This window comes from Chenopodium album, chromosome 21, assembly GCF_948465745.1.
Source record: "Chenopodium album chromosome 21, dcCheAlbu1.1, whole genome shotgun sequence".
Classification (NCBI taxonomy): Eukaryota; Viridiplantae; Streptophyta; class Magnoliopsida; order Caryophyllales; family Amaranthaceae; genus Chenopodium; species Chenopodium album.
The window spans coordinates 2,143,399-2,215,487 of NC_137854.1; the positions used below are offsets into that span (position 1 = coordinate 2,143,399).

The 72,089-nt window shown below is 35.8% G+C and overlaps 1 protein-coding gene across 1 annotated transcript; it reads right to left on the minus strand.

The window, feature by feature from the left end:
- Positions 1 to 7,522: 7,522 nt before the first annotated feature.
- LOC145601704 (uncharacterized) lies at positions 7,523 to 57,090 on the minus strand. The gene is made up of 63 exons (XM_081657766.1): positions 56,778 to 57,090; positions 55,619 to 55,700; positions 54,299 to 54,402; positions 51,756 to 51,851; positions 51,566 to 51,613; positions 49,604 to 49,654; positions 49,024 to 49,127; positions 48,800 to 48,917; positions 48,540 to 48,641; positions 48,253 to 48,453; positions 46,639 to 46,796; positions 46,345 to 46,503; positions 45,665 to 45,757; positions 45,231 to 45,582; positions 44,897 to 45,010; positions 42,991 to 43,086; positions 42,756 to 42,823; positions 40,288 to 40,408; positions 39,631 to 39,846; positions 39,258 to 39,485; positions 39,040 to 39,149; positions 38,778 to 38,874; positions 37,338 to 37,436; positions 37,072 to 37,212; positions 36,357 to 36,416; positions 35,641 to 36,066; positions 35,204 to 35,530; positions 34,362 to 34,493; positions 34,077 to 34,190; positions 33,740 to 33,924; positions 32,123 to 32,231; positions 31,910 to 32,053; positions 31,149 to 31,424; positions 30,364 to 31,038; positions 29,525 to 29,740; positions 28,613 to 28,716; positions 27,086 to 27,381; positions 26,888 to 26,972; positions 25,155 to 25,859; positions 24,756 to 25,074; positions 23,402 to 23,560; positions 23,146 to 23,309; positions 22,800 to 22,980; positions 22,458 to 22,730; positions 22,128 to 22,334; positions 21,178 to 21,232; positions 20,096 to 20,226; positions 19,084 to 20,025; positions 18,903 to 18,979; positions 17,565 to 17,961; positions 17,362 to 17,448; positions 16,591 to 16,746; positions 16,308 to 16,492; positions 14,917 to 15,456; positions 13,669 to 13,846; positions 13,363 to 13,505; positions 13,156 to 13,282; positions 12,275 to 12,496; positions 11,293 to 11,643; positions 9,931 to 10,089; positions 9,514 to 9,789; positions 8,179 to 8,464; positions 7,523 to 7,866 (listed from the first exon to the last, which is right to left on the minus strand). Exons 1-62 carry the CDS (start codon positions 56,790 to 56,792, stop codon positions 8,312 to 8,314), a joined length of 12,309 nt encoding a protein of 4,102 aa, XP_081513892.1. The 5' UTR covers positions 56,793 to 57,090; the 3' UTR covers positions 7,523 to 7,866; positions 8,179 to 8,311.
- Positions 57,091 to 72,089: the final 14,999 nt, after the last annotated feature.

Below are 72,089 nucleotides of genomic sequence, written 5' to 3' on the forward strand. Positions count from 1 at the left end.
CATATTACCTGTTTACAACTTGTAGTGATTTGATAAACTCAAGGCTACCACGGACATTTATAACAACATATAATGATCATATATGGTTTTTAGTGACATTATATGACTCCGAGATATATCCCTTTAGTGTCTCAAGACTTTTCGCCACCGGGCGCCGAAACCTCAAAATATCATCAAAAAGCGTGGATTATAGCGTCAATTTTTTAATTTTTTGATTTTTTCGTCCGGAAATAAAAATTACTAACATGTTCACCATGGTCCTCAATACCCTCCGCGAGTCTAACTGGGTCGGTGAAACCATCCAATATGCCCTTAAACAGTCAGTTTACCCGTTCACAACTTGCACCGATTTCGTTAACTCAAGACTACCACGGACGTTTATGACAACATATAATGATCATATATGGTTTCAAAAGGCATTATATGACCCCGAGAAGTATCCCTTAGAGTCTCAAGGCTTTTCGCCACTAGGCGCCGAAACCTCAAAATATCATCAAAAAGCGTGAATTATAGCCTTAAATTTTGTAATTTTTTGACCTTTTTTCGCCCAGACATAAAAATTGCCGAGATTTTTACCATGGTCCCTAATACCCTCCGGTAGTCAAATTGGGTATGCGGAACCATCCAATATAACCAGAAAACAGTCATTTTACCCGTTCGCAACTTGCACCGATTCGTAAACTCAAGCCTACTACGGACGTTTATGACAACATATAATGATCATATATGGTTTCAAACGGTTTATATGACCCCGATAAGTATCCCTTAGGGTCTTAAGGCTTTTCACCACCGCGCGCCGAAACCTCAAAATTTCATAAAAAAGCGTGGATTATAGCCTTCAATTTTGTAATTTTTTGACCTTTTTTCGCTCGGAAATAAAATTACCGAGATATTTACCGTGGTCCCTAATACCCTCCGGGAGTCCAATTGGGTGGGTGGAATCATACAATATGCCCTTAAACAGTCTTTTACCCGTTCACAACTTGCAATGAGTTCATAAACTCAATGCTACCTGGGACGTTTATGACAACAGATAATAATCATATATGGTTCCAAACGACATTATTTGACCCCGAGATGTATCCCTTAGGGTCTCAAGGCTTTTCGCCACCGGCCACCGAAACCTCAAAATATCAACAAAATGCGTGGATTATAGCCTTCAATTTTGAAATTTTTGGACCTTTTTTCGCCCAAAATTAAAAATTGCCAAGATGTTTACCATGGTCCCTAATAATCTTCGGGAGTCTAATTGGGTCGGTGGAACCATCCAATATAACGTTAAACGGTCATTTTACCAGTTTGCAACTTGCACCGATTTCGTAAACTCAAGCCTTACACGGACGTTTATGACAACATATAATGATCATATATGGTTTCAAATGGCATTATATGACCCCGAGAAGTATCTCTTAGGGTCTCAAGGATTTTCGCCACCGGCCGCCGAAACCTCTAAATTTCATCAAAAAGCGTGGATTATAGCCTTCAATTTTGAAAATTTTTGACCTTTTTTCGCCCGAAAATAAAATTTTTCGAGATGTTTACCATGGTCCCTAATACTCGTCGGGACTCTAATTGGGTCGGTGGAACCATCCAATATAACCTGAAACGGTCATTTTACCCGTTCGCAACTTGCACTGATTTCGTAAACTCAAGCCTTACACGGACGTTTATGACAATATATAATGATCATATATGGTTTCAAACGGCATTATATGACCCCGAGAAGTTTCTCTTAGGGTCTCAAGGCTTTTCGCCGCCGGGCACCGAAACCTCTAAATTTCATCAAAAAGCGTGGATTATAAGCCTTCAATTTTGAAATGTTTTGACCTTTTTTCGCCCGGAAATAAAAATTGCCGAGATGTTTACCAAGGTCCCTAATACTCTTTGGGAGTCTAATTGGGTCGGTGGAACCATCCAATATAACCTGAAACGGTCATTTTACCCGTTCGCAACTTTGATAAGTGACTTTTATGTCACTTTTAGGGTGTTTATTGAGTCGTTTTCCGGCTTATTTTCCAATAATTTCACCCTTTTTACCCTTTATTTCTATTATTTTATTATTCTCGTCTTTTATCTTTATTTTGAGTATTTTTGCTTTTTTTTTTATTAGTTTTAGTTTGTCCAATAATTTGATGAGTGACATTTATGTCACTCCTAGGATAGTGTTTATGCCTTGTTTTAGCTTGTCTTAGGGCTTTTTGTAATTGTTTTGTTCAAATAATGCATGCATACATGTCTCGATGTGTTTTAAATGAAATCGTGTATATTCTTGAATGCTTGCCTTCATTGCGTGTTTGCACCGTTCCCTATACCTTATTGCTTCCGTTGGTGTTTGTGCTTAGGTATTTGAAGTCTTGGATTGCAAAGAAGAAGCCAAGGAAGCATGAGAGAAGAATCGAAGAAAGCAAGGTGCAAGGGCGCGCATAATGTGCGGGTGCGCATCCCTGTGAGAACCCGCGCAAAACTAGCGAAATTGCAGAATCGAGGCAGAAAGTTTTGCGCGGCCTGTGCGCGACATGTGCGCGGGCGCACACCCACACCGCGCGGGCGCGCATCCAGCAACACGGGCGCACACACCCAGGCACAAGCCGCACAACCCACAAATGCGCGGCCGCGCAGCTACATTGCGCGGGCGCGCAGGCCGCTGCGAGGACGCACAGACCGCTGCGAGGGCGCACGCTCGGGCGCACAACTACCATGCGCGGGCGCACAGATCCTTGCGCGGGCGCACAGCGGGTCCTGTTCTGCGTTTTTGCGCGATTCTTTATATATTGCGGGGCTTGTTTTGTACGGGGGGATCCATTATGCTATTTTCTTAGTTAGTTTAGGAGAGCTTCTCTCTCTTAGGGTTAGATTAGATAATTTTTAGAGAGATAAAGTAGATTATTGCTCAATTTTCTTCCAAGTAATCAATTTTGGTCAAGTTTAATTTTCAATCAAGCAATTCCTTCAAGTTTTCATCTTTCATTAATCCTCTCTCTAGTAATCTCTAATCCTTTCCTTTAGCTTTATTTATTTGCTTTATTGTTGCTTATTTTTGTTAATCTTTTTAGTTCATCTAGTTATTATTGTTTTCATTGTTTTTAATCATGGTTTGTTTTGAGTTTCTTGAGTTTGTTTCTAGTATTGTTATTATGTTTACTCTCCTTTCTTTAGGCTAATCTTTTAGCTAGGGGAAGGGGGTGGAAAATATGTGTTGAATGTTGGATGAATGATGACGGTTGGATTGAATACATGCCTTAAATTGATGAAAGACATGATTTTTAATGGCTTGAGATTATTGTTGTACTAAATTTGATTGCCTTCTAGTTTAAATGCATGAAAATGATTTGAACTAGATTAAGATCACCTCTATTTTAATGATTGCATGAGAATGAGTTGTTAAAATGGAGTTTTGTATATTGTGCTTCTTTATTCTCTTGATTTGCTTGTGTCTAATAGGATGCATGAGAATGATCCTAGTTAGCATAGACCTCTTTCGTTGATTTGCCTAGACTATTGCATGAGAATGGGTTATTTAGGTAGGATCTTGTGTTCTTTGGCATGTTCTTCATGATAACTATCATTATTCCCCCTTTTCTTATCATGCTTGACACCCCCGTATCCCTAGCGTTGTTCTCTCTTGATTTTATTCATCTTTATCTTTGGTTATTCGTAGTTTTAGTGTTTTTTATCCAAAATATCAACAAAAACATTTCCTCTTTTGACTCTTGCATTAGTGATATTGATGTTGGACGAGTGAGCTTCCTTAGTGGATCGACCCTTTACTTACCCCTATACTTGTATTAGGGTAGTTTAGGTTATAAATTTCTAATTTGATTAGGGTTAGTAGACCAGCAACCTACTTAATCCTGATCAAACTTGCACCGATTTCGTAAACTCAAGCCTTACACGGACGTCTATGACAACATATAATGATCATATATGGTTTCAAACGGCATTATATGACCCCGAGAAGTATCTCTTATGGTCTCAAGGTTTTTCGCCACCGGCCGCCGAAACCTCAAAATTTCATCAAAAAGCGTGGATATAGCCTTCAATTTTGTAATTTTTCGACCTTTTTTCACCCGGAAATAAAAATTTCCGAGATGTTTACCGTGGTCCCTAATACCTTCCGGGAGTCCAATTGGGTGGGTGGAATCATACAATATGCCCTTAAACAGTCATTTTACCCGTTCACGACTTGTATTGATTTCGTAAACTAAAGGTTACCACGGACATTTATGACAATATATAATGATCATATTTGGATTCAAACGACATTATTTGACCCCGAGATGTATCCCTTAGGGTCTCATGTATTTTCGCCACCGGGTCCCTGAAACCTCGAAATATCATCAAAAAGCGGATTATAGCCTTTAGTTTTGTAATTTTTTGACCTTTTTTCGCCCGAAAATAAAAATTACAGAGATGTTTACCAGGCCCCTAATACCCTTCGGCAGTCCAATTGGGTCTGTGGAACCATCCAATATAACCTGAAAACGGTCATTTTACCCGTTCGCAACTTGCACCGATTTCGTAAGCTTAAGCCTACCACGGACGTTTGTGACAATATATAATGATCATATATGGTTTCAAACGGCATTATATGACCCCGAGAAGTATCCCTTAGGGTCTCAAGGCTTTTCGCCACCGGGCGCCGAAACCTAAAAATTTCATCAAAAAGCGTGGATTATAGCCTTCAATTTTATAATTTTTTTGACCTTTTTTCACCCGGAAATAAAAATTGCCGAGATGTTTACCGTGGTCCCTAATACCCTCCGGGAGTCCAATTAGGTCGGTGGAATCATCCAATATGCCCTTAAACAGTCATTTTTACCCGTTCACAACTTGTATTGATTTCGTAAACTCAAGGCTACCACGGACGTTTATGACAATATATAATGATCATATATGATTTCAAACGACATTATTTAACCCCAAGATGTATCCCTTAGGGTCTCAAGTATTTTCGCCACCGGGCCCTTAAACCTCAAAATATCATCAAAAAGCGTGGATTATAGCCTTCAATTTTGTAATTTTTTGACTTTTTTTCGTCCGGAAACAAAAATTGCCGAGATGTTTACCATGGCCTCTAATGCCCTCTGGGAGTCCAACTGGGTCTGTGAAACCATCCAATATAACCTGAAAACGGTCATTTTACCCGTCTACAACTTGCACCGATTTCGTAAACTCAAGCCTACCACGGACGTTTATGACGATATATAATGATCATATATGGTTTCAAACGACATTATATGACCCCAAGAAGTATCCCTTTGGGTCTCAAGGGTTTTTGCCACCGGGCGCCGAAACCTCAAAATTTCATCAAAAAGCGTGGATTATAGCCTTCAATTTTTTAATTTTTTGTCCATTTTACGCCCGGAAATAAAAATTGCCGAGATGTTTACCGTAGTCCCTAATATCCTCCGGGAGTCCAATTGGGTCGGTGGAATCATCCAATATGTCCTTAAACAGTCATTTTACCCGTTCACAACATGCAATGAGTTCGTAAACTCTAGGCTACCACGGACGTTTATGACAACATATAATGATCATATGTGGTTTAAAACGACATTATTTGACCCCGAGATTTATCCCTTAGGGTCTCAAGTCTTTTCGCCACCGGTCGCCGAAACCTCAAAATATCATCAAAAAGCGTGGATTATAGCCTTCAAATTTTGTAATTTTTGACCTTTTTTCGCCCGGAAAAAAAAATTGCCGAGATGTTTATCATGGTCCCTAATACTTTCCGGGAGTCCAATTGGGTTGGTGGAACCATCCAATATATATATAATGATCATATATATGGTTTCAAATGGCATTATATGACCCCGAGATGTATCCCCTAGGGTCTGAACACTTTTTGCCATCGAGCCTATAAACCTCCAAATTTCCACAAAAAGTGTGGATTGTAATCTTCAATTTTGTAATTTTTTTACCTTTTTTCGATCGGAAATAAAATTGTATAGATTTTTACCATGGTCTTTAATATCCTTCGAGAGTGTAATTGGGTTGGTGGAACCATTCAATATTCCCTTAAACGGTCATTTTACCCGTTCACACGTTGCAGTGATTTTGTAAACTCAAGCCTACTACGTACGTTTATGACAACATATAATGATCATATATGGTTTCAAACGGCATTTATATGACCCCGAAATGTATCCCTTAGAGTCTCAAGGGTTTTCTCCATCGGGTCGCAAAACCTCAAAGTTTCCTCAAAAAGTGTGGACTATAGCCTTCAATTTTGTAATTTTTTGACCTTTTTTCGATTGGAATTAAAAATTGTCGAGATGTTTATCATGGTTCCTAATACCCTCTGGGTGTCCAATTAGGTCGGTGGAACCATTTAATATGCTCTTAAACAGTCATTTTACCCGTTCACAACTTGTAGTGATTTCGTAAACTCAAGTCTACCACGTACGTTTATGACAACAAATAATGATCATATATGGTTTTAGATATGACCCCGAGATATATATCCTCTAGGGTCTCGACACTTTTTACAACCAGGCCCCGAAGCCTCAAAATTTCCTCAAAAAGTGTGGATTATAGCTTGAGATGTCAAAAACTGATTCGACCTGAGAACCCGATCTTAACCGACAATGATCTGAAACCAGCCTTTAATCGATCAATGGGGTGAAACTAGTGACCAGTAACCCGACCTGAACTTGACCTGATCTTAACCGAAAACCGAAAACCGATTTGATCCAATACTTTATGACCTGAACCTGAATCCGACCTTATAGTATCCGTCAACCAATTTAACCCAACCCGAAAACAATCTGAACCCGAACTAATACCTGACCCAATTAAAACCTAAACCCGAGTCATGGAAGGTTTAATAAAATTTTTTATACCTTTTATTCAGCTTATATACTGGTATATTTTTGTAAACCTTCAATCCGATTTAATAAAATCTTTTGTTCAGCTAATATATCTTTTGCTCTCTATTACTCGTATATAGGTTTAATAAAATCTTGATGATGCTTGATCAAAATATGGAGGGCGTAATTATATAGTTCAACTTGGCCACATCTATATTTATTAGAATTGAACTTAAACCAAAACCCGACTCAACACTAACCCGAATGTACCATCTTGTTAACCCATCCAAACCCGACTCAACACAACCCGAACCTGAAATTAAACTCGACCTATATTCGAAAAGGTGAACGACCCTTTATAACTTGAACTGAAATTGACCTGAACCTGATCTGAAGCTAGATTGACCCGACATAACTTGATCTTGATTTAACCCGAGACCTAATTTGACCCGACCCAAACCCAACTTAAATACCCTAATTGACAGCTCTAAAATTAATGTGAACCAGGTCCATTTAAAAATTTGTATAATTGTTGAGCTCTCCCTTGTTGTGAACAAATAAGAGCTGTACAGATGAAACGAGTGTTCTTTAATTTCACACTTAATTATCTTGACAACTGGCTAAAAAGAAGGGTTTTTACAAATAAAACCACGTCTCAATGAACTCAGCAAATGAGAAAATTCGCGCTCAAGCTTGATCAGAACAAAATTGGCTTATTTTCAATTACTTCAGTTACTTATAAATGGGCTCGTTAGCTCAATAAGCAAAAAAGCCAGTATGAATAATCAAATTGACTGTTCAAGTGAATTTACAAACATGGTTGTACTATGGATGTATAAAAGGAAAAAAAAAAAAGAAAAAAGAAAAAAGGGCTCTAGAACTCAATATAACCTATAGCAGAAACATCTGCAGAAATTCATGTACAAGTAATGAACTACTCATAAATTTATGTACAAATGCCTTACTGTTTCAGAAAGGGGTCAATAAATCCCTCCTGAGGAAGTCAGGAAGCTTAATCTCACATGAAGACTCTTCTGTAGCTGTATTTCCTCTATACCTGCAAAGAAGTGATAAAAATGTGGGTTAAAAACTTGACCAGAATATCAGGATATACAAGAGCTATAGGGGTTAATAGCCTGTATGAGATGGTTTGGGAGAGATCAGGCTGAACAGAAAATAATATATATATATTTTCCATGTCCAATTACTAAGATGAATTATATCTATGCAAATTTGCCCAAAACAAACCATCCCAATTTACTCAGCTCAATTAATAATCACAAAGATGAACTGGTTTTGAGAGCTCAAAACCTTGCAAATCAGATGAGATCAACAAAAGCATCAAACAGTATAAAATTTTTACCATTACCTTTTTGGATAGAAAGTGCATGTACAAAGCGTGCCAGAATTGGAGAACTCCAACATGATTTTACAAACTGATGGTGTATGATGTTTGTGAGGTAGGATAAATCAAGCTCCATGACAGTTGGAATAACTTCATTCTAGCCAGGGCTACTTCCAAATAATGACCTTGTAGGAACTGATGCTGGGAATTGTCCTGTTGACCACACACTAACCCCTTCCTTGGGCACTGAATCTCCAATTGCGTGATCAGCCTTTGGGGAATAAGGTATTGTTACCTTTTTTAGGGGTCCCTGAATAACATAATATGTGAAGCATTATTTAATATATGATTGCCAATCCAACAGCCAAAAGTAGTTTAGTGAAAAAAAAAAAAAGGTTACAAAACAGTAAATATGAAAATATTGTCAAGGAAAGCAGCAACAAAGACGCCAAATAAAAGAGATAGCAGCATATAAAAGGGATATCAACATATAGAAGGGAGGCTGTGTCCTGCGCTTCTACACAAACCCAACTACCTTGAATAAAAGTACCAACTAATTATACCTGCTCTGGGGAGTTGCTACAGCAGTAGGAGAACACTTTAAACACTGGAGAGTTTAAGTAAAATCATTACAAAGATTATTCTTGCAACATCTCTAACACACGAAAATATATTCCAGCAGTTTCACATAATTGCCAATTAGGGCATTTTGGGGTATTCATATTTTAACGCTGATGAAGATGCTACACACAGAAAGTAATAAGCTTTTAAGAGTTCAGAATATCAAAAAAGAACTGATTCAAACCTATTCAACAGTCATTGTCGCAAATTATCTAGATTTTTTTTGGGAATTTACTCCGTTTATAAATAAGCAAACAGTCCCTTATATCTGACCCTGAGGGGAACCTTACAATCTGAGGCAGGATCTTGAATATGAACTCTTTGCTTCCAAAAGTACCTCAACCCGTACAAGAACCATTCAAATGTTGCTAGAACAACAGTCCTTTTCACTCACAAATACCAGGGAATTTCACTCGGACAAGAAAACATTCTGAGGAGCTTAATCTCTTCACATAGACACATACACAAAACATTGGGGTTCACCACACAGAGAGAATTAGGCATTGATTTTTCTTTCCCATTATTCCAATACTATCTTAATTACATCCAATGACACAAAATTTTCAACCCCCACCCCTAGATGGCCAAACCTAGATGTAATAACTCATCTCTTACAGTAAGCAGTTAAAGAATCTATGACCTTCAATAATAAGGATACCAGTGACCCAAAAAATAAAGACAAAGAAAAAGCAGTAAAGTTTTAAATTATTACTACTGATAGGCATAACTCATCCTCACCTTCGACTTATTAGGTCCATAGGTGCTCATTGCTTGCTCAATTGCAGCATAAACCTTAAAAGCTTGATTAGAATCACGGTTGCATCTGACTTTACGAAGTTGATCCTTGGTCTCTATTGACTTGGTTTGAAGATATAGGATGACACGTGAAGGTGGTGCATTGGGTTGGTCTTTCTTTCCATGAGTCAACTCCATTGTTACCAGGTCATCCCATATAACATCCCACAGTATTGAACATGGATCTTTGGCTGCACTGAATTTAATGTTCAAGGGCTGCTGAAATTTTTAGAAAAATGCAGAAACAATAAATCAGAGCCTTGGACACTAGCAAGATTAGTAATAAAAAGCAATGGCTGCAGAAAAAGTATACAAACAGGATAAACAAGAACTGTCCCATTTTGCATAATTCCCACTTACTTGAAGAAGTACAGCTCTACGATGGGTGACTATAAAGATTTTTCCTTTAGGAAGCATAAAATGGTCTTCATAGGCATCTGATAAAGCAAATTTCCCACGCACTTTGAACAAATCAACCTGGCGAAGAAAAGAGCCTGATTCTGCCAGCTGTAGTATAACCTTCATAATGAAAACATAAAAAAAAAAAAAAAAGAAAAAAGGGTGAATTCAATTGAGTTTTGAATGATTGCTGTAAGCCTATAACATAATTATATAATGACACAAAGTATAGATGTAATGCGAATTCAATCAGCCCTAGGTATTCATATTTAGGCTTACATAAAAGATTATCATTATTTTTAGCGCATATCTTGCCAGGAAAATGACAATTATAATATAATACGTAAAGCTCTAACTGCTAACAATAAGCATTAAATATTGACAAGGTAGTATTTTAGGCATAATTAGGATAATTTTTCTCTAATTTTAGCGTTTCTAGCCTCAAAATTTCTTATTTTCACTTTTAATATAGTTGAATTTAGAATATTTAGTGGATTTAGAAGTTTTCATCCTTTTTAATTTTTATTTTACTTTTATATATTTTCACATCGCCTTTGAATCATTTTATTCACATTTCCTTTTATTTCATTCATATTTCATCTTGTAAACCTTGAATTTACCTAGGTTAGTTTTCTTTTTACTGGTATGATAATCCATCTAATTGGAAGGAAAGCCTAAGTAGGAGTGAAACCCCACTTTAAATGAGAACAGACGGCAGCCCATTATTGTAGTATGTAAGGTTAGAATTTGAACCCTCTCCCTATCATCGTTCACCTTGACCTTGTCATAGTTAATGATAATTGATAGTTATTAGCTTATTTATTTTTATTTTAGTTGGTACTTGACAACTTCAACCCTTGATTTTGGCATAGCTTATTATAATTAACACTCGCTGGTAATGACTATTATTCCTTCTGGAAAACAAGAGGCCAGTCTGGTAACTTGATCACGTTAAACGACACTATTTTCCGTCATACTGTATTTCCCAAAATGGCATTAATTTGAGTTTGTGACAAAATCATGAATTAATTGGTGTTATTAATGTAATATTAATACTTAACCTCCAATTTGTTTTGATGTACCCATTTACAGTTGTCTTCAAAACGTGGGTAGATGTAATGTAACCGTGTAAGAAAAAGGGGAATAAAATGAAGCGGAAATGGGACATACCAAACCAAAAAAAAAAAAAAGGGAAAAAAAAGTGGTACATCTATAAGAATCACAGAAAGTATAAAACCTCACATCATTTTTTTGACAAAAAGGGAGCAATAGACGATCCTCTTCTAATTCAATAATAAAATGCAAATTAGAACCACGAATTACCTGTCCTTGTGCTTTATACTCATCATAAGGTCGAAGCAGGTTATCACCACTTACTACACGTGGCAATCTCCTCCGTAAAAGTTGCACTTCAGAAGTTAAAGCAGCTTGTATTTTCATTCTCATTGCATTGGCACCCTCAGTAGTTTTTGCAATAAGATCCAGCACACCACTCACTGGTTGCGCAGCAACACCTATTATTCCTTTTCCAACACCTTGAACAAATCCCTCAACACCAGATGATTTTGCACCCTCAATAGGCTTAGTAAACATTCCCGTTACTCCTCTAAATACACTTTTTGCTAGTGCTCCACCTCCCTCTCGGACAACATCACCAAAGTCTCCAACTTTCTCCTGCAATAAACACATATTATAATGAGGCTATTGCTTCTGAACAAAAAAACTTGACCATTCATTTTATTATTAAGATAATCTGCTACACATGAGCTCAAAGACGTCTTATGGAAAACACAATTCTGTTTCTTTAGGGGCTGAAGGTAAGGAAAAATACAATGCAGCTGCTTTGTATAAATACAGAAGAAAAGCAAATATACAGTGATTTCATCACCTTTAAGCCATCAGTCCTAAACCTGATTGCCTAAATTTCCATATGAAAGCTTGTCTTTGTCAGACCTGACTATTGGAGCTTTATAAATAGTAATAGGTTGAAAAGATTGAACCTTCAATATAAGACTATGTTAATTATTACTTCAAATCACGTTCTAATAGAAAATGGTTAAGGGGTTTCATGGCTTCCACAAAATTAAAAAATCTAGATTCTTAGTTTATTTTCCAGCAGCAATTTGTAATACTACCCAGTCCATCAGCTCTTCCAATCAGCTAGAATATTAAAAACTAAGTCAAAACTACTTGTGGTTTTACAGCAGTGAACTACGAAACAGCAAGATAAATCAACTGAATTCTGTGTATACCAAGCAACATAATTGCCAGGAAAATATAAAGGTTCAGATATAAGCAAAAAAACCTTGTTTTGTCTGCTCTGGATAAATTTCTTATCCATTGATATTGCCGCAGCACCTTTACTCATATGTTCAAGTGCACTGCTTGCATTCCCAAGTATATCAACGCCAGAAAGCAGCTGAAGAGGTTGACTAAGCAGATCCTTCTGAATATTTGAGGTAGCATTACTGATAATAGCACTTTGTCGCATAGAAACATTTTCCACAAATCTCTGGTGTATCCTTACCTAATTATTACAGGACAAAGTGACAATCAGGATTGCAATCTTAGTTTCAAATATTTTATAGAAAAACAAACACCACCACAAAACAGAAGAGTAAGGGCATGCTTAATTAGTGGTGTGTTCATAGCTGCTGTAGGAACATCAATTGGTAGCGTCTGATAAGACCTGGGTTATAACCTATATGATGTAGATTCAAACCCTATCCTGATCCATCGGGTCTAGTAAAATAATATCATTACCCAGGTGGCCAGATCCACAGGGATTATTATCCAAAATGGTTCTCAACTTACTGACTTTACAATTTTTAGTGGACCAATCTTCTGCACCTTAATTATATGTAATACCTCTATTTCTAAAAGTTCTCAAAACTTTCCTTCTCGTCTTTTTCAGAAACTTCGAACACTTTCAATTGATTCTATATTTGTGAAACCATTAATACCAGCTTACCCCTCTTACCCCACTATATTCACATTTTTCCACTCACTCTCTTACTTCATCAACCTTTTTCAAACACCCACCTTCCTTTTTACACTCTCTTATGATAGCCTACAACGGAAAGAAACTATTGGGTGACGAGACTACAATGGAAAGAAACTCTTATGATAGCCTACAATGGAAAGAGACTCCCAACTAAAGTCAATAATTAAGGAAACATTTCTTACTGGCATATTTTCCATATTCCCCAGTGCCGTCATCAAGGATGCCCAAAAACCAAGGACACCCTTTGGTCGTTGAGTTGGTGACATAATCATTGACACCTTCAATCGTACTTCCGAGATGTCAAGAACCCTATAAAAACAAATCAAGAAGTTAGTAGCCCCAACAGTAGAAACATGATCCAACAATACAGTTCAAATAACTTCTCATACCCAATTTGGATGATTGGATCAATGGAAACAGCATTTGTTTTTGCAGCATTTATCCTATTCAGGTTAATCTGTTGAATCATCTCATGAAGGCGCCATATGATTGGCTCATGAACATTTATTAAAAATGTAGAGTTGTCACATCCCTGATTCAGATCATAAGATGACAATCAATTAATTCCGAAAGATTGATCACAAGGAAAAAAAGAACCCCCAACATAATCAATTAATTCCGAAAGATTGATCACAAGGAAAAAAAGAACCCCCCCCCCCCAAAAAAAAAAAAAAGAATATAGATTGAAAAATTACATGGAATCCAATATAAGGATAGACACACAAATCTAGTGACCCATTTGATTGTGATGTCACAGAGAATTTTAAGATATAGTCGATCTCCTCTTTGACCTTTTGTGGTCTAAAAAGAACTGGCATGGGAGCCAATGGGAGCTGATTGTCCACTTGAAGTCCACGCATTTTTAATTTAAATCTGCAATGACAATACCCAAGCTCAATCAGTGGTCATCAATAATGCAACTATAATTGGTGCACATTGAAAAAAAGTGTAGATCACAAAAACAGCAATACATCGAACAATCACAAGAGCTAAGCTTAATCAAACTACAACATAACACAGTCCCAATGACCTATGAACTAAGCTTAATCAAACTACGACATAACATAGTTCCAATGATCTTCTATGAGCTAAGCTTAATCAAACTACAACATAGCATATTTCTAAGAAAATACTTATACAAGGGAGTCAAGCTGCAAGAGCTAAGCTTAATCAAACTACAACATAACACAGTCCCAATGACCTATGAACTAAGCTTAATCAAACTACGACATAACATAGTTCCAATGATCTTCTATGAGCTAAGCTTAATCAAACTACAACATAGCATATTTCTAAGAAAATACTTATACAAGGGAGTCAAGCTGCAAGAGCTAAGCTTAATCAAACTACAACATAACACAGTCCCAATGACCTATGAACTAAGCTTAATCAAACTACGACATAACATAGTTCCAATGATCTTCTATGAGCTAAGCTTAATCAAACTACAACATAGCATATTTCTAAGAAAATACTTATACAAGGGAGTCAAGCTGCAAATATAATATGTACTTCATCCCATACAAATATTGCTAATGACCAAACACATGGATAAAGAAAGCCAGTAAATATTACTGTCCAAATTGACATGATAAAAGTAGCCATGTGTTAGTGCTGTACGACTTTTCACAAAGAGATCAAGGAAATTAGAAAATAACTTTTAAGTGTGGTAAATTAATGCATTAAATACACAAAAACATAATTAATAAAACTATACAGCTGAAATAATCCAAAATGGAAAGGAGGACAACTACTTCAAGATAATCAATTTGAAATTTGATCCAATTCTGAAAAGCTTTCTTTATATCAAAACAATGGACTACTTAACCCGTCCTCTTGATAATAATCCCAGGAGAAAAACAGAGGGTGTGACTCAGTTAGAGATATTCTTGTAAAGGATATTATATATATGACAGTAAGCAAGCAAGTGCATTATGACCTACCTACTAGTCCCAGAGCCTAAGCCAGTAGAATGTGACAGAAGAAGATTCTGAACTGACAAATAAAGAATCTCTTCTGGTGTATGATCAATAACAGACAAACCAAGCTCTGAAAGCTCAACAACTACATGGAATTCGGCACTCAAAGTAGATGAAGGATACTCATACTCAGGTTCAGCACTGGGAAGGGGTGATACAGATGATGGAATTCTTTTCTGCACACCTGGTGCAGGGTCATCTTGAGGCATCCAATCACTAAGTTTAACCACATTCATCTTCTCTTCTTTAACAATGGCCACACGTATAGCTCTAGTTGGTCCATCTCCAACATTCATGGGCTGGTGATCAAATACCTCATCTATATTGTATTTCACTGCCCTCTGTGGATCAGATCCATCTACAAATAGCTCCAACAAACGCCGCCTTCCGACATCTTCCCATAGATATGAAGCGGCTGCATTAGGAGGAAGGCACCTCCACGAATCACTAGTTCCATCAACTTGGCGGAAGTGAATGGGGAAAAACATAGAACGATTCTCAATCCTGGTAAGAGGCAGCTATAAGTCACTTGAGCCCATAAATACCAGGAACAAAAATGATATACAAGCATATAATATTGAGAGCAATACACTGGCAAGTAAGGTCACAAGTTGCAACAGTTTGGTACCTTCACAAGTGAAATTCACAATACGATATGATTTCTGTCATTCAATTCAAAGTAAAACTCCTAATTCTTAAGTTTTTATAATAAATTGAGATGGATTTAATTCAATTACAGAATAAGGATCAAATTGGAAATTCCCCAAATATCACAGTTATTCAGATTTTTAAACCAATAGCTGCGCATAGAAAGACCAAAAAATTATTGCAGCATCCCAAAATAGTACTCCGTCCGTTCCCTTTTGTTCTTTAAGTTTGCAATTATACGCGATTGTTAAGAAATTGTGTAAAATTGAGGTTAATTGACATAAATTAATCAGTCAAAGACAATTATAGTTAAAAAAAAAAGAATATTGTACATGTGGGGTAAAGAAAGTATGAGAGAGAAAGTAATAATGAGTATTGAAAACCCATTAAAATATTATAAATAGTACAATTGCATATGAAAAGTGAAGGGCAATTGAGTATTTAAATTGTCAGGTAAGGGTAATTTAGTCCACAATCAATGACTTTAAATAAAAGATCTTAAATGTAAAGAATAAAAAGGAACACCTTAAATGGAAACGTAAAAAACAAAAGGGAACGGAGGGAGTACTTAATTTAATCTCAAGTTCTCAACACTAGCTGAAGCTCATAAACCAAAATGGAATAGATGAAGACACTAGTTTCATAATTGTTGTCATGATCCAGGATTCAGATATGATAATTAAACCTGAAACTGGAACAAAACGTACCTGTATGGACTAGACACTGAATTTGGACGGAAAATAACTTCATAACGCGAATTTCCAGTGCCACTTCTCACAGCTACCCTTAAAATCAACTCCTTGCTGCCTGAGTCACTTTCCAGAACAATGGACATCATTCCTTCAGACCCAACACTAAATGGTCTGCTCCACTTATAGCCATCCACCCGCAGCTGAATCAAACAGTGCATGTCAATAACCTTAGGGCAAAGACAAATAATGAAATTTAGAAGTCATCTTCACATAATGAAGATAAATCTACTTTTTATACCTTTAACATTTCAACTTTAGAAGATGAGTGCCATCTGATGGCTTTTGGAGGATCTGTGGGGTGAATGTGGTCCACAAATGGAGCATGACACTGCTGAATATACACACTAAAACCAACTCTATTTATATACAATGTGTGTGGCTGGAAACGAATAACCTGAAAGTTTCAAATTCACATATCATTATTGGCAACACAAAATTTAGAAGGAGAATCAAATAGGCAAAGTCAACAACACCAAAAGAACTACAGAGGGATAATACACTTTGATAAAAAAAATGTTGGGTCAACACAGAGCAAGAATATAAGTGAAAAATATACAGATTAACAAAATAGTTAATCATTCATCTTGAATAAGAAGTAGCATCTTATATCGATATCAACATTATTACAGCACTAAACATACATTTGCTTACTACACTCAAGAAACTACGAATTATGAAATGAAGTAGCAGATCAGTTGGTTGCTTTATTATACTAAACAAAGTTCTAAATGCCTCTAATCCGTAAGACCAAACCAAACCCAAAAGTTCAGGGTCAGGGCAAGCACTTTTCATCTCGTGACTCAATCCTACTTGACCTACAATAATCTGAACTCAAAAATGACCTATCCAAATGAACAAACCTGACTTAACAGGCCTAGGTATGATTAATATCAATAACTTCCTCGAGAACACGTCAAAAAGAGCCCTTAATCAAAATAATCACGATTATTAAAGACTTACGCTTGCTGACTCAACATAAAAAGACCATCTTCAAACACAAAATTCTTACCTTTGTTCTATCTGAAGTCATGTGCAGCTGTGCTGAAAACTTATAGTAAGACCCCTCCGAGCAAAAGGCTGTAACATCAACCCGCCCCTGATAATAGTTACATATTACACCATTAATGCGGCTTTGTGTGATGCCTTTCACAGCAACGGGGAAAATAAAAAACAACTTCCATTAAAGAGCATAAAGGATCCTAAATCCACTACCTTTTTCTCAAGCTCAACAAGTGAAATACCAGGACTGTAGTTCTCAGAATCAAAAATAGCTAGAGCAATCCCAACTTTAGGTGACAAATATGTATCATTACGAGATGTGAAGAGATGAACATTTCCACGTCCAACATAATCTTGGGGGGAGAGCATGCTGGGTACCGAGCTAGTATCCCCAATCACATCCAAGACCTGAACATTCTTCCTGGGGGCTGAATGTTTTGCAGATTTGAAAATGCTACTGTCTCCATTATCAAGAGGCTCAATCTCCACCATCCGATATGCCAGAGGCAAAGAGGAATCATTAACAATCCAGTAAGGGACAAACAATCTGATGGTTTTGGGTGCCGCACTGGTGCCTCCCAAGTCACGCTCAATGCTTACTCGCAGCCTCCTGTAGATCCATAAGAATACACAAAATGATAAGATCCAGAGTAACAGCAAGCGGAGTAAACAAGCATCTTACATGTAATTATTTCTCTTCATAGATATAGAGGGAGATTACTTAAGATAGGAGAATGTAAATACACGTGAAATTTACGCATAGCAGTCTAAGTTTTAGCTCATGTGGAAATTTAGCTAAGAAGTTCGGGCCCAGGTGTGGGAATCAGATATGGATCATAATCAGGAAATTCATTTACAATTCACAATATTGAAAAAGGTTTTAAAAAATTACTGTTCAAATCTTGAAAAAGGTAAAAACGAAAGAAAACAAAAATTAGGTAGAGAGAAGTAAACAGGCAATAACGCGAGTTTATCCCCACTCCACATTCAAAAAATAAAAAAGGGGGAAAAAGTAGACACGCAGATCTGAGTAGGTAAGTTGTCAAAGGTGGACCAGCTTTCCCATCACCGGAGAAGATTACTGGCAGGGTTAGTGGGACCAGTCTGCTCATCTTTCCCTTCTGCACAAAAACCAATATGGCTCTTGTTTTAGAGGATTCAAACTTCTATGTTAGATGTATGGTTTCGGAGTGCTAATTCCACTCTCTCCCAAGAGTTCAACACAGATCCCATATCCGCACCCAGGTCATAGAGTGTCAGCACTGGTACGTGAGGTGAGGTGAGCTGAGTCCAAGTATCACAGAAATTCAGAATAGATATTTCCATACGAGGCTGAAGTTTGGTGGCAAGAGAAACATATCCAATATAGTCTACTGCCCCTCTTTATTCCTAATCAATTTAGACTAACATTTTAGCATTCAGTAAACAGAAAAAACCCAGCTCCAGAACTAAAACAGTTTCCAGACACAGCTCCAAACTTTCCACACAACCAACCCCCCTCAAATGAGAGTTTGGATTAAATTGTTACAGAAAAATAAAAAGACAAAACACCTTTTAGTGTGCTGCTGAACCATCCAGAATGAGGAAACAATATCATCAGATGAGAGATCCAAGATGACAACAGAATCCTGATAAAGAAATAGTAGCTTGTCATGAAAAAAAATAGAGGGGTAAAAGAGCCTGCTATATCTACTCACATGGTTTATAAAATACCAACTAGTGAACTACATACCTTCTCCATAGTCCAACCACCCTGAACAAACAAGGAAAGATATACGGGTTTCCTGAGATCTGCAGCATGTATATTCACACTTTTTCTGGAATAAATTTTACCCTGCTGTAGCTCAATACCTTTTCCATCTTTCTTCCTCTGCCAAATTGAGAATTCAGCCGGACAAGGAAGTCGATTCTCCAACTTTAGTGGGGAATTTATGGAAATCTTCCAATCATAAACAGGTGCATTCAACTCTGTATGATGAATTGATGCATCTATACCAACACTAAGCCAAAACTGTTGATTTTGGGTGCTGGGTATGCAACATAATAAGACATCCTTTTTCTCAAGTTCATTCAGCTTCATTGTACTCTGCCTAGAGAGCAAACCCTGTTCTGTAGGGTGTTGCTCTTTTCCGCCTGTTAAAGGGGAGCCTAGACTGGATGTAAGATCCCAAGAGTAAGATGAGCCAGACAAATCAATATAAGGACGAACACGGAGACAATCTTCAGAATCCTTAGATATGCATCTCCAAGGTAGAATATAGTTTGATCCAGGATCTAATGTTACAATATTCTCCATTGCTAGACAAGTATATCTTGTCCTTGAATCAATCAAAGATAAAGGACACAGAGACAAGTCTAACTTAACATTGGTCTCATTGACAACAGTTGCAAGACCTCTAAAAATGGCATGCTTCTTCCCATTTCTTGTGATGACTTCCATAGCAAGAAGATTGCCCCCCAAACTTTTTGGAAAAACTGATAATGGAAGGACAGACCGAGAGTTCTCCCAAGGGCCGTCAGGGCGAAGTGCAATCCAGAAACCCACATCAGAGTCAACTTCATTATTGTTGGTCGTATCCTTCTGTAAATCTACTACTAATTTTCGCTCAAAATAAGATGTAGAAACCAGCAGAGAGCCAATATTCATCACGCTTCCCTCATTTTCTTCCTGATCCTGATGAAGGAATAAGATATTATGATATATAATAATAAGCATGTATAAAATCAAAGTAGGTTGTACTGACCCTTCTCCTCAGTGGATGTGACACAATATTTTTAAAAGCATTATGCTGGTGCAACATCCTTGATGACGCTATCTTAGTAAGAGTACTAGAGCCATGTCCAGCAGGAAAGGATGATGCTCCAATAACTTCGCCTGTGTCCAATGATTAAACCAGGGAATTGACTTTTAAAACATTTTCCACAAAAGAAAGCTAGATCTAGCTATATAAATTTCTAAATTATATATAATCCAAAAATGCCTATAGCAGTCCAGACTCGCACAAGTTTAATGAGTCAAAAGAACCTGCACTTAGTGTCAAGTTTGTTGATCTGTCATGATTCATGAACAGCAATAAAACACGAGGTCATGTCACAGGTTATTCTCTTAGACCAAGTGGTGTACATGGATACTTATTTAGTTCAAATATAAGGTAAATCACCTCCACTTAGACCACTAGGATGTATTTTAATTTTTATGATACATGTGAAACCAAGCAACTATGATTAAAAAAAATAATAAAAGTTACAGAACCATAAATTCTTTATTCCAGCAAGTACACTTTTTTCATTGAGTCAAGGGGGTGCCTCCCAGGCATATTTAAACCGTTGCAATCAGTCTTCATGTTCAACTATGCAGCTAAACACTTGGAGAGGAATGTGAGCATGAAATCTACAAAAACCCTATGCATATGGATTCCTACTAGCCCAAAGAATGAACACACACAAGATACATAGAGGACTCCAAGCCTATCCAAAAGATCGATTCATCTACCCTCTACCCCCCCCCCCCCCCTCTCACTCCCTCTTCCCCGTGACACACATATGCAAATAATAACGTATCAACTATCACCATCTCAACTTCCACCTGGCACTGAACAAACTGAAGCAACTTCCCCCCCCCCCCCCCCCCCCACCCCTCACTCCCTCTTCCCCATGACACACATATGCAAATAATAATGTATCAACTATCACCATCTCAACTTCCACCTGGCACTGAACAAACTGAAGCAATTGGTAACAGTTTGAGCAAATATACAATCCTGATATCACAACCGACAAACTTCTACAGATGAATAAAAACAGCTACATTAGAAGTAATGCATACCTTTTCCGGCTTTAGCAGCAAGGTTGGTGACTTCTGCTTCCAGTTTAGCGCTACCCTGTCAAAATTGCAAGATAAATAAATAAATAAAAGGTATAGTTGAACTTGCATCTCTTAAAAGCAAGACATTTAGCAATAGAAGGGAAGCATGTCAAATAAAGTGAAGATCTTTTATGAGCATTGTAACATAGGAGAGTCAAGTTGTAGATTATTTAATGATAGAACAAACAGTTTAATTCATTTGACAGCCTACCAAACAAACATGTGTGTGAGTGTGTGTGTGGGTGTGTGTGTGTGTGTGTGTGTGAGAGAGAGAGAGAGAGAGAGAGAGAGAGCGAGGGAAAGAGTTTCTCCCTCACATTAAAACATCCCTCCTAACTATTTTGAGTCAACATCCTTTGGTCTTCTCTCTTGCTCACAATATGCTTAACGACCTTCAGAGCCAAAAATTCAATGCCAGTTGAGAAAAGCACTCACCATTTAGTTCACAATTTCTTTCAATTGATGCTTCAATAAATAGATCAAGATTTAATGGGACCCAAGATCTAAAAGTTTGCAATATCCTATATCCCTTGGGCGTTTGTGGATGATAAGGAATGGTTTGAATTTCGAAGCAGAAAATCAAGTAGTGAGGTTAATTAGGATAGAGTGGTATTTGGGAGTGTTTCCTGGACTATACTTAGGTGAAATTCGGTATAATTGGCAAACACAACTTTTGCGAATGTTGGTATGAATTTCTGGATGTTTTAAAATTTGAGGAGCATCCAGTATGATTTTGACTGTCTAAAATCTTTGTTGTCAGTGATTTCTGTTTCAAATTTGTTTCATATATATTTTTTGTGATTCCATATGCAAAATGATCTGGATGAGTACTTACCCCTCAGCATTTCCAAGTTTCATAGAGAATTTAACACCATCCCTAACATGAGCAATGAGAAGATGCATAGAGATACCTTTTGAGGAACTTCAAATATGAAAAGCTCATCCCACTTGGCAGTGCCCAGATCAGCATCAAGAGCTTTTGTTATGAACGGTCTAACACATTTAGTCCGTGCACTCTGAGGGAAGAACTTCTGTTGATCAGTTGGTGGGTTGTCCACCACAAGACGCAGAGCACAGAAAAAGTTATGGCTATTGCCATCATCAACAATGGGTATATCCTGCATTATTTCATAACTAAGTCAGGTAACTCAGGTCTTTCCTTCAGAGGCTGGGCAACCACAAAGGCAGTTATTAACTTATAATAGAATCTCAGATGAAAGCTTTTATAAGACCCATCACACCTTTGCTTCTAATACTCTGACAGCAATGTAATAGCGTGATTCCCCATTTTTGTCAGTGACATTTAATTTATCAGAAAGCCGAGGAGGTGGAAGCCAGACTGCAGTGGATCTATTATCATGTAAAACTTCAACTGTATTGGAGTTCTGCTCAAGCTTCTTGATATAAATATCACATCCAAGCTTATTTTCCACAACTATAGTCTTAAGATCATCTTCATCTAATGCAGAAAGTGATAAACCATCTTCACCTCTCTGATGAAGAAGAACAGATTCCTGCAAGTTGCCAAGCATAAGACTTCTACTAACAGCCATAATACACATAATCTCCAGCTTTTATATTACCTCATTCAACTTTGCTGCTCTAAGCTCGAGTTCTCTCTGCCTTTTCCAAGAAACAATGGCCTCTGCAAAAGAATCAAGGTTGGCAGCACTGATATTTAGGTTTAAGATAGTGGTTGCAGCGATGCGCAGTGTCTTCCCAAGTCCCGGAGTTTGCTGAGTACTGGTATCATAAGTGTCAAACCTCCAAGGAATAGAAAAAAAATATCAGCTTCAAATTTGGGTTTAGATAGAACAAGAGATCAGAAGCATCAAGGGAAAAAAAGAATAATGGATTTCAATTGACCACAACAATTCGAATATTATGTCCACATGAGTCGATCAAAGTATTTAAGCCACAAAGTATTACTTGAAAATTCCTTCAAATGGTTCCACAAATGGTTCCCAAGCCTCCAACTGTGTATTAAAAGTTGATGCAGCCATTGAACAGATAAGAACTGAACTCATAACTTCAAATCGGCCATGGGCTACAAGCTTAATATTGTTGAAGGTCACGTCAAAAAAAGGTGTCATCTGAAAGGCATTTGTCAAAGAATATCAGAATGCATAAACATGAAAAAGCAAAAATGATAATATAGTGCTTCTAAGCATTTGTGTCAACTTACCATTCCGCCCAAGCTATCAAGAATAGTAACGGATAAACACCCTAGCTTCATCTCTGATGTCACATTTTCTCGTACCTTTGGCTTCACAGAATCTCCAATTGAGAGTGCCAAGCGACTTGATGGCTTTTTCAAATCAGAACGTGCCAAGAATGTCGAAGCCTAACCAGTAAAAGGGATAAAGTTCAATCTATAGTGATTCAGCACCATATGCAAATTCATACATCAACACAGATACAAAAATAAATAAATAAAACAAATACTCCCTCCGTTACTTTTTACTCGCAACAATTACCATATTTAGCCGTTACACATTACTTGCAACAATTTTTTTTCTTTCCTTTTATGGTAAGTTTTTTTGTGTGGTTATACAGAATTACCCTTACTTTTTTGTAAACACCCTAATTAAACTATTAATTTTATTTTAAACTTCAACCCTAACATTAATTAACTTAACCATTACAACCTAAATCATTCACCTTCCAAATTCACCATCACACCACCACCATTACCACCAATCTCAATTCTCTCTTCATCAACCCAGAAAATTCCCTATCTTTGTACATCTCCCCTCATTTCGACCATAATTTACTATGGAGACCGCCAGTCCGCCACCGTCGTCGGAATTCAGTGCCGCCATTCCCTTGCTTTTCGCCACCTTCGTTTTTCTCTCTTCCATTTTTTTGTTTCGCCATTGCCTCCGTAGCTCAAATTTGAAGGTATTATGGTCAAATTTAACCATGAAAACTCTAGATCTAGAGTTTTTATGGTTAAATTTGACCAATTACATCTTTAATTCAAGATGGAGAAGTCAGTAGTAGATTGTGGGTTCGTTGATTCGTAGATTATGGGTTCGTGGGTTTAGGTGGGTTGTGGGCGAAAGGTGGTGGGTTGTGGGCGAAAGGTGGTGGTAGGTCGAAATCGCGCGTTGGAGGTGGTGGTGCTTCATAATCGGGGGTGTGGGTTGTGGGTTAAGGGCGACATAGATGGTGGTGGTGGTTCAAAATCAGGGGTGTGGGTTGTGGGCGACATAGATGGTGGTGGTGGTGGTGTTTCGAAATCGGTTGTGGGATGTGGGTGACATAGATGGTGGTGGTGGTCGAAGTCGTATGGTGCTAGGTGGTGGTCGTATGGTGCTGCTGCTAGGTGGTGGTGGTGGTGCTGCTGGTGATAGGTGGTTGTATTTTATTTTATTTTATTTTATTTTTTTTTGGGTTGGATTAATACTAAACACATGCCCTTATTTTTGTTAATTACACTTACCAATCTTTTGCCTAGGAGTCCGTTCCTCCCTCCAAAGTTGCGAGTAAAAAGTAACGGAGGGAGTAAATAAAATAAAATTTAAACATAATCAAACCTGATTATCAACTTTCCATATACTCCAGCACTGAGATGCTTTTAAACTTGAAGATCTAGCAACAGGCACCTCAATAATACTGGCTGGGCCAACAAGATCAATTCTAGGACAGCAAAATGATTCGACTCTTGGTGGCTCATCTGTTCTAGTAACGATGCATCCCATTGCAGCATAACCTGGGGGAGCAACTGGATACCAGAAGAAAGCTTCATCCACACCTTTCCCAAAAATCTGAGCAACTTTTGTGAATTTAACAGGCTTTGCGGAGATTTCGGGATTATCAGCCAAGAAAATAATGCCAAGTGTAGGTGGCTCTAACCTGATAAGATAAGTATTTAATTAATTTAACATCTATGCTATGATTGACAAAACTAGCAAATGGAGATAAGAGAACCAGACCCATCTGTTATGCAGTCACCCAAAATGGCATAACCAGGCCGAGGTATAGGCCTCCATATCGAAACTGTCCGTCTAAATTCTCCACCTTTGTCCCACCAGATCCTTTCAAAATTTGGGACAGACATGAAACATTTGTGTGAAACTCGAGATCTAAGGATGTCCCATCCACTGGAACTTGAATTTTGCTTGCTTCCCTGAGAAACTGCTGGTTCATCTTCATGGCAGAGCTTTGAGGCAGGCTTCGAATAAGAAGAATGATGCCGGAAAGCCCTCCATTTAAGACACGGGATCAGGTCATAGCAGAATTCTTTGGAAGGATAGTCAGCAGAAGGATGGGAATAAAAGGAGCCAAGAATATTATCTAGACGCCAAATGCTAAAACCAGATGGGAAACAGGAATTGGATGGCAGGTTTAACAAACATTCAGAATATGAAGTTGACGTTACAAGATCAGCTCGTATGCAGTGAACAACGTGATTTGGTGGGGGTTGATCTCCAACATTAACTGCACAACCTAAGGCTGTGTATCCTGGTGGGGCAATTGGAAACCACAGAGAACACTCACTTTTTGCACCTACACTGTGTTCACTTTTATCGATTTCTAAAATTTCAGAAAGCAATCCAATCAATTTGAAACCCAATGGCTTCCTTACACGTCCGTAAGTATTATAAACTGCCATCATTGCCTGTGAAGGAGGAATTGACCTGAAAAGGCACAAACAATTTACGATTATTAGGGATGCACAGCATTAAAAAATAAACAGTTTAACATTGCAACTGCTTTCAGTCCCTCCACAACCATCTGGTGAGTAGTAAAGAAGCCTCATGCATGTTAATCATATACAACAACAACAACAACAACAACAACAGAGCCTTAGTCCCAAATTGTTAATCATAACCTATATATAAAGTGAAAGGGTCTTTTAGGTGATAATTCCACTATCCCAATTACCCCTCTCAAGTTGCAAAATTACCTCTTATTCACAATTGTCCTATCATAACTACCCTATAATAACTACTCCCTTTCTTCCACGTAAATTTATATCTTCAATTGCTCTTGAATTTTTTAACTACTCCTAATTTTGCTCATTGATGGTTTTTGTTTTGTTTTGTTTTTGTTTTTGTTTTTATTTCATTCTCATGGTTTTAGTAAATATTTCGTCAATACACATGGCTGGTGATTCTAGGTTGCTGGCGGGCGTCGGTAAATTTGTTTTTTCTTCTAATTTCTTATATGATACACGCATAGTGTGTATCTCTTAGCTTGTACTGTTAAAGTGAAAAAAGCATTAATTCTTAAAAGCTTCACAAAAAATTTATGAGTGTACAGCATAATAGCACAAAGGACACAAAATTGTCAAAAGGTTTAAAATAATAGGAAACAATATTCAAAAGGTCAGTCGAACAGAACCAGAGATTAGATCATGATGCTGTTTTACCTGTTTAAGGAAACAACTGTTACAAATACAGTAGAATGTGTAATAAGAATAATAACACAATGCGAGAGTAAAATAAAAATAAAAAAAAAGATTTATAGGGATCACATAACTCTTTCACAAGGAAAGTTAGGTATTCATCAACAAGAATTAATGAAGACTTAACTACACTTAGAAGTCACCAAAGACAAATACATAAGGGACACTTCTGATTGTGCTATAAAGATAAAACTAAGCTGCAAACTGGATAATGAATCATGTGCAATGCCTCAAACACAGATCAATTCTTGTTATTACCTTGATGTGACACAATCTCCTAGAATTACATAATTTGTAGGAGCACGAGGCCTCCAAAATGTGAGGTTGCACTGAGGTCCATTTTCTGTAAATACAAGCAACAACCTCGGGTAAAAAGTGTGACCCCTTAACTAGCTAAAATGTTGACATAAAACATTATTTGAAAGTAAGGAGGATTTATATCTTGGGGTTAATTACCTTTGGGTGACACCCATATACGTTCAAAGTTAGTGCAGGATGCCAGAGGAGTAGCATCTCCAAACTGCAGTGCACCAGACACCTGATAGTGGAGGTTAAGTAAGAGTGATATGATACTAAGAGAAAGGTGTAGGTGCAAATCCGTAGAGGAGAGAGATATATTGGTTTTTTCTTTCACAGAGGTGTAACCTCCTAAAACATCCACAGGACTAAGAACAACAAGTCCTGATCCAGCCTCAATGGATAAGTCCTTCAGAAGTGCACGGATCCATGTACCATCTTCCTGTGATGCATACCTGAGCAAATCGATATCTATATGATTAGAATAATTTATCCATGAAAAAAATGTCAAAGAGAGATCCTGAAGACACCAATTAAATTATTACATCATTTACATGAGAACTGAAAGATAAAAACAAAATTATTAATTAATTTGATGATGATATATGTTATTTCTATTTGATACAAACATATTTGCAAAACATGGTTCATGATAATGACCCACAAAAGATGAGGAAAGACAAGTCTTGAAAATGGAGAGCACCACCAGCTAGTAATGAAGTCCGAAAAAACTTCAATGAACCATTTGTTACCTATTGACCAAAAAGGAGGCTGTTCCGGCAAACTTATGGAGATCTAAAGGCAAAGCTACTATAAACTGACAGATTTGTTGATGAAGGTCCTCTCAAAAAAAATGATTCTTCTCTCCTAAACTCTTTAAGACATAAGAGCAAGGTATTGACGTTTAATATAACATATAGCTTTATTAGGTCAATACCTATACCTATTCCAGGGAAGATCCACTAGTAGATCCCTACAGTATCCCATTGACTTATCCAGTAAAGTCACCCACATATAGAGCAGGGGAAAAAAAGATAGCAGGACCCAATATTGTTTTATAATATGGTAGTGGTTCACATCGGGTGTTAGCTCGTAGTATTACCCACATGCATATAATTTGCCACGACTATTGAGCCTCATAGAAGTCATTGTCAAAGTCTCAAAGATAGCTGAAACTTAAATGTTATTCATGTCTAGCATGCTACTACTCACTCTTTATTTTTATTTTTTTTTAAATGACACATATTTTACCTTTTTGCATAATTTCAATGCACAAATTTTAAAATACTATCTCCATTTCATATTATGTGCAACATTTACTAAAAACGGATGCTACACATTATGTGCAACAAGCCAACAGATGCTACACATTATACTGACTTCAGTGCGCTTTCATCCAATTCAATCAAGGGTTCTTTGATCTAATATTTCTTGTTGCTATATTTGAGCTCAAATGTTTGGTGGGGCCTTTGATCCTTTTATGAGCAAGAAAACAGCCAAGTAAAAGATGGGAAGGTGATATAACCCAAAAAATCATAACAGATGATGCTTCAGGGTACGCAAAACTACATTCATGAAACGTAGAAAACATGAAAAGCATCGTAAAACACGCTTGTTGACAATTCACACAATGCATCTTTATGATAAAGTAAGAAGCATACAATAATATAAATAAAAGGCACTCACATAAAGCTTAGATCAAACTTTGCTCGAACTAGCTTCTCGCTATATGGGGAATCATCTAGAGATGACTTAGTTCCATCATAGAAAGTCAGTTCTGGAGAGACAACCTACACATAAAACAACAATAATTTCAGATTAATACCAGAATGACTGTCCATATAACTACATAATGCACCCTATGAAAAGCATGTATCATGATGAAATGATTGGACAGCTGGATGAAAATAAGCTCCATGCAGTTCATTTAATTGGCCCTTTTTCGGACGGCTCCTTATGACGATTCATGTTAGCCGACCCCAAATCATTTTGGGACCAAGGCTTTGTTTTGGCTACACTTCCATTTTCATTTCTTCCATTGAGTTGGTTGAATTTCGTCTCTCTTCCATTATAGGTAATAATTTTTTACAATTTACCCTTACCTACCCAACACAAAGTACCCACATGCATATAATTAAATCTAAGATATGAGTACTCTATATCCAACTTGCACCAGCATGCAGCCAAATTTATACCCTCTCCTCCTTACTATGTGTGCAAGAAGTGACTGAAACTAACTAAAAGGACCGGAGGGAGTATTAAAAATGTACAGTACAGCCTAACAGAAGTTTAAAATCAATGCTTTATGAGTGAAGATGATCTGGTTAACCACATAGAAACACAAGTCATTAGAAACTTTAATCTATACTTCAGCCCAAATCAGAATATCAATGCTCTTGTTTCAACAGATAAAGCTAAATGGCAAGTAAAATCATCAAAGATCACTTTGTAAGCTTCAAACAAAAGCAGAGAAATCACGAAAGTCCCATACAGTAAAACTGAGACTACTAGGCTAGATATGAACTGTCCAAGCAAAATAGAACAGAAAGAAGCAAGAAGCAGCATGCATACACAAGCATCAGAAAGCAGACACCTTACCTGAGCCTCAAAGGTAAAGCTTTGGACAGACTTAGATCCGTCATCTCGTCCGCTTGAAGAGTATGATATGTAAGATAATCCACTATCATTTTGTAGATCATTACTCTCATCAGATATATTACTTTCAAGAAACTTAATATCAACACCATCCTCTGGAGATGCTGAATAGCTGCTGTCATTGCTCAAATACGTATAATTCCTCAAGAGTGAACCATTCTGATAATTCAAAATTTTAATTAAGCAGTTAGCTTTCTCTCACAACAAGACAATGAAACGTTCACTCTCTCAAAACTGCTATCCATGAAAATTTCGGTTTAAATAGCTCAATTTATACTTCCACAAAAAAAAAATATTTCCCAATAAAAAAAGAACATTATCCAACAAACAAAATTTAACATGCAACGCTAGTTCAGGGAAAAAAAATTGTTTGATACAAAACCTTCAGCTCAAAAGCAAACAAGCCTACAACTCAAATAAAAGTGACCTATATTTAAGGTAATGAACCTGAATATTGACCAAGAGTTGTAATAATGAACCTATTATTAAAAAGGTGAATAGAATAGTTTTAACAGTATGAGTCTTGACTACAAGAAATGAGCAAGCAAAAAATGCACCTTCTGTTCAAAAGATGAACCTGAAAAATATGAATTGACTTCTTTCAGTTTTAAAAAAATGAACAAAGGGCATTAAGGAGGTGTCGTCCAAATAAAAAAGGGCAAGCTAGTCACAGATTAGGGTAGCTACAACATACAAAAAGACAAGCAATCACTTACTAAATATTTCATAGCACATCCTGTCTTCGCATAAAATATATAAACAAAATACAGATCTTACAGTACCTCGATTTTCACATTCACAAACCGCAATCGCTTTCCACAACCAATAACAATTATAGGTTGAAATTTTGGAAACTGACTTTCCTTCATATCAGTGTCCTCCTTCAAACATATCGTCCTCCCACAACCATCATAGACATAGTCCTCAATCCCTGGAGCATCTGCAATCAATTGTCGACTTGAAGACAGTTGAATAACCTCTTCTTGCTGCCTGTAAACAGCAGATTGAAGTACAATGCTGTGGCTTTTGCGGATGGGATCATTATTTGGATCCATCGATTCATCCCTTCCAGTTATACTTCCTACAGATGGAACAAAAAATTCTGCAACAGCAATAAGGAAATCCGGTACAACCAAAATTCTTGGTTGTTGTACCCGCACCACTGAAGATTGTGATGATGCTCTCCATCGATAGTCCAACAAAAACATTGTTGACGTTGGCATTTCAGGGGCAGAAGAATCTCTAGACTGAGTTCTCATGTAATTTCTATCAATGATAGATGAAGCACTTCCCGAAGCAGAAACCTGTTTTCCGACATCTGATGACGATCCAAGCATCAGTCGCATTTCAGGCTTTGCATCAGGACGAACATCCACGATAGAGAATTTGGGGATAGTGACATAGAGGTCCGCTTCAGACAAGGAAGTCATTCTGTAAGACACCCAAAGACCTTCTAACTGCAAAAAAATATAGGAAAAAATCATAAAAGGAAAAGCATGAGCAATGTAATTAGGATATTAAGAAGGGAGCATAATCCTCTAAAAATTCATGTAAATTCAATACTGACGCTGATATGAGCTAATGTTGATTCTTCATGGATCCCAGTGCACAGTTCTAGTAAAGCATATTTAATTTCAACAGCCACAATGGATACTGTACGGGATAGAAAATTTTGACTGTTCGCATTGACCCTATCAACCAGCAGTTTCATTGTATCCTGTGGATCAGATTTGCTTGCACGAAAACTTGGAGGAAGTTTTGGCTCCTCATTCATATTAGTGTAAGCACAGTTCAATATGACATTATACTCTTTGTCTGACATGACACCATGCAATGAATCAACCTGTTGTCAAAAAATTGGAGTCAGAAAGAGAGGACAAAACATATGGTTAACTATTTAAAAAAATATGCAAAGATTGTCAGCCATCATAGCACTTCTGTTTTACTTCTCTATCTTTTCTACCACATCGACATATGCACACCTCAATATTTCTTGCCAATCCCCACTCCCACCAATCCTTCCCTTCACTGACATCAACACTACCATGAGAGCAGTTAATATGTAGGAGAATCATCATACAAGAACATAGTGATATTTTTAAGTGGTGAGACACGTGACATATGGGGATTCAAGTCATTTAATAGACTTTCCAGAAATATTTAGGGGCACAATGGCCAAACCTACTAACAGGTCATATATCAAAAACCAAAAACACAGTAAGGTTTCACCATTGGAAGCCTAACCCCTACACAGTCAACCATTCAGAAATATCATACTATCAGCTAGATAGATAGGAAAGAGAACAGGAAGGAAATTGTAAAGATTACCTGAACTTCTATAGAGTGTGTGGGAACCTTACGGAAAACATCCCTTAAACTGCGACGGACACAGATAACAAGTCCATGACCTTCACGCATCATTGGTCTTCCAAGGCAACCATCAATTCCCACAGAAAGGTTGATTCCTAGAACCTGCAGGTCAAATTGAGGTCAATAAAGTAAAAGATGCTGACCCTTGGAATAGGAGGACAGCAGGCTCACCTCAGCACGAAGAACATCAAGGTGGACAGCAGAAGGATCCCTGTCAGGACATCCATGCCAGCTAAATTCATTTCTAATTTTTAGCTGACCCAAGTCAAGCTGCATAAAACTGCAGAAGTACAAGATATTGAGTACACATAAGAACACTGCCATAAATTCTGCAAACAAATCTCTATGAGTGCATTAAGTACACAAAATTCACTGCCATAAGTTCTGCAAACAAAATTCACTGCATGTAACCATTTGGAATCTGACACTACCCAACGTGATGGGACATAATACAAAAGTTCAGAAAATACACAGTAAAAGAAAAGCTATTTACGAGGTATAAGTTAGCGAAAGCACACAGGACAATCTTTTTAAGCACACAGGACAATCTTTTTAAGCACACATCTTAGCGAATTACCTATAAATTCAATTCATAAATTACAATTCACGAAGTGCGCAATAAGTTTTAATCTATTAATAGTTTACTATATGTTGCCTTAAAGACCAAGAAGAGGCATTCAATACAATTCCTAATGTATTAATTAGGAATACATGATAAATTCACGAGGCAATCAGTTTAATAATAATAATAATAATAATAATAATAATAATAATAATAATAATAATAATAATAATAATAATAATAATAATAATAATAATAATAATAATATAATCCTTAATGCATCTAGTTTTAGCTTCTTATACTGGCCATTAGGGCTACATGCTTACACATATCATATTCAATTCATTAACGGCTCAGTTGTTTATAAAGAAGATCAGGACCATGATAAGAATATAGCTTTTTTATCAACTGATCACCTATGCATAATGAACTTTGACTGTAATGCTAACCGACAAAAAGATATGGCAAGAGACTAAACCACTTGAACATAAACCTCCCATCAAGATAAACAAAAGTAAATTAAACCAGGCAGCAGAACAGCATCCGAGGATATATATGATAGCTGACTAACCCCTAAGAGCTAATCATAATATAACAGCCAAAAAGCTCAAAGTACCAAGATCCAAGGACCCCCCCTCCCCACCCCCTTCTTCAAAACACCTGAATTTTGGCTTGCAACAATAAACTATGTAAAGAGAGAGACCTGATGCTCAAAAGCAAGCAAATGCAAAAGCAGGAGCTCATCAGTGTCCAAGCCATCTGCCAATTTTATCTAACGAATGCTGAGAATTAATTGAAAAGTTGTTGTTTGCTCAACTAAATTAACTGTCAATGTGAAAAAGGATCAGCAAATACCCCTTGTGCTATGTATTTTTGCACTTTTTGAAGAACAAAAGGATAAATCTTTTCTTCGTTTAGAAAGCGTGGCAGAATTAGTTGGGGAATAGAGTAAATAATTCTTTAAGAAAATAGCCTAGCGATCCCAAAATTCAAAACATTCTTTAAAATGGCCATACCAAATAATTGCCTAATCATATTTGTTCCTAAATTTTAACCATCAAATTGCTTCTCAGGAAAACCTACAAGTATAGATTAGTGTGTATAAAAGTTCTACACCAAGACCATTCCAGAGACTTAGTGATTGAACCCTAACCTTTGCAAATGGATAAAAAGCATACATCATACATACACAACTTCCAAAAAAGACTCATATGATAGGTACTAACTCTTTGCTCATAGAATGCTTTGGGATAATTATAATAGGAGTGTCCAACGACAGATCCAGCTTCACAGCTGTGGCTCCATCAATCTCATGTTTTTGAATCATCCACTCAAAACCACCAACTTTATCAGCCAACTTTATGACTTCCTCTTTATGGGGGGTCGCAAGTTCCATGAAGTACACTGTTATCTGCAGTTGTTTAAGAAGTTAAAAGCATAACCTTTGACATGAGAATGATGATAGTTCACTATACATAGATACATTAGAAGAGAGTGTCAGTACAGCCAGGCAATTCTGTCCCAAAATAGCCAGTAGGCATAGGTACCCAAAATCAGTCTCACCTCTCGGATAAACCTGTAGAGAAAAACTATGCGAACAGCAGATAGACGACCAGTAAGGCTATAATCATATCCTTCATAATCATCATCTTCAGCACTGTAAGATTTGAATGCAAACTGAAATAAAAGTACATATAATGCATAAGACGCAAGCTTAACACAAATTTAGAAAAACAAATAAAAGATAAAATAAAAATAAATAAATAAATAAATAAATAAAATAAAATAAAATTATTTTAGGGGCCTAACATATAGAAATCAGTAGAGTTAATAAAACAGTAGATTTACCTTAATAAGTGATTCAGCACCTGGATTGCGAATGTCACAAAGCCAATTCCAACAGTGCTCAGCACCTAGAGACATATCACGCAGCCTCAAATTTCCCAGTGTGCCCTCAATGGATATAGAACATGGATGAACCTAGTATAGTCTAGATGTGTCACATAGCTTACGAGAACAAAACTGCAGATCTAAATGAAACCATACATATAGTTTATTCAAGAACAGAATAGCAGATATTCGCCTTGAAATCAAGCATGTAATTTATGAGTAAATAAAACAATGTAGCTTTAAAAGCCCAGGCAACAATGATGGTCCTGCATGATATATAGCACACTTCACTGAAAAGGAGATTTCAAAGGGCAGTTTGTGACAGATATTCAATGTAATACAGTCGCTACAGCAACACACACATGGAAGAGCCTCAGTATCCATTCTATAAGCACTAAGTAAATCGAAATGTAAATAAGTACGGACAAAATGTGAGCTGTTAAGGCACCTCTGAGGATGATGGGATGGAATGAGTAATAAAAAGTCAAGCTACTCTACTTGAGACAGCACGAACCATAATGAATTAGCGAAAAATTAGTTGTCTAGATTTAGTCTGGGTCACTGAACCTTTCTAAAAGCATTCATTATATTTTAAGGTCTGTTCACAACATAAGAATTCTGTAAAAATTAATTCAGAAAAAATTGTTAACTTTAAAGAATATGAAAGTACTAAATAAGCGCGATTTCTAATAGAAAGGAAAGGTGAAGAAAACTCTCATGCTAGAAAACTTTCTTGAATGAACATTAAAAGTAAAAAGTAACAAAAGGAATAGCATAAAAAGTAACAAAAGACAACATACCCTGAGATCCAAAATAAAGCTTTCTTGAATGAACATTGCAAACTGAGAACCATCCTCCTGGTTCAGAAACACAGTAACGCTGTCCACATCCATGCTCAGCTTAAACACAACTCGTCCTTTACCATATCCCAACAAACCCTTGACAAAATCATCACCATCATCATGCTTTTCTGATTTATTAGTAGTTATTATATCCTCAGAAGCCATGGTTGCACCATTACTACTTCCCTCAAAATTCGCAGAGCTCGTATCCAAACCAAATTGAATTAAAGCAACAATTGTGGGCCTGTTACAAAAGAATTCCAGCTTGGACATACATATGTTCATCTGAAAATATTGGATACAGTAGGTTAAAAGACCCATAGCAGGAAATCTAAAGAATATTGTTATTTTTTAGCTCCACCACAGGAATAAGGAAAAATAACTTAGGCGAATACCTGTGTGTCAATGCCTTCATATTCTGGAGAGCTAGGATCCTTGGTCATAAATGCAACTGAGACAAAATCGGAGTTGTCACTTCCAAGAGCCTCATAGAATATTTCTGATGAGGATCCTTTCCCTTTCCCCAAATCCTTTTTAGAAAGCAAAAACTCAGGATCAGCAACAAAATTTTCAAGGTTATGAGCAATATCTGGTACAGGAGTGAACTCTGGTAAAGCATCTCTAAATATTTCTTCTTCTTCTGAGAAAGACTGATTTGCTTGAATACTAGTAGGCGAGGGTAGTATTTGATCACTTGTCACAATTGAATAAGCAAGATACTGAGGACTTGTTGCTAAACGACTTCGCAACTCATCCTTAATTCTCAAAGAATGAAGCTTCATCTTGACTGTTAAGTTTCCTTCAGACCGGATAACATGCACCTGTAAAAGCAATAGTATTAAATTCAGATAACCAGCTCTGTATAATATAATAAATTTATTTAAAAAAATACAGAGAGAGAGAGAGAGAGAGTAATCAAAAACTGCCTGCAGGCTGCAGCAAACTCCTCTTGGGAAAAACTAAGTTGCCACACCAACAGTGCAGACCACTGCTTAAAAGTATACATGCTGAGTAAAACATTACCCTGCAGTATACATCTAAGCAAGAGAGAAGGGCATCAAAGGAGAAGACAAATAAACTATTAAATGGTAAGCTATAAAGCAACACAAACCTTTCCTCCACCAGCAGTAAGCTCAACAATGAGGGTCTCCTCATGGCTCTCTTCTCCACACTGGAAATACAGATCATAAAGATGAGTGTATCATTTACAAGACATGAATGGCGGTAAACATTGCAAGCTATGCAACTCATATTCACCACTTTAAAACTAGAAAAGCAACATTGTAAGTTATGCAACTCATAAATTTCAAGGTGAAGGAATATTCTAGGATGGAATGGATAGCATTTCAGGGCAAATTAAAAGAAAATCCTGACAGCCGCAACTTGTTGAAGATTCACTCGTGTTAACTTTTCAACTCTCCATCCACCCCCACCCCCACCACTTCTTTCTACTTTTGTTTCTTGTCTTGCACAAAGAATCAACAAGCCAAACTATATTGAGAAATGAGCAGACAAGTAGTAATTGAAAAAGACATCAAACTTCAACATCATCTTAAGGTGGGGTGGGGGGGACCACCTTTGTGTCTTTCTCAATTAATCTTAGTTACTTGTCACAAATATAAATATATTTGGTGGCAGGAAAAATGAAACTTAGTAGTAAAACACTAAAATGTATAATAGATCAGTAACAAAATCTGTACAACAGAACATGCTATAGCGAAAAAACGAAAAGACGCAAGAAGCATCTAACAATGCCTAACATACAAGGCTACAATATATTTAATGGCACAATTATGGAGAAAAATTAAAACGACAAGGATTACAACCTGGCCATATATAAATAATTTGGTCTCCACCAAGGTTCCATTAATAACAAGATCAACAGCCTTAGAATTAGCAATCTGAGCATCAACCATACCACCTACACTGTGACTGGTATCTCCAAGGAGACCATCTGATAATGGAGCCTGAATGAACCAACAATCGTCAACATATAGGAAATGTAAATAGACATTAAAGAATCCTAATAAAATTATTAGTACCACTTAAGCAGGAAACAAATAAATTTATAAAGAAAGAAGTAACATCTTACAGATGCTTGATATGTAGCCTTTACAAGCCCTTTCAGCCATAAATATTTTTCATCCTCATTCGGAAACTCTATAATCAATGTACCAGAAGATTCCAGAGCCTGCAGAATGATGTGTATGATAACAAGGCTAAGCAATAGTCCCTTCTTTATATTTTAAATTTAAATTGCATAAACAGCAAAAATAATTTGCCAAAGAGATAACACGCATGAGTATAGGACAATTAGGAACTTGTGCTCCTGGCCTACTTTCATACAAACTCCTTGGAGTTTACATTAGCTCTTCTATATTTTCTTCAGGTCAGTTAGTAAGGAATTTAAGTACCAAGACACCAAGGAATCAAAGCCATACAAAGAAATCAATCCTCAAACATGAGAAAATATCCATGATAAGATCCGAAGACCAAAAAAAAAACCTAAAGCATGACATAAGGAATATATAAACAATGATCAAAACAATTTTCACCAGTATAATTTTTGAAGGTTCTAATATAAAATTTCTTGCATTGCTTTTTCAATATACACTTTTTCAAATTTTAATTTCAAAAACTTTTCAGACTCTAAAAACATTTTTTTTTTTTTTTTGTTATTTACAGAAGAAAAAAAATAAAAGAAACACACTAAATTAAGGAGAGAATATTGCTGGCCCTCTTCTCCAGGGAACCCACCAATTTAGCCAAAACACCCCCTTAATTTTGACCAGTAGCAATGTCGGTTCTTACTCATCCTACAGTAAAGCAAAGCTATAAACTACCAACAAGAAACCAAATGAAGAAGAATGCAAGTCACATACTCTTCAAGATCTTTGTCAACAGAGAGATTCTACTGAGTAAAGGTTTCTTTACAAGTCGGCTAGTACATACTCCAATGGAATATGACCAATAACCAAAAAGCATAATAGGTAACAATAAAAAGATCCAGTGCAGAGTTACCAGCGACATATGGATCTCAAAATGGGTGTTTCTTGGGGACATTAATACTTCTAGACTCTTCATAGGCCTGTGATCCCACTCAAATTAAGATGAAGAGTCAATTTTACAGCCTTCAGATAAGCTGTAGCAAGATAAGAATGGCTCCTTGTAAGTGCTCTTTTTAATTTTTCTCAATGGATGTTTATATGGTCTTCCTTGCTAAAAACACTTATAAGACTAAATATCCTACTAAGCATATTAATTGCATGGGTAGTTTAAAGACTTGACATAAAGAATATCCCAACTGCAGATGTTCTCAAGAGATTGGCTAAATTAAATAGATAGGAGGAAGAATCCTTTTTATGAAAGCTTTCATTAAATTGGTGTGAGTTGATGCTTTTACTACCAAAGTAACCAGACTACTCTAGATCACCCACCCCCCAATCCTACTATTATTCTCTTTCACAATTCTTCATCCAAAACAAACAAACAAACAAATAAAACCATAAAACAAAAGAAAAAGTTAACTTACTTTTTGGATATCCATGCCTCTAAAACAGACAGCAATAGAGAAGAGTGATCCACCAACATTAGCTGGAGGAACCTCAAACACTTGCTTCCCAGCCATGCTACAAAATTAATAAATGGAAAAAATATCACATATACAAGGAAACCTTAACTAATAGGGACTTTATAACTAACAAAAGTTATGCACAAAAGCCAAAAAAAATGAAAAAATGAAAAAGCAAAGAAGTACGAAACAATGCAATGAATTAAGAACGCTAATAGCAGACCTAGTGCAGCGTTGGTAGAAAAGAGCCCTTTCAGACTCGAGCACATATAGGTAAAACCCTGATAAAGCAACATAAGAAGGTTGCCATGCTGCAACAGAATTTCCGATTCCCTGCATTATGCATGCAATAGCAAAAAATTCAGTTTAGGCAAGTGGAAAACACAATTTTAAGTTCCAAATTGCCAATACATGAACAGGCAGAGTTAGCAATGAGCATACCTTCCAAACCAGGATTCTCACTTCCGCTGCCATATCTGGTGCTTTCCAAGGAGCAAGTTCAGGTTGGGAGATCTCATCCACAGGCTGTCCACTGCTTTGTAACGTACTATAAAATATGTTTAACAATTCCATAAGTCTGTAGTACCTGGCTGGTGAGATGTGAATCCCCAAATTTGGGACTTGGACCGAAATGCGTGTCGATGGGAAATTTGGATGAGGTACCTTTATCTTACCAAGTACAGAATAGGGGAAATTAGCTAAGAAACACAAAAGAAAAACATGATACAATCAAATGCTAACAATAGTAATGGTTCTTTCATGTTTCTAGAGCCCAGATATATCAGTATATTAGGAAAAAGATACAAAATTATACCTGGTCAACGATCACTGCCATCCCACATCTATCAAGCAAAGAAGAATTATTGTCCACATCTTCCACAGGAGTTCCAGAGGGACAATTATTCTTTGAAGGCGCAAACAATGAGCAATTATTGCTTTCAGATCCACATTCTGTAAAGAAAGCAGCAATATCTCTCCCTGAAATATAGAAGCGGGAGTATAATGACTGGTCTTCATCATGTTGACCTTCCTGTAGCAAATAATAGTCAGATTTTAATTCTTTCTTCTTGATGAATCAGACAGCAGCCACAGGTGACAGGATAGTAGTTATACTTATTTGATACAATCAACATTTTTTTTTTTCACGGGCCATACAAGTACTTGCCGAAACTCCACCTCAACAGCTCTATTATAGACACCCTCCCAACTACTTAACAATAAATATAAAGAGAATACAATAGAAACCCAATTTAATTTTTCTTAACAATAAATAAACAGAAAATACAATAGAACTCCTCCTGGCCTTTTTCTCTACATTCTCACTATCCAAAATCTTCAGGCATAAAGAAGCTATAAAATTAAAAAAATGGAGGGAATAAATACTTTATTCTCTTGTCATGGAGTGTAAAGCAACAAAAGTAATAATAATGTTCATATGCATGTCTTAGCCATTCAAATCAGATCCACTTACCTTGGTCCTTAGAGTAAAATGACCAAAATCAAGAAGAAAAAGACTGTCTATTTTGGATGAACCCCGCGTTCGGATGGGCACTCTAACTTTTGGAGCATCAAAATCAACATCAAGAGCAAACCTGACAGAAAGCACTGGTCAGAAACTCTATCTTACTAATATTTTTATATACAAAACCATGAAGTAGACCAAAAGGATCATTTGTACCAGATTGTTATACATTTTTCTATCATAAATATACCATGCTATTCAGTTACTTATCCATTCTTGAAAATTTAAGATGTCATTTAAGATGTCATTTACTACCTCCATTCTTGAAAATTCTTAGCGCTTTCCGTTTTACGTAGCTCTTTACAAAAAGTTCTCTACACATTCAATTTATCCAGTTTTCATTAACACTATTTCACTCATTCTTTCTTTTTACACCTTTTTACACCCTCCCTCCTACTCTAATCACCTTTTACTTACACCTACTCATCACATCAACACACTAACTGCATTAATTTGTGCAAAAATGGTAACCATAAAGAACTTTCGAGAACTAAGGCAGTATTTGCCTACATATAGATTATTCTATGTCACTCCAACTTGGAATTAGGAGTCGTGTACGACACTCTAAACCATAAAATATTCGCCAACACTTCAACACCGTCAAAAGAGTGTCTTGACCAATATCTTGGGCACGGCTACCATATAAAGTGTCCAGAAATTTTCTTAAGACACTTCTCTAAGGAATACAAGTATAATTTTTGTTAAATAAAGCTATTGAGTACATATTGACAGTTTTCCAAATTCAAACTAAGTATTATAAAAATAAAATAACATCTTTAAAACAGAAAAAAATCTACATTTTCACACATTAATGAAAGTAAAGAAGGGGCCATGTTCCCTAAACAAAATTTTGATAGAAAGCCATACCTTTTTCCCATCTACTGTTTATTACATTCTTAAGTTTGCCGTGTCTCTCTCTTTCATTACTTTTTTTCTCTTTTTTTTTTTTATTCTAGCTAGTTTTTGCCACGTGCAATGCATGAATTCATAATTATAAGACTTATAAATAATAAAAGTCAATCAAAATGAAGTTAGTTTAAATGAAAAAACTTATATAACAATTTTTTTATTTGTTATTGAAATTCAAATTTATTTTATGTCTACTCTTAAACTCTATTTCAAATATATAATTTAAAATATTTTTATAAATTATTGTAAGTTTTTATTCGTTAACTTCTTTATCACGTTACTTTTTAAGGAAAAAAAAAATGTTTTGGCGGGAAAATTTTTGTTGTGATTTTGACATGTGTACTATGGAAGTTATGGTTTTTTTAAAAATAAAAGATTTGGAAGTTATTAAAAAAAATGAAAAAAATTGAGTGCATGGATTTTGATTTTTAAGGATTAGAGTTTTGGAGGAAAGTTTGAAAAAAAAAAAAAAAAGTACAATAATAAAATAGATTCCTTGCTACCTTCTGTTATTCACACCAATCTCCACTCTCCATTTCTCCACCTTAGCAACAATCTTCTCTTCAACCATCCTATGCTGGAAAATCCACCGGTGGAATCGCACCTCTCAATCACCTAAAGCCCTATTGTATGCAATTCGTAAATTTTAAATCTAGGAGATTTGGTATGAAATTACAAAGAGGATTAACAAATCGGCGGTAAACTAAGAAGTCGTTACTTGTCGGCGACACTCAAAGTCCAAACTTTTCCGAAGCCATGTCGTGTATCGTGTCATGTCGCACATCATGCCGTGTCACGTGTAGTGTCGTGTCGACAAGCGACACATGGTAATCAAAAGTGTTGTGGTAACATAATATGATTTTTGCCCCTAATTATGTTTATTGTTTAGAAAGTCAAAGGTCTATAACTCAACAACCAACTTTGTCATCACCAATATTCTGGCTTCATCATGAATTTCGGAAGCACTGGTCAACATTATTCACTCTATACCAATGATTCACTTGTCACAAACACTACCTATGCAACCCAACAACCACCACCCAAAGTTTTCATACCCCTTGGCCCTTCCAAAAACAACAGAATGTAAAAAGATAAACATAGACACCACCACTAAATTGCCGCACAAGATATAAATTGTGCTACCCTCCTTTTCCACATTAGAATATCAAAAACCAAGTTTTCCCTTCTTTTTATAAAAATACTATTTTCCTTGTATTTAATTGGCTTAAACGGATTGGTGATGATGCACAGCTGTTAAAAATAAAGTTGTTAATTCAAAATAACGGTTACCAATACAAGATTTTCTCTTTAAAGAGCTGATCCCATCAACAGAAGACAATATAGACATTGCTTGATCAAATAAGATCAGGGTGTGCTTTAGAGAACATTTGGCTTGCTTCTATGCACCCAAGTTCAAAGTCCGGTATCATAGCAATCACAGCTGTGAAAAAGATGCCTCTAAAGCCAAAGTAAATTTCCAAATTATATCAAATAATACAAACAAATACCTGCTCTGTTCCTCCAAAACCAATTGAAATTGCTCCTGAGCTTTACGTGTAACCTTTTCAAACTTCATCTGTCCATAAAAAAAATATTCAATGAGTAACACAGACTAATAATAAATTGAACAGGGCAGTATAATAATGACTAATTAAAGTAGTTGTCATCTACAACAGACAAATATTAAGAAATTATTGATTACCAACAGTTATCGGCCTTATCGCATAAGCTTTCCTATATTACCTGTAATGCTGTGGCAGTCTCTATAGCGACAGTAGGACTAACTGCATTACTCCTCTTCAGAAACTCCATCACGCGTTCATAACTTTCCATTAAAATCTTTGTCAAAAAAAATTGAGTCGAAAATTTTCAGTAAAGGATCAGACACATCAGAAAACACGACAGAAAGCAGAGAAAAAGTAGTAGTTTCATCATCTAAGGTTAAAAATGGAAGCGAGGATCACACAGCCTTGCTAATGTTACAACTAAAGGAGTTACACATAATAACTACATCCAAAGAAAAATCATATCAGGTAGCAATGCAGCATCAGACACCTCAATGTAGTTTGTTTACTGAGTAGCAACTTTTGGGACCTAAAATGCTGAAAATGACCGCTACATAACCTAATAATGTCACACTTGCGGAATTCAACTTCTCAAATGCAAAAGTCCACAGCATAGAGTGGTTTGCAAAATCATGGTAATATTGTATGGAGTATGGACCACTAACATAATATGGTGACCCCTGGCTATTATACTTTGTTTTCAAAGTAATTAAACCTTTAATACACATGACCAAAGAGCTCTTGCTTGCCGGTCAACAAAAAAGCTTTTCTGGGAAGGAGTCAAGGGGATTTTTTTGGGGACTATATATACACGCCAAACCAAAGGCCAGAATAGGCTAAGTAAGGTGGCACCTCAAGTTATAAGATAAGTCTATTTCACACAAACTTCTAGTTTTGCCTCAAAAAAAATACTTATACCTTCTCTCTTTATGGTAAAGGTAAATTAAATTCAGACAACAGCATAAAATTTCCTTTCCACGCTATTCAAGAATCAAGAGTCAAGGCTTCTACAACTTTTATTTGCCCAAGTAATGGCTAAACCCAATATTACTCTGTAGAACATGCTTTAAAAAGGCATAGGACCTGTTTGACAGTAGCTTACAGGTATCTCTTATTGGTTCGAACACTCCATGGAAAAAATTAGAGTTTGGCAATGGAGTAGTTGTGTAGTGGCTAGTTGTGCAAGTAGTCCAAAAGTTACAAGTCCTAAATCTTGAATGAAGAAAAGAGTAATTATCATAAAAAAAATTAGCAGGAACTTCTTCCCTATCTTGCAATACACAGAGCATCACACTCACAGAAAACATATCAGCCAGTCTTTTTAACATCTCGACATCAACTCAGAACCCTCACATAAAAACAACACTCATCAAAAAATCATAAATCATATAAATCATCATCATTCCACTTTGACCAACTAAACTGACCTTACCATATAGTTATCATATTAACCCACGCATAAGCATCAGGCCCTTAATTTATATCTTGTTTAACCATTGGAGTGATGAGCAATTCAGGAATTATATGACAGATAAGGCAAAGGGCGTAGTAGTGGTGTGGCTGGATGGTGGTAATTGATAAGATGAAGTGATTATTTGTGGAGTTGAGTTCTAGGGGAGAATGACAGGTGTACCAAACACCTGTAAAGGATTGTAAAAACCTTTCTGGAAACTAATACATGAGAGAGCGAAAGTGAGGTTTTATAAATTATTAACATCTCTTAATTCTAGTTATTTAATCCACAACAGAAATGCTGCAAAACAAAAAGCCTCATTCTTCAGGTCTTCACTAAGATTCCAATTAACAAAAAAGATATGTTGACAACAAGCCACAAAACAACATGAGCCACCCCTTTCACAGATCTAACTTGGTAAGCCCAAGCATTCTGCATTTTACATTAAACAGAGGTAATCTAAACAACCCCCATAAGTACAAATCTGAAGGAAACCCAAGAAACATTTTTACCCCATACACAAATTTGACTAGAAGTAAAGATCACAAGTATTATTAGTTCCTCTCCAGTAAAAATACCCACAACAACAAGCAAATACTCCTGCACATAGCGTTGGATTTTACAGAATTACCGTGACATGGCAAGGACACATGATGGCCGAAAGCCTCCAGTCTACATTTTCCCCCACTGGTGACCGCACAAAACTGGCAACCAATGCATTCACCTTTTGCTCACTACAAACACTCTGTCAAAAAACAGCAGAACAAGGAAACTATACTAAGCAAAAGTAGCAAAATCAAGATTCACATCATAATTGGTTTAGCTAATCAAACTTCAAGTTAAAAACACAAAATATGCAATAAACAATGCTTTTAAACAAGTATAGTAATATAATAAAAACAAGACAGGAACATGTTGCTAAAATGCAAAAACAGATGAGCAAAAAAACAAAAGTAAACAACAACCTGCGCAAGGGAGCCTTCTGGAGCATACAAACCATAGAACTTCAATGATAAATCACAACAAGTGCTCCTATGTTTGAGTTTGGTTGACACTTTAAGTAGCTCAAATCTACCACAAAGAACTTCTGTGCCATGTATATCAATGATTTTTGCAGCAGCCTGACCAATAGATACATCAACAAGAAACTGTACCATATTCTGTCCATCCTTCCCCGAATACAAAGCAAGTTCTCCATCAGGCTGATAACTTAAAAGATTATTAATTGCCTGCCACTCTTCTTTTGTCAGCTTTTCCTGTGTCAACTCAGACACGTCTGAACCATCTGAAACAGCATCATCTTCAGGTGAAGACCGCCTGAAATAGCACACGTAGCAAATATTACAACATTTCAAAAACGAATCAATAGGGTACATGACCAGCAAAAGCATATACACACCAGTTGAGAGAAAACCAGCTTCTCTTTCCAAGCTTCTTTTGCACAGCTGCTTCTTTCGACTTTGCAGATTCAACCTTGGCATGAGCGAGTAACCTGAAAAGAACATTACATTATAATGTTGAAAGCAATTATAGAAGAAACATTTTGTAATAATGTCCCCATGGCCGCATGGGGCCTCATTAAGTTTCAGAAGAAGTGAGAGATTTGCTTCTTTGCTGTCATAATTAATAATCAGCTTCAAAAGAAAAACAGAATAAATAAATCCCTAACAAGCCCCCTCCCAAGTAAATAAATAGGTAATTTTCCATTCTCTAAAGGTAAATTGTCCAAACCAGCATCAAGCCACAACACATTCTCCTTCAACCTTCCAAGCCCTACACAACACCTTTGTGGCAACTCAAAAACAGTAAAAGGGAAAATAACAACACACAAAGAAAGTGAAAAGACAAACACAGAACTCTCCAATTATGTAAACATGTTTCTTAACATAAACAGTGCAACCATACAATGGCGAAAAATTTACAAGCATAAGTGAAAAACAAGAAGAACAACCCCTAACCCAATGTCTCCACCACAAACATCCAATCCCTTCCAGCATCATATCAAGGAAGTCCCAACACACTCTATTTAAGACTTCTTCTAATTTATCAAGTAAAGGTGAAGCGTCGAGTAAAACACACCTCCACAGGAGGATCACTTTCGAGTCAAGATCCCTTTCAATCTGTCGCAGCTCTTCATTATCAACATCAGGCAGTTGTTGCAAAAAATTAGCATATACATGAATATAACGTCGGCGCAGCTGGCAAAGATGCTGAATACGTTCCCACGAAAAGGAATAGCTGAAAATAGAAACAATGAGTTGATTTAGGTCTACTGATACAAAGTAAAGAAGATACCTACCATCACAATACCTAACCTCCAAACTGACATGACACACTTGCACAAACAAAAGATTTAGAAAAGAAAATCGTTACCACACTCTTCTCTGCTGCAAAGTTGCTTGCACGGCATAATGCCACCACAAACGAGGTCCATCTGAAACTGGAACACCAGGCCTCAAATGTAAAACTTCCACATGTATCCTGTACCTTGAAATGACCTCCAAGAGTTTTAACCAGTCATAATATTGAGCCTGTCACAATGATTAAAATAAATATATAAATAAAATACATAGACATCAGCTTGCATACGAAAATGTCTTAAATAAAAATCTTATAAAAGAAATCAAAAACATACTCCCTCCATTTTATTTTTGGTCTACTCACTTTCCACTTTTAGTTCATTATGTTTTACTCTACTAACTATGCTTTATTCTATTTAAGGCTTACCCCCGTTACCATTTCACCCTTTTTCCCCGCCATAATTACACCTTTCTACACCCCCTCTGTTACTTTATTTACCATTTTACATCCACTCACCTATTAACATTCTCTCTCTTACTTTATCCTACTTTATGTTACACTCACTTTCAATATTTTCTTAAAATGCACATCTATAATAACTAAATAGTCCCTCCGTCCCTTATTTACATGCCTGTTTTCCATTTTGGGTGGCACAAAATGTTGTGCCTGTTTCTAAAAATATCACATAATTTTATCTTAATTTATATACCTTTTCCATAAAAAATACACATACCCAAAATATCATCAACTTTTAGACTTTCCCATACAATATTCTCTACTTTATATCTTTTTCATACAATATTCTCTACTTTTATCAAACCTATATAATATTCCTCACTCCCTCCATTCTCCTTATTTTCTGTGAAAAATGAAAAACAGACATGTAAATAAGGGACGGAGTGAGTAGAACATAAAGACCGGAGGAATTAAGTTCTCCATCAAAGTTTCTCTCTCTTTAATACATCAATAAACCAATCAATCAAAACCTTAATCCTATAAGTGGGGTTTATCTCTCTTTAATATAAAGATTCAAAATGATACTAACAAGACGGTACAAAGAAAATATTAAAAAGAGATTAGAAAAATAAGAACAACAAAAAGGAACAAGTGAACATCTTCAATGTTGTGGATGATGAATCCGTTGACGATTAGAAGGCGCACTTGGCAACCAACATATATTTGAGGATATAAAGGTATAGCTTCCCTATTTTTGAATTTCATATAGCTAAAAAGTATAAGATTCTGAGAATCTGAGCAATATTCTTGAAATCATATATGTATGACACATTGGCACCCCCTCAACCCCTTCGTATCTATTTAATATAATTGTTACAATTTACATACATTTACATATACAACTAAAATGGTTAAAAAATGCTACATTATTATATTCAGTTATGTAAATTTTCACAAAAGAGAATTATTTCAAAACAGGAAAAATTAAAATTCTTTGTTAACAATTATAACTCTTTAACACATAGGATGTATTTTGTCTTTCTCCAAACCCTAAGAGACAAAGAAGGAGTGCGATGGGGAAACACTTAAAAACTACCCCAATAGTACCATTCTTGTCTTATCAAAATAACATCCACCTTCTACTAAATTTTTTCAGACTAAAAGCAATTCTTCCTTTTTTAATTTATAGAAAGCCGAGGCGTGTGTGAATGCATAAGCATTATCAATTACCTCTGTGACTGTCAAGGAAACATCATTCAAGAAAAGTGAAGCTTTCTCAAACGGAATCTCTGGATTGTTTCTTTCTTGGCTTCCAAGCCGGTGATATCTAAGCACTCCATTGATAGGCGCAACTAAATACGTGCGGTTTAAAGCCCATGATGAGCCAAAATCAGGTTGAGATGCAGGTTCGTTAATACCCTCTTCAAAAATCTGGAAAAATGTATGTCAGAGGTAGCAAAATAAAGCAAGTAATGCTACACACTTTACTCCTATTTAATTCATAGGTGACCACAAACCTCGATCCACTTGCTTGGACTAAGATTTTGCCAATTTTCATCAATTTGCCAAGGAGGTTTGTCAGAATCATGATAAATAGCAAGTCTTTCAAGCTGCAAGGACTGTAACCACAAAATGACATTGTGAGGCAGAAAGACATCAATTTTAGCAAACAATTAAAAACACCAAGTAGAGCAAGCATGTCCAACGACTAACAAATAAAAAGATGGGGGTGCAGTTCCTGTAGAAATAAAAAGCATGAAGATAAATGAAGTCTCACCTTGCGCAATTTATCAAGAGCACCACTTGTATCAAAGGTCTCATTTCCTTGCTCATCCATTGTAACAGCAGCAAGTTTTGCCAAGGTAACACCGCAAGCAAAAGGATGTCCATAATTACTGCCAGCAGATACGAAATGCAGAGATAACGATTAAAAATACTTGTTTCAGAACCAAAAGTAAGTCTAAGCCTTTTCATAAAATAACTTGATAGTTGTTAATGCACCTTACAGTATCCTCATATCTGATATGAACATTGCTAATTGTGATTTTAAGATTTCCGATGATGGTGGCTATAAGAGAGCCAAGCCAAGAATTTCCTGAAGCATTCTGGAAACACAAATAGTCAACCACATGAACAAAGGTCGGGGATCTTCGGATCTAAATGAAAGCTACGAGATGATAAAAAAACATGAAGCGCTCAAAATATCAATAGACAAATTACAAGCTACAGCCAGTACACAACAAAAATAACAAGAAAGAAAAGAAGTGGATAAACTATGCCTTAAATACGATTTACAGGCACCAACAAATAATAAATGATACCGAGTACAATGAATCCTAACAATTCCATAAGATAAGATTCTTTCAGCATGAGCTTTAGAAGGAGAAAGGAAGCCACCATTACAACCTTGTGCCTTATACAGTCATACAACTAAAATGTCAAAAAGGTTATGCACATGCACAAAGAGTAGAAAATTGTTATAAGCACACCATAAAGTTCTTAGCATGGTTGATTAAATAAAGCAAGTAGAAAAACTATAATCAAACACATAATGGTCAAAATATAAGGTTTGGGAGCATACACTTCCAAGCTTTGATCTAGACATTGCTTCAAGTGTTGCTGCTTCAGTTTCCTGCACAAGAAAGTAAAAAGAAAATAAATTTTAAAAAAAAACAAAAACAAAAACAAAAAAACATGCAGATGTTACATACACACTCCCTGGTCAGATATGCTATGTAGGGGTGTCCAGGTACATTTAGTCAGCTTTCCTAGCATAGTAATCATTTGAGTAAATAGATCTCCAAAACAAACTCCTTTACATAAATTGGATGATGGACAGAGGTTCAATTATTACAATTTACAAGGGCCCTGTTGCCCCTGTACTAAAATCATTCAGATCCTTAAAATAAGAAGTCAAAGTCACAGCTGCTTCCAGACGTAGGGAATAATTGAAGAGTTATCCCCTTCTCTTCACCACCACCACCCCAAGGAGATAAAATAGCAACCACAGTGGGCACAATGGTCCCCACCAGAGTAACAGCATTAATACAAAGGGTGAAAGTTCCTAAACATTGTACTTTTGCAGCTTCCAGTATTTCTTCTAGTAAAAACAAACAGCAACAACTAGAAGTGCTGGGTCTAATGGCAATACAGACATACACATTGTCTATATGCACAGAGGAACAAAGTGAAAAGCACAGCAGTCAAATATACTTAGGTGTTCTAATGATGGAATCTTAATTTGCTTTAGACTTTAACGAGAAAGACACAGAGTGAGATTGGAATACAAAAGGCCACCCATTACACAAACTTCACAAACAAATTTGGGGCATCTCCAAAGAAATGGACATATACTAACTATGAGAATCTTACATCTACAGAAAAATGTATATGCTATGAAAAGTGTAAAAAATCTAATAGATTGATATTAAAGATCAATTTTCAAGATATGGAATGAGCATGAAGACAAAATAAAAGACAAAGAGCCAAAGCAGGAGTTAATATAGGAAAAAATGCATGCAGAATATATAAAGCACAAATTATGCATTAAGTATTTCAAGCATGGATCATGAGTGATAAGATGTAGGATCCTGTCAAGTTGCAAACTCAATCCCTTTTTACTGGCAGCTAGTGGGGGCTAAACAGAGTTTAAATCAGCTAAATGCAGCACGGCCACCCTATATTCAGCCAATTCAGGCACAACAGGCCCCATTCTAACTAATTTCCAAAGAAGGCAACTAGAAATTCTTGATACCATAATACAATTTTAGACGAAAACAAATATACATTTAAAACAGTGGTTGAACCAGAATTTTTTGTTAGGGGAGCCAAATCTTATGTATGTGGTACTCAAAAACAATTTAAAATTACTTTGTTATAATATAAAATACAATGATTTCCAATTCTAGAACAACAGAAATTACATGAGTGAACCCGGATATTTTTATTAAAAGTAAAATATTTAGTTGAATACATTTTGGAAATAGAGACAAATGTCCAAAGACCTGAAACAGGATACTACTTATTCACTACAGGCGATCAAGGAACTTAAGCAAAATAAACAAAAAAATACAAGCCTCAGGAATCAAACCCGAGATGAGGAAGACAAATTGAACATTGCAACCTAACTAAACCTTCACTACTACAACTTATCATGTGCTAATTATTGCTACCTACAATAAATATTTACAGCCATGGGGAAGCCATGGCCACGCCAACCCCCCCCCCCCCCCCCAACCTCCACCCCCACCCTCCCTTGGCTCCGCCACTGATTGAAAAGAGAAAAAATTTGAAGGAGAGAGAGAAGCAGCAATATAGTGGGATGAAGTTCCCTAAAGACTTGAATCCATGGTCAGAAACCAGGTCTTCATACATAGAAGCTCAATATCCACGACTACAGCACACAGAAGAAATATATGTTACCCTACAAAGAGGGTCAATGCAATCACAAAGTAAAAAATAAAAAATATAACATTTTTGGAAGACTAGATTTCATATCAAATAAACAATGTCACCTAATGATAATGAGCCCATGGATACACACCTCAATCTGATGAAGTTTATCTTGAAAGAGTCTCTCTCTATCCTCTTCCTGAATGTAAAAACATTCAAAGTAAATTCACAATTACTGAAAAAAAAGGAGCAAAAAATACTAAAACTAAGAATGGGACTCCCCATGTAAGTCAATTACACGCAGAGAGCAGCCCTTCTATTTAAATAGGAAATAATCCTACCTTGAGTGTTCTTCCATCAGGTGCAGGATCAGCAAGAACAAAAACACGATCTATGAGAACGATCACAGGTTCTTTGCCAAGACTTTTCCAAGGTACCTATAAGGTTCATACATAAGTTAGCAAGTTTCCAAAGAACAAGCCTATAGGTACTTTAAATGCCAATCAATCAGAACATGCCAGAACATGAAGAAGCAATCCAGCCTTCTTAAGGAAGTTCCATTGATATATTAGAAAAAACATAGTAATGTGGGATCTTGTTAGATTCGTTAGAGCATATAACTTCGAAATATCAACTTTATAGAGTTTCTACCAATACACAGGTAAAGATATTAATAATCAAACATGTTATTTGAAGACCATGAAAAAATAAATGGTGTAAACAATGTGTGACAGAGAGAGTTATAAATTATTAGGTTGCAACAAAATGAATAGCATTCACAACTCCTTCCACCAATTGTTGTAAAGTTCTTTTCCTAGATAAAGGGTTGTGCAAGAAAAAACGTTACTTTTCTAAGGTTAACTAACCAAACCTTCAAATTTGCAACGAAATGAATAGCATTCACAGCTCCTACCACCAATTATTGTAAATTTCTTTTCCTAGATAAGGGGTTGTGCAAGAAAAAACGTTACTTTTCTAAGGTTAACTAACCAAACCTTCAAAGAAAGACACTTTAGTATACTGTAATGAAGAAAAGGACATATAACATTTACAATCAGTAAGTTAATTTATAGTCTTTGAAAACCAGATAACTTGACAATACAAGAGTTGTATTAAGCTTTACTTGATTTTGAAATAAAATATGAGGCATATTCTATAGCTTGCTTCTTTTCTTGGACGGCAGCCAAAGAGAAGATCCCAATTGAAATGAGGATGTTTTCAAAAGAAGAAACTATACATGCCAGTGTAGTTTGACTCAAGGAGGAAGAGCTTGTTAATTATCTTGTACATAGGTTCAGTCCCTTCGGCGATAACCATTAGAATTGTTTGGGATGAGGTTCAGCTTTGTTCTGCCAAAAATTCTCTTGCAGCTAGAAAAAGAAAGATGAGGAAAGGTTGACCTACTGAATTGGGAAAGATGGTCCCATACTCCTGTTTCCAATTTGGTGGTGCACTTGCAAAAGAAGAATTCCTACAGATTCTCATCAATTTTAAGTTCCTTTTTTAGGCTTAGAGCCACAACCCAATAAGGTATTACTTACCCTGACGAGGTTTTCCACGTTGGTATAACAAATATGCACAGCATTTTGGTGGATAAAGAGAATGACCAATGAAACTTATGTTGGCTGGATTTGTGTAATATGAAAGCAAAGTATGTGGTCCAAAATTGATTATTTACTTAATCGAATATAAATATACTTATTTACCATAATTATGATTCCTTGGGCTTCCCAGGTTGATTTTGTTAAACAGTGGGCTATCTTGGTTCATTAAATAATCAATAGAATTTTAAATCAAGTTGCTTGGAGACAAGTTAGACTTCATATTCCTACTTCCTCCGTTTCTTTTTAGATGACAAACTTGATTTTGGCACACGGATTAAGGACAGGCAAAAAAGAATGACAAAAGATATAAATGCCCCTACCTACTAACCCACCCATCCATTTTGGCAATACCCCTTCTTTGGCTTGGTAGTGCCAGTTAACCTCCACTCTTCTTTCTTTGGCAATACCATCAACCATGGCAACCAACACCCCCACTTCCATTGACTCCTCCATCTTCAAATTTTTCACGACTCCAAATACCATAAGGTTGTTCTTCTGATTATCCTTGGGAAAACTCTCTTCTTTAAATCCTTTGAATTTCTCTCTAATAGCGGCGGTAATGGAAGATGGTGGTGGTGGTGGTGGTGGAAGACTTTTTTAATGAAAGAGACGAAATTATCTATGAGCTTTGTAAGTGAAAGACAAAGTTTCTTATAGCATTAAAGACTTTGGGGTGCTAAAATGCATGTGACGACACAATACCTATAAAAGCATACGGAGTAATACACAAGCATTAAGCAACACTTGGTAGGAAGCTTTTAATTTTTCATCAATCACTTGCTCCCTCAAAACTTTTGTTTGGGTTTACAATGCTTCTGCAGTAACCACTGAAGTGACAAAAACATAATAATAGAATCTAAATACTAATTAATTTAGGAAACGTCTAAAACATGGAAAGGAGACCCTCACTGTCTTCCAATTTAATTTCCAACAAGATAACATTACTTCCATCTTTTTACCCATCTAAACAACAGAAACCATACCATGAACATTATAGACTACCAATCTTATGACCCTACTAACTATACTTTCTTTTTTTTTTTTTTTTTACAATAAAAAGAAAATCAGTAATTATATAAGCATTACAAAAGATAAACAAATAATTCTAGAAGTCTATGCAAAAGATAACTAATAATTCTAATAAAATAAATAAATAAATAAATAAATAAATAAAATAAGGTACCAATATCAAGTGCCATCATATAGTAAAGGTTGAAAGAAATAAGAATACAAAATGAAAAACATAGTAATAACTGATCCCAGAGGATTTGATTTGGTACCTTTAGTGTTATAGTGCCGATAAAACCAGCTTTCACTGTAACAGGAAGCTTAAGCGAGTTCAATGCTTCTGCCTTTAACTTTAAATCTTTAAGAACAACATCACCTGAAATAACATAGAATTATTTTTGCTGTACAAATCAATTTTTATATCGAGCACAACAGATTAGATGTGAATATAGGATAACTCAAAAACTGTTGACCATATTTGTCAAACAATTGACTAACTCTACACCAAGCAAATCTTGCATAAGAAATGCTACTTAAAGTAAGAATTTCTACCAATCGAGCTACCAAATTAAATCTGAATTGAGTACATGAACATAAAAAATTAAAAGAAATAACTATCGAACAAGTGCAAAATGTCCCTCTAGTTAAGTGAAACCGCAAAAGATTGAGATACCCTTTTACAGAGGATATATAATTGGCATGATAAAAAATAAAAATAAAAAAAAAATTTAAAAAAAAAATTTTAAAAAAAAAAAGGATCTTGTATTGCATGAGAAATCTATAAGAAACTTTGCTGCAGAAATCAGGGAGCAAATAGATAAACTATCATATGAAACCTACAACACACAAACAACAAGAAGAACAAATTACAATTGAACAATAAAACCTTGTTAGAGGACCAACTCAACCAAAAGCTTAAGCTGATGGTTGAGCCCAGGAACATGTTTTATACTCTATCACTCCCCCTCACATGAAAGGCCGTTTGGGCTTGAAATGTGGATGCAACACAGGCCCACCCATTCTGGTGCGAATTAATTCCACTTTAAAGGAGGGGTGGATGAGATTCTAACCCGTGACCTTTGTGTCACGCTAGCTCTAATACCATGTTAAATACGGGTTTGGGTGCAAGTCCACCACTTTACAAGACCAAGGAGGTTCCACCTCAAAACCATATGGCAATGAGGGGAGTAGCCCCTTAGCCTTATATTGTGGTGGTAACTCTTGAATTCTTTCAATGTGGGATTTCATTACCACTACACTCCCCCTTTTAGGGTTTAGTGTGGGACAAGAAGAATGCTCACATGTGGGTTGTTCATGGGCTAAACACTCCCTCTCACATGTGAGCTGTGTATAGTGTTTGGCCAGTATACCTTAGCCATTTAAGGCTCAATCGTGAGATCGTGGGCCTGGCTCTGATACCATGTTAGAGGACCAACTCAACCAAAAGCTTAGGCTGATGGTTGAGGCCAAGAATATGTTTTTACTCTATCAAACCTCTTTATAATTGTCAACCTAACTTACCCATCTTGCAATCATGATGAGTAAAAGGAAAAGATGAATAAACAAAAAAGTAATACTAATAAGTTACAAACCTTTCCATACGCTAACTCTTAAAGCCTCCAAGGAAAGTCCATGAACATATTCACCTAAATATCTTTTAAGCAACTGCAGGACCTGCAAGTAAAATATGCCAATCATGTCACTCAGTGTATATATACGTAATTAAAAATACGTAATTAAAACCAGAGATCTAATAACGAAGGTGAAGGCACAGAAGAGGGCAAAGAGTTCTGTAAAAGAAACCACAAAATGCAAATCCATAATACAGCATGACTGATGAAAGACCCTGTATAGCTCCTGATGCAAGAAATCAAAATGCTGTCAAAAAGAACCACTCAGTCCCAACAAAGCTTATAACACTAAGACACCGGCATATCCTTGGGCCATCCATAGTCTCTTTGAGCACCAAAAAATCATTAAAGGGAGCATCTTTCCATCTCAAACAGACCATTTATCTATTGCACTCATTTGAAAGCTACTAGCTACCAACACATTTTTCACATTGATTGGAGTATTGAACCTTACAAATCCCAGACAATGCTAAACCTAGTGTCACGATTTGAGAACTCGAGATAAAGTGACGAAACACTTGGAATCACTAACAAAGAGATTCTCTAATCAAAGTCCTATTATGCTCCCTACTTTCTTACACAGACACTCCTACACTTTGCTTGGCAGTAAGTTAACTTTTGCACTCCAATAAAAAAAACAATTCACTCTTACTTTGGCACATTACTTATGATAAAAATAATATTTGAACACGCCTTTAAACAAACTCTGTCATCAGGCAACATTCAAACAATCTCATGCATCTCATTCTTCTTCTAAAGCATCTACAAGCCGCATTCGCCTAATCAGCCTAAACACATTCAATTTCCTCAGTTACATCATATGATCGGAGCTTGAAAACAAAACGAATCCAATAGCAATGTACGAAAAACACAAAAATGATGCTAAAATGAACACATTTCTTCGACCAATTAATGAGGCAAACTACTGTAATCATGCAAAAACTCAAACATGCCTCATTAATCTTATAATTAATCCAAATAATCCACAATCTAATTTCGCCTAAAATTAGCAACTAAACACAATTGAAATTAACTTACTCGCAGCAAATGATCGGTATTCGAGGATCAAATTATATCAAATCATGAAACAAAAACGCAAAATAAAGCATAAATTACTTACATGCGCTTCAAACATGGTGACTCCTGATTAATCGCTCAAATCCTTGGATGGTGCAATCAACGAACAACGATAAACAAGTTCATAATCTGATAAAATTTCAGCGGCGAAATTGAATGTTCTGGATTGAAATTTCTACAAAGAAAAGAGAAGAATTAACATGAAAACCCTAAGAAATTGCATTAGCAGAGGAATAAAAATAGCATAGGTTAGTGAGAAATGAAGAGAGGGAAAAGAGAAATGTAGACAGAATAAGAAACCGTCTTAATTTTGTTTTGGTGATATTTCTATTTTTTGCAATTTTTTGCTTTTTGTTCTCTTGTTGCTTATATTTCTGGTAAATTGGTATCGTGCGCTCCTTCGATCTCAATTTCACTTTCTCTCTCTTCCTACAGCTGCGGTGAATCGGTATTGGAGCTCACTCCAACTTCCTAGGTTCTAACAGCTGGTGTCAATATCAGGTGTGTCGCCGTGTGGCTTTGTGGGGTACTCCAATCTCCCTAAAGTATTCCCATGATTTAAAAGTAATGCGTTTTATTCATCTGATTTCAATTGCATCACTTATAATTAATCTAAAACTAGTGTGTGATTCGAATGATTTTTAATAAGAAGTCCATGTTTTTGCATTCTTTAGATCGAGCTTGAGTTATGTTAAATACTCTTTTCAAAACCATCGTTTCAAACTAAGTATAAAGACATCCCTGTAGAGTAGATGACTACCCTTTTGTCATTTATGTTGTTGTACCCCCCCCCCCTCTCCTCAAAGACTTGTCCCTCACAAAAATACAAATCTATCATGATAAATATTGAGAGGTATAATGAAATGGTCGAGTATGACATGTTCTAATAAATAAAATTATTAGTCTTCTTCCATGAAAATGGTTTCTAATAAGTTATGTCTAGGGATGTCAGTGGGGCGTGTTAAGTAGGAGACCCGCCCCAGTGGGGCGGGGATGAGCCTTGGTTTGATGGGTAGTGGGACGGGGATGGGGATAAAAATCATACCCGCCATGGGTGATGAGGCGGGGGTGGATTTTACATTGTACCCGCCCCGCTCCACCCGCCCCACTTTGTACCCGCGTCATCCCCACCCGCTTATTCTTACCTCACACCCATGTCTATATATTTTATAAAACAAAATTATATACTTTTATACTATTTTATATATGAAAAAAATATGTAAAATAAAATAGTAGATATAATAATTTGTAATACACTAATTTTATAACTAAAAAAAGTGTGTAATGTTAATAATAATTTTATTTGTTGTAATTTATACGTAGTATTAAATAGGTTGGATTATGTATTGGGAGGTGGGTCTTATGTGGGGATTAGGCGGGTCTTAGGTGGGGATTAAGTGGGGATGGATATCCAAGTGGGGGTGGGGGCGGGGATGGTTTTGGAATTGTATCCGCCGGGGCGGGGATGAGTTGAATTTTGGACCCGCCGTGGGAATGGAGACGGGGATGGGGATGAAAATTTTAGGTGGGGATGGGGGGGAAGCTAACATCCACCCCGACCTGCCCCATTGACATCCCTAATTATGTCATGAGTGAATTCTCTATTTAAGCAATTGTGTAGGAATTATAACGTATTAACGTGTAAAGTGCATAAATTAGGTTTTGGCTCAAACATCATGTGCATGAGTTTAATTAACATTAACATAGTATTCATATTCATATCCACTTAAAGAAGCATGTACATCTACCCTCTTACTACTTCTCACATACAAATTAAACAATTTATTTTACACGTGTTTAACAATCAATAAATATCTTTATAAAAAAATTAAAGAAAATACCGTTAAATGATTAATGTTTTAGCTAAATTTATTCATAAATTTTAGTAGTGCTACATTTTTTATAGACATTTTATACAAAACACCTTTGTACTTGGATCTCTTCAAGATAAAGAAGAAAGGAAGAATAGCAAGGAGGCTGGAGCCCTATGGACATGGGCCTTAAGATAACTTTGTCTTAGCCCAAAGATTGGACTTATATGGCTATTTAAAACTTAAGCTTTTTTTTTGGCAAATTATAAGATGCACCATGGTGCATATAGTTCTATGTGAACCACCCAATTAAAATATACTCTCTCTTCTTTTTTCTCCTCTACTTTCCTAATTTCTGATTTTTTTTCTCTTTTATTTTCTCTCCCCTCTATTTTCTCTCTCCTCTATTTATCTCTCTATTTTATTTTTCATTCTCTTGAATTCGTTCATCATCCTTTTAATTGAATTCCTTCATATTGTTGATCTCCATGCAATGAATTCCTTCGTTATAATAGATTAAATTCAAAATTTGTTTTCTCAATTTTCAACTTGAAGCTTTGTTAATGGAGTTTTTACAATGAAGTAGTAAAGCTAAAAATGGCGTCATCGTCGAGGAGAAGGTGGTTAAGCAATGGTGTGATTATTTTCCGATGAGATTTCATTATCTAAATCACCATGCCTAGGTTTGAATTTCGGAATATGTAGCTTTCATATTCTTTTGATTTTTTTTAGTGATAATTGTGTATTTTGTTATGAACAGTTCTATATTTGATTAGATTTTAGTATTTTTGAACATTTTAAGTTAAAAATATGAACGTATGATGCGTTTTCTGTAAATACATTGTAGGAGTTTATAGGTACTACGCAGCGGATATAACATATATGAATCATATTCAATAAAGTACCTAATCCCAAGAATCGCATGCATAACACACAAGACACATAATCATACCTTTGAAGCGTGAATTCCACGAAGCTATTCGACAGGCAAATCAGGGAGAGAATAGAGCCCCAAGTGTTGCTCCTCTACTTAGTCCACGAGATTCGAACGAGCCGTCCACCAATACTAGATTGGTCGAGTGATTGAGGAAAACCGCGATCACCACCTTTTCGGACAACCGACCACCGCACGAACCACCACCACCACGAGACACCACCGTGCGCCGGGAGGAGGAGAATGACGTGAGAGAGGGAGTATGAGAGGGGGTTGGTTTCGTGTTTGCTAATTAGGGTTTGATCTAATTGATCAGTCAAAATCCTTACCTGCAAACCTAGGCACCTAGTCTATTTATAATCTCATTATAATTAGACTAGGGCACGAAGCCCAATAGCCTCTCAAAGCCCCTACATGGCCGGCCACCTAGAGAGATGAGGCCCATGATGGGCCTCGTCCTCTAATGCTCGATCTAGTCCCTTTGTGTGACCTTATAGGATCCGTCCAATTGGGCTTTGGCCTATTTTACTAGTCCAAAGATCGTAAGTACCTCTAGCTATGGCAAAACGACGACCCAAATGTCCGGACTTAATTATCTCCATAATTTGATCCAATTATATATCTAGTAATTGCACACGACGAAGACATAACTCCTTCAATCTCCCACTTGTCTGAGACAAGGGTGCAATGTTCAAATTCCTTAAGTCAATGTATATGTCGATTTGATAATATGATTGCATCACATGTCAAGATCATATTAATCTACAAATCGTTTCTTGAAATCTGAGTTAGAATTACAAAACCAAATGATTACTGAGTAATGCATTTGAACGCGGCCACGTATTTTCTGAATTCTCCCTCTTCAAGCGGCCATGACACATTTCCTAATTTAATAGGTAGACTCTATCCAATCTTGTGGCAACAAGCCTCCCACTCAACTTCTGAAATAACCAGGAAACACCCTTTATAATCTCCAGTTACGGGAAGACGTTTGAATGTACCACAGTTATAACATCCATTGAATGAAATCAATGTTCCACTCATGTCAAAGGAATCCACTAATATATACGGAAGCTCTATACTTGAACTTCAAAGTAGGTCAATAGTTCAATCATGCATCATTCATGCATATCCAAGTGATTGATCGAGCATCACTATGCCCCTATAGCCCATGAAACCGAGCTATCCAATCAATCTTACATGCTAGTCCATTTATTGAAATCATTTATGTCCACTTTAATGATTTCGAACTAGGAACTTAAATAATATGTGGATTTTGTTCACCTGTGGGGTTTCATACACCAGGTCTCTATCTGATAGACAACCTGATGAGCCCATCAATCCATAATTATTTTGGACATTTTATTTAATTTCAAAACCATAATTAAATAAGAGAAATAATAATTTCTGTTTTAAACATAATTCTGCAAATTGATGTATTTTTCTCATGTAATATGTTTCCACAAACATACACAACTTAAAATTACATAATTTGCTTCAATCCAAGACTTTAATATGACTTTCATACCTTTGTCTATGGAAGGGGTTTAGTGATTTCTCACTCATAATAAAACTTCGCAGAACGTGACCTTCCGCCGGTCAATGATCTCATAACTGAGGCGATATTTCATATCCATTTGTTTGGATTTGTAATGTGACCCTGGCTCCTTTGTTCTTGGGCAAAGGTAACCCTTTAGTCATATGACATTTTAATCCGAACTTCCTCTAAAACTATCCGACTATAGTTTAATACACATATTCTAACATTGAGCATGCAATAGTGCTCTGCTTCGAACTCTTCAAGCTCACTGTACTTCTCCATACTGACAAAATTGTGCGTCTAGATCAAAATCTAGAGTCATCTTGCCTGTTTGGAGAGAACTTGCATTCGTAAAAATTTTGACAAACTTGTTTACCTTTAACACCATAAACTAGACAAATTCCTTTAGTGCTTCTCAAGTACTCAAGGATTTGTTCTTGGTAACTTTCCGTATGCTTATTCTGTATTTGCTTGAAACTTGCTACACATGCACAAGTCATATGTAACAACTTGCTTTGTACATTTCATGGTACATGTAATGGTCCCTTTTGCAAAAGCATTAGGTCCACTGCCTTTACAACTCAACTCAACTAGCTTTTAAGGCACTGAGTTTTACTGAGTGTAAAACCATGAGACATGGGAAGAGATCCTCTCTTAGAATCTTGCATCTTGAACTCGTCAAGAACCTTATCAACATAAGTCTCTTGATTAGGTCCAGTCATCCTTCAAGATTCACTTTGTGGATTTTGATTCCCAATATGTACTCAACATCTCCTAAGTCTCCCATATAGAACGACCTTTCTAACCATTGCTTGACTTATTCAAGCATTGATATATCATTTCATATGAAATGTATGTCAACTACATACTAGACTAAGAAGACCAATTGCTCCCACTAAACTTCTTGTCTCTACAAGATTCCTTTTCATTCTTCCAAGGTAATCAAACTTTTGATTTCCTAATGAATATTTCAACTCCTTAATGCTTACTTCAATCCATAAATGAATTTCTGAAGTTTGCAAAACTTTCTAGGACTTTCTGGAATTCAAAAACTTAAGTTGTATCATATACATCCCATCCATCAAGAACATTTCATGAAGGTGATTTTGATTTCCATAACTAGAAATAATCCGAATAAGCTTACATGACTAATAGGTTTAACCCTATTTGTAAGACTATCATGGACTAGCACATCTTTACAGACATGGAGTCCATTCTGGATTTCTTGGCCTTAAGCCACTTCCTGAGTTGGCACTTGTCCAAAGCTTGATTGTAGGTATGGATTCCAATCATTCCAATAAGAAAATTTTAGAATCCACCTTTCACTAGAATTCCAACAAACTGTTTGTTTTAATCCTAAGTAACCTACGATAGGTGTGAGCGACAATAGAATTATTCTCTTCAACTCATTGAAGCATTTCATTCTAGTAGGACGATAGAAGTCTCGCTAGTTGAATTAGCTTGCTTCGACACATGTTTGTTCAAATTAGCTGATTTCATGCGCATTCGTCTCTGATGTAGTGTTATCTACATCCCTTTGTTGCTCGTCTCGAATCTCATCGAGATCTAACTTTACTCCCACTTGGCTTTGTAGGAAGACATTTCTTTCTATAAAGACACTATCGCGAGCAACAAACATTTTGTTTTACGCGATTGTAGGAATAATACCTCTGATTTAGGGTTTATTATGTCATCTTTGTAAACATTTTACATAAATTTCATACTCCCTCAATCCTGTTTAGAAAAGATTACTTTGGAACATTTTCAGTCTTTCTATTGCTTTGGTGAAGTTTCTGTTTAGTATATTCACAATTGTTGTTGTTCTAATGCATATCCTCAAAACGATATTTGTAAATCATTAAATCTTGGATCGAACCATGGCAAGCAAAGTTTGATTCCTACTTTATACATACATTTTAATTGTAATGTTCCTGGATTGTGAACTAATTCAACAATTCCTTTAGATGATCATTTGTTTTGAGTTAAATATTTATCACAACAATCATTTTGTGGTGCTAAATTGTTTATCTCAAACTTGATTTTACATTTCATTTTGGAATTTTGAACATTTCAATGATTCCAACTTCTATTTCATTAAGTAATTATCGACATATTTACTTAAATCGTTAATAAAAGCAATGAAATAGTTAAATCCTTTTGCTAAATCTTGAATTTATGGTACACTCACATCATATGTTTGTGTTCCAAAAGGTCATTTTAGCTCTTTTACCCTTTCAACTAAAAGGTAACTAGGTCATTATACCTTATCAAGCATGACTTCTAATTCTTAAGTGATTCATAATCATATAAGAGTAAGAGTCCATCCATAACTTTGGATGTGCAAATGGTTTATGTGACCTAACTTTACTTTATAAGTATGTTTGCTTTGAATCATCTAAATTTACTTTTGTGATCTACATATATCAATGTCATAAATTAACTCATATCTAGCAAAATGAAAACAATTTATTACCTTGGTCATGGATCAACATTTGTCCAAGCCAAGTAAAACAAATCAGTATTCAAAACAAGAAAACCGAAATATTGTCTCATCAAAAACTGGAAATAGTTCTAAATGTCATGATAAACTAATCAGAAATTAAAACTATGAAGCTATCTCTGGCCACTCAAATACTCCTAGTGCACCTTCAAGCTCCATCTCCATGCTAGCTTCACTTGCTTGCAGTTCCTGTGCAACATCATAATGTTAAGCACTGCAACTTAGTATCACATACCTTAGTGAAAGTTAAAATGATTATAACTTAATACCTGAGGTTGATGCTCCATTCTTCTTCTTGAGGAAATCAAGGTATTTCTGGCAATTGCGTTTCCAATGCCCCTTCTTCTTGCAGTAAAAGCATTCACTCTCACTTGCAACTTTGGGTTTTGGATTCGCCTTAGGCTTTTCAGGAGCCTTGGCAACTTGCTTGCCCTTGCTCTTGGCATTAGCCTTTTGCCCCTTCTTCTTGAACCCCTTTCCCTTTTGAATCATAAGAACTTCCTTCTTAGGTTCCTTAGGGATTTGTTTCTCAGCACTAACCAGCATTGCATGCAATTGACTCATAGTCTTTGCATTCGCAGTCATGTTAAAGTTCATGATAAACTGGTTGAAACTTTCTAGAAGTGAATGGAGAATGATGTCTGTTGCCAAATCATCACTAATTGGGTACCCCAGTTTCTCCATACTTTGAATTAGGCCGATCATTTTGAAAACATGATCATGAACTGTGGCACCCTTCTCCATTCTACAATCCATAATCTCACGATGAAGCTCATACCTTTCAACTCTAGCTTGTTTCTTAAACAAAACTTTGAGCTCTTCCATGATTGAATAGGCATCCAGGTCCTCAAAACGCTTTTGAAGACTAGGTTCCATGGTAGCAATCATTAAGCAAGTGATAGGCATAGCTCTATCATGAGCTTCCTTGTGCTTCTTGATATCTGCCGCAGTTGGATTTTCTGGCAGAGGTCCTGGTAATGGGGTATCAATGATATCCTCCTTGTCCTCAGATTTCAGAACAAGCCTTAGCATTCTTTCCCAGTTGGAAAAGTTTTCCCCTGTCAACCTATCCTTTTCAAGGAATGGTCGCAAATTGTAAACGTTGTTGTCATTGTTATTACGGCTACCCATCTATGTCAAAATAAGGCAAAGTTTAAAATTATGTTTAATAAATTAAAGTACCATAAAAACATTCATTTGGTAACTTTAAAACACTTTATTCAATAATTAAATGATCCCAATTGAATTTTAAGTGATTCCAAGATCCTTTATTTGTGCAATAATTGACCGGACTGAGGCCCTGCCATCAACCATTACATTTTCAAGGTGAGTAAACTCTTTACTGATTACAACTCTTGTAACTCTTGGTTGAATAATTAACCATCACATGTTTAATTATTACCCTTAGCTTCAAGGTTCTAAACTGATCTTTAGGTAACCTTGTTGAATATAACCAATTAAAAGTGTAGAACGTGATCTACCCCCACTTCCCCAAGATATATTATGATGCTCTGCTGAGGCCGACCCACCACAAACGATCAAGGTTTTCATCGGGTTTTTAATTGGAAAAGCTGCATCAATATTGCTGGGATCTAGATTTATTATGTTGTGATTATTTAGTGAACTCTCGCGCATCATCAAACAACATAAATAAACCTAAACATGCATAATCTACTAATGCAATAAAATATGACATAGTATGGCCCCTTAGTCCTAGGAAAACTAGAAATGAAAATGCTCCCACTTGAATCATCATGGATCTTCATCCACCTTGCTCCTTTGGGCCTTCACTTCATGGGCTTTTTTTGGGCTAACACCATTTAAATAACTATTCTATTTACATTAAATAAAAGTTATGAAAATACTCAACGGTACGCAGACGGTATTTAGATTACAAAAATACATCACGATACGCAGATCGTATTTAAGAATCTATGGGCCATACTAGTCTATATATAGCAATATAATATCATATATTAGAAAAGTGCCATATAATAATTCACTCAACATGCTTGTCTAAACTACAACATCGAATGTTCATAATAAAGTCAACGCATTTCCTAAAATATCTTATATATTTTAATCATAATTAGATAATATCATATATTATTCATGACGGTTTATAAAATATCATATATTTAATTTAGTCATGAGATAGAATCAAATCATATTTTAATCTAGAAAGATAAAATCATATTTAATCTTCCATGATTATCCTAATTTAGGAGATTCTATCCTAATTATTAGCCAATCAAATAATTTTAAAATCAATTACATCCTAATCTAATTATGGGATAATCACATTATTTAAATCAATTATTATCCTTTTGGAATATGCTCAGAATATCCTCATCAATCTTATCCTTAATTAACCACTTTAATTTAGGATAATTATCAAAATAACAAACTAAAATGGATAATATCAAATATAACAACTTTTGAATATTTGATTTTATCCTAAAACAAAAAGATTTTATCCAAATAAAACCAACTTTATCTTTTAAATTAAAAGATCATATTTTGAAAATATTTTAACTTATCCAAAATAAAACCGATTTTATCCCAAAATAATTCGTAATTATCCTGAAATAATTTTTTTTTAAAACAGATTTTTTTTTTTTTGAAATTATCGCAACCACCAACGCCGGCCACCGTGGTTGGCTAGCCGAAGCTAGCCACAGTGGCTGGCTGCCGTGACAGCAGCCACTGCCGCAAAGGGCAGCAGCGTGGAGCTGCTTTGCTGGGGCTGCAGGCCACCGTGTGTGGCCAGCCGAGGCTAGCCACGGTGGCTGGCTGCCTTGCAGCAGCCACTGCCGCGCAAGGCAGCAGCAGCACCCAGCTGCAGCCGTGGCAGCAGCCGTGCAACGGTTGCACACTGCTGCCCACAGCCACCCTAGACCGCCGCCCTCCCTTCCCTCCCTCTTGGACGCCACCTGGTCGGCAGCCGCCGTGGCTGCGCCACCCAGCCGCGGTTGCCGGCCAAAATTAATTATTTTTTTTTTTTTTGTGTTTTAATTTAATTAAAATAACATTTATCCTAATTAAATTAAATTAGTCCATAAGATTAAAATTAAATCATATTCAATTTTAAAATAGGGTTCATCATAAAATTAATCCCAATTTAATTTTAACATTTAAAATTAAATCTATGATCATACATAAAACATTTTTATGCATGAATCAAACCAATTAAAATTATGAAACATAAAACAAATCGAATAAAACCAAAGTCAAGCACAAAAATCATATTTTAGGGCTTGAAATTTTCGAAATATAGGGTTAGGGTTTTCGAAATTTTCGAAAATATTAGGCATAATTCGGTCCTCTTTATGGCTATTTGAGCATAATTAAATCATATTTAATCGATTCCAAAAGTTTAATCACATTAAAATAATAATCGAACCATAATTAAATTAATTTCTCCCTCTTAATTGATTATAAAATTAACGTGGACATCAAATAATCGTATTATTATGATCTAGCGCGTTAATGCAAGAGGCTAACTGATACCACTGTAGGAGTTTATAGGTACTACGCAGCGGATATAACATATATGAATCATATTCAATAAAGTACCTAATCCCAAGAATCGCATGCATAATACACAAGACACATAATCATACCTTTGAAGCGTGAATTCCACGAAGCTATTCGACAGGCAAATCAGGGAGAGAATAGAGCCCCAAGTGTTGCTCCTCTACTTAGTCCACGAGATTCGAACGAGCCGTCCACCAATACTAGATTGGTCGAGTGATTGAGGAAAACCGCGATCACCACCTTTTCGGACAACCGACCACCGCACGAACCACCACCACCACGAGACACCACCGTGCGCCGGGAGGAGGAGAATGACGTGAGAGAGGGAGTATGAGAGGGGGTTGGTTTCGTGTTTGCTAATTAGGGTTTGATCTAATTGATCAGTCAAAATCCTTACCTGCAAACCTAGGCACCTAGTCTATTTATAATCTCATTATAATTAGACTAGGGCACGAAGCCCAATAGCCTCTCAAAGCCCCTACATGGCCGGCCACCTAGAGAGATGAGGCCCATGATGGGCCTCGTCCTCTAATGCTCGATCTAGTCCCTTTGTGTGACCTTATAGGATCCGTCCAATTGGGCTTTGGCCTATTTTACTAGTCCAAAGATCGTAAGTACCTCTAGCTATGGCAAAACGACGACCCAAATGTCCGGACTTAATTATCTCCATAATTTGATCCAATTATATATCTAGTAATTGCACACGACGAAGACATAACTCCTTCATACATAACATGTATTTTTGGAATTACGAACATCTTTATTATAATTCTGAACATGCGATACATTACTTATGAACTTATTTTTGTTTTAGATCTATGTATTTTTAATTTTATTAAAAAAATTGGCATTCTCTACTTCATAGTTTATAAATCTGCACATTTGGCATTCTGAGCAGTGTCTTCAAGTGCAGAAGTTTTTGAAGGGTGTTCAGTGGTTTTTGGTTGGGGTTCAGAACTTTTTGTAGGGGGTTCATAGGTTTTTTAGGGTGTTCAGTGGTTTGTGGTTGGGGTTCAGAAGTTTTTGTAAGGGGTTTAGAGGTTTTTGTAGGCTGTTCAATGGTTTATGATTGGGGTTCAGAGGTTTTGTAAGGGTTCAAAAGTTTTTGAAGTGTGTTCAGTGGTTTGTGGTTGGACTTCAGAAGTTTTGTAGGGGGTTTAGAGGTTTTTGTAGGGTGTTCAGTGGTTTGTGGTTGGGCTTCAGAAGTTTTGGGGGGTTCAGAGGTTTTTGAAGGGCGTTCAGTGGTTTGTGGTTGGGGTTTAGAAGTTTTTGCAGGGGGTTCAGAGGTTTATAAGGTGTTCAGTGGTTTGTGGTTGTAGTTTGAAAGTTTTTGTAGAGGGTTCAGAGGTTTTTGTAGGGTGTTCAGTGATTTGTGGTTGTGGTTCAGAATTTTTTGTAGAGGGTTCAGAGGTTTTTGTAGGGTGTTCAGTAGTTTATGGTTGGGGTTTAGAAGTTTTTGTAAGGGTTCAGAAGTTTTTGAAGGGTGTTCAATGCTTTGTGGTTGGGGTTCAAAAGTTTTATAGGGGTTCAAAGATTTTTGTAAGGTGTTCAGTGGTTTGTAATTGGGGTTCAGAAGTTTTTAACAATTGATTTTTCTTAAATACATCATCTAATTTCTTCTTTTTTGGTGTTCGACGCTGAACATTTGACTAATTGTACTGTTCAAAAAATTTAGGGTTCAAGATAGTATTCAATTCTAAAAATTAAAAATCAAATTGCAAATTTAAAAAATAAATTACTTACACATCTTCATCCTCTTCAATAAGAGCATATAATTTTGATTTTCTACAAATAAAAATAAAAATAAGTCAAAAAGACAATTATGTAGGAGAATATAGTTTCAATTTTACAATTTGTTGAATTATATTAGCAAATTTAACATAAATGTAGGAAAATCAAAGAAGTTTACGTGATGTTTATCTTTTTGAATGTGTTTTTGTGTTTTTTTGTCTTTTGCCATGTTAGATTGCAGGTTTTTAAGAGAGCAAAATGGTGAGAGGAGAGAGAAAATACAAAAAAATTAATTAAAGAAGGTTTTTAATTTATGAGAAGAGAGAGAAAATTTTTAAAATGAAATTAAAAAAAAATATGACAGTTTTTTTTTTTTTTTTGAACTTAAATAGATATGATTGTTGGAGAGAGGAGAAACTAAAAAAAAAATAATAATAAAAAATAAAAATAAAAAACTAAATTTTGTGGGCTTCTTTTATCTAGGCTTCCTCTGTTGTACAAATTTTTGCCTACACTCAGGGGTAGGCAGAGCTGCCTGCACCCCCACTCCTTACTAATGACGTCATCTTGACTGTTTTTTCAGTTCCGAATTACCTATAAAATGTTCATTTTTATCATTGTAAATGTTCACTTTTGTATTATTAAATGTTCAATTCTATAGAATAATTATTAAATGTTTAGTTATGCTAGTACGACATGAAATATTCAAATTATTATAATTTTGTGATCGTGTTTTTAGATGACTATTTATAATAGTATTCAAGAGGGGAAAAAAATTCATTTCCTTCTAAATAAAATCAAATGAAATTGTATACCACCAAAAAGTTGAACAATTGGATATTAAATTAAAGTACAATAGAATTCCACATATATTAAACACAATAAACATCTTGATCCAAATCGAAGAATTCAAGCTGGTGATATTGGTTCATGTTGCATGGCGACTCCATGCCTTCTTGGTTTCCTTCTTGTTGCCATCTACCTTTTTTCCTTGCTATTGTGCGGTCTAACTCGCTTTATGCACGATTATCTTATAACTAATAAAAACATATTGTATTGGATTTGAGCAAAAATAAATGTTGAAAATGAACCATATGAATATAAACATGGATGAATATAAAACATGGTCGATATGAAAATTAACATCTATTAGAATATAACTGAACATATATTAATTTTTATATAAATGAACATATATCAGCGTGGAAATGATCATCTATTAATATGAAAATGAACAACTATTAATACAAAAATAAATATATTTACGTAATTCAACATGGATATGAACATCTATTGATATGTAAATGAACATATATTAGTTTGAAAATGACCATGAAAGATCATAATTGATGAACATATGCATAAAATATATATGTAAATAAACACGATCTTGAAGCTATGAATATGTGCTTGACCATATGTCCACATGAGAAAAGACATATATTGAATTTCAAAATTGAAATGAACATGGAATATTTGAAGAGGATGACAAAAAGATGAACATACATTTATCAAAATTTTAATAATTGTATGCTAGTATGTGAAATTGTGAATGACCATATACTATTATGTAATTGAAAATCTAGAAAAATAAAAATAAACATTTATCAAATAATTTCTCACTCCAAACTATGATAAAGAGTGAATGTTATTAGGTGAATGACTATGTACTAATATATGAGTAAACATTTATATATAAAAAAACTTATATATATATATATATATATATATATATATATATATATATAAATGAACATTTATATACATTATTTATCTATTTAATATGTTAATGACTATATACTAATATATAAATGAACATTTATCAAAATTAAAATGAACATTCAAAAAAAAAAAAAAACTACGATTTAAATTTTTTAATGCTTGCATTTTTCCAGAATCTTTGTTTTTCTTCTTTGAAACTGTTTCCTTTGTTTTGCAAATAAATAAATAAATAAGGAATGTATTGGTTTAATTCAATTGATTTTTACTAGAACTATATTATTATACTTACCTTGATATATTTTCCATGGTTGATTTTCAATTATATTCTTGAAATACAATCGCAACAAAAAATTAGTGAAACATATGGTTTATACTCTTCTTCATTCCAAACTTGAACAAAATAACTTACTCTTTTTAAATTTCGCCTTTGTTTTGATGACTTTCGAAGTGAGTGAACAAATTCTTATGATAATTCTTGTGATAGAGGTATGCTTCCTTTATGTTATTGTTGATCATCTAATGATATGGTTTTAAACATTTAATGATATGATATTGAATATATAGTAATAAAAGAGATAGTAAAAGACTGATTATGTGTGAGATTAATGAACATACACATTCTATGCACTAAAAACCTTTAATATTTTTTTTAAAAATAATTTTACAATAATATCTACTATTATAATATAGTTCATGAAGATTCATCAACATTGACCACTATTAATGCTCAATCACCGAATCAAGTTATTATGATCATTTAGTTTTTTGTTTATGAACATGTTGCTTTCCTAATGTGAACATTTTATATATACTAGTTAGATGTCTACTTCTGAATGATATGATTTATAGTAGTATTCAAGGAAACAAAAAAAAATGTTATTTCCTTATTAACAAAATCATAGTAATTTTTTTTAAACCAATCAAAGTAAAATTGTATACAACAAAAAATGAAATATTGAATATTAATGTAACACCCCAATAATTCTCTCTTTAAACCTGTGAGGACCCTGAACAATATTCAAGAGAATTACTGGCGTGCTACCGCCACGTGTTCAAACGTTAAGGCTTTATCAGAAAATAGCAGCGGAAAACTAAATCAGTTATAAATAAGTTTCAAAACCAACGAATGAAACCAAATTAAGTCATACAACTTGGAACCATTAAGGCCCTTATTCAAAACCCAATAAAAGTAGTAAGTGATTAAATTCAATGTTCTAATAAATTCAAACCCAAAAGAAATAGTGTCGAATAAAATCGAATTAATATAAATTCAAACTTGCAAAAGAAATAAAATGCAAACAACCAACTCTCTACTCAAGATCCCACAACCCTGATGAATGCTGCATGTGTAAGAACCTGTGGTAATTCTGCTCCCCAATATTACAAGTGTAAAAATTGGATCGTCACAGGGTCATTGAAAGGCGAAGGCCATGACCAAAGAAAGACACACAAAGCACGCAATCAGCAAAGCTGAGTACATACAAGCTGCAAAATAAATTAAGAAATCCATAACATGCTACTAATAATCAATCATCATGCATCATTAAATTATAGACTCAACACACGACTCAACTATTTAT

Excerpts from the sequence above, each read along its gene's own strand:
- LOC145601704 (XM_081657766.1), bottom strand. Across the intron at positions 40,409-42,755 it reads GTTTTGGAGGAACAGAGCAG|GTTTGCTCTTGATGTTGATT; the intron begins GTATTTGTTTGT and ends GCTTTCTGTCAG. Across the intron at positions 37,213-37,337 it reads AGGCTACATATCAAGCATCT|GCTCCATTATCAGATGGTCT; the intron begins GTAAGATGTTAC and ends TGGTTCATTCAG.